Consider the following 72,089-nt stretch of genomic DNA (forward strand, 5'->3'; position numbering starts at 1 on the left):
TGCACTGGATTAAAAGGTGGGTAGAAGGTAGTAGCTATTTTGGTCGTGGAAGTGCCTCTGGCAGCCACTGCCAAATGGGCAGTAGCAATGGTAATGACAGTTAAGTGTCAGCTCTTGTGGCTTGGACTGAAGCAAGGACTCACATGCACAAGGTCCCTGATGAAGGGATGGTGGTCAGCAGATGAGCAGTGGTCTATAGCTCCTACTGTCTAGGCTGTGCATGCTGCTAAGTCACTTCAGTCGTGCCCGACTCTTTGCCATCCCATAGACTATAGCCCACCAGGCTTCTCTTTTCATGGATTCTCCAGGCAAAAATACTGGAGTGGGTTGCCATGCCCTTCTCCAGGGTATATTCCCCACCCAGGGATCGAACTGGCATCTCTTATGTCTCTGGCATTTGCAGGAGGGTTTTTTTTTTTTTTTTACCATGAGTGCCCACCTGGAAAGCTTACCACACTTAAGAATAAGCCCATTTCTACATTGGGTTCCCTCTGTGGCTACTGAGGGATAGTAACTCAGCAGGGCTTATTGCTTAATAGTGAATATCTGAGAGACATGTGAATATTATCCTAGGAAAGTCTTTTGTGTCTTTGAAAGGTCTGTGAGGCTTAAATTTTCCTGAAGTCCTAGCAAGTGTTTTTATAATCACACTCATGTTTTCAAGACAGATTCTGTGTTTCTGTTCTTCCTGGAAGCCACTTTTTAATTATAGCATTGTTTGCTCTCTGGAGAGGCTGGGAATGAGAAATAGTTTTATTGCTGAACTTTGCAAGTCTGGGTTCTTTAAAAATTTTTTTAAATTGGAGGATAATGGCTTAACGATATTGTGTTGGTTTCTGCTGTACAATAACATGAATTAGCCATAAGTATACATACGTCCCCTTCCTCTTGAGCCTATTGCCTACCCCTACCTCCCTCGATTGTATACCTCTAGGTTGTCACAGAGCACCAGGCTGAGCTCCCTGTGTTATACAGCAACTTCCCACTAGTTATCTATTTTACACACGGTAATGCATATATTTCAATGCTTCTCTCTCAATTTGTCCTACCCTCTCCTTACCCTGATGTGGTTCCTGGAGGTTTGAATCATTTTTTCTTTTTTTTGGTTATTTACTTATTCCCCACAGCACACTGAATGCTTAATAAATGGTTATGGACTCTGAGTTTTATTTAAATGGGTATGTCCCATGTCTAATTGGCTCCTGGACAATCGCATGGTTCCTCTCTAGCATCACCAGGGGATGGGAAGCCACTTTGGGCTGCACTGTGCCAGGTGGAAATGCATGAATTTTCCCTGGCTCCTGAAAAAGAGCCTGGGAAAATGCAAAACGGAAACCTTCCATTTTTAGAGCAATGTAGTGATGTGGCACTCATCACACTCAGGTGGTATTTTATCCTGCAGTTACCACTGGTGTTTTATGACAGTGCTTACCCAGGTATGGATTTTATTTCCCGTGCAGGGAACTGAGGACAGGAATGAGGTTGAAGCAGACTCTAGATAGTGAAGCCAACATTCCTATAATTTCTATTATGTGATTTTTGAAGAATTTGATTTTGCATTCCTTTAGGTGGCGCAGTGGTAAAGAATATATTTGCCAATGCAGGAGACGCAGGTTCCATCCCTGGGTTGGGAAGATCGCCTGGAGTAGGAAATGGCAACCCACTCCAGTATCGTTGTCTGAAGAATTCCATGGACAGAAGAGCCTGGCAGGCTACAGTCCATGGGGTCTCAAAAGAGTCAGACATGACTGAGCGATGGAACATAGCACTGAGCAACACTTATCTAACTTGATAGTTGTAGGCTGACTGACTGTTTGAGATGTCCTCAAAAATGATGGCTTTGGTCTTAGAAAAGCTATTTTGAAACTATTATTTCTAGTGATACTTAAACAGCATGGCCACGGTTTCTGGAGACCTCCCTTAGACTGTGAAATATCCTAGATAGCAAAATCATATCATCTTTGCGTAGAAAAGTGCTTATCCTTCAGTCCTGTACAGCAGGATAGGAACCTAGCTTGTCTCCACAATGAAATCAGATGAGTAAAGCGTACTTTACTAAGAAAATAGTTGGAGCAAAGAAATCTCTGTTGTGTTTACTCTGTAGGAAATCATCTATCCATCAGACTTCCAACTGACCTCAACTCTTAAGAAATGACTGCAACAAGCGTAAACATTGAGTTACATTTTTAAAGAAACTTTCCCATGATTTAGGGGACTGTTGACTGGATAAACTGACAGATACATAATTTGGGGAGAGTAGACTGTTGCCCTAACTGGTTTGACTTATTTCAAAGCTACACCTAATTTGTGTGTGTGTGTGTGTGTGTGTGAAATAGTCTGGATTCTTAAAAAAAAAAAAAAAAATGTTGGATTGCATAATACTGAGAAATACTGAGCCATTTGCCTGGAAGAAGTAAGTGTGAGAGAAAATTTGAACTAATTTAGAGATGGATACTACTGATATCAACTGGAATTCCATCACCTCCATTAGCTTTGTTCGTAGTGATGCTTCCTAAGGCTTACTTGACTTCACATTCCAGGATGTCTGGGTCGAGGTGAGTGATCACACCATCGTGATTATCTGGGTCATGAAGATCTTTTTGTACAATTCTTCTGTGTATTCTTGCCACCTCTTCTTAATATCTTTTGCTTCTGTTAGGGCCCTACCATTTCTGTCCTTTATTGAGCCCATCTTTGCATGAAACGTTCCCTTGGCATCTCTAATTTTCTTGAAGAGATCTGTAGTCTTTCCCATTCTATTGTTTTCCTCTATTTCTTTGCATTGGTCACTGAGTAAGGCTTTCTTATCTCTCCTTGCTGTACTTTGGAACTCTGCATTCAAATGGGTATATCTTTCCTTTTCTCCTTTGCTTTTTGCTTCCCTTCTTTTCACAGCTATTTGTAAGGTGGCCACAGGATTGGAAAAGGTCAGTTTTCATTCCAATCCCAAAGAAAGGCAGTGCCAAAGAATGCTCAAACTACCACACAATTGCATTCATCCCACACACTGGTAACGTAATGCTTAAAATTCTCCAAGCCAGGCTTCAGCAATACGTGAACCGTGAACTTCCAGATGTTCATGCTGGTTTTACAAAAGGCAGAGGAACCAGAGATCAAATTGCCAACATCCACTGGATCATCGAAAAAGCAAGAGAGTTCCAGAAAAACATCTATTTCTGCTTTATTGACTATGCCAAAGCCTTTGACTGTGTGGATCACAATAAACTGTGGAAAATTCTGAAAGAGATGGGACTACCAGACCACCTGACCTGCCTCTTGAGAAATCTGTATGCAGGTAAGGAACCAACAGTTAGAACTGGACATGGAACAACAGACTGGTTCCAAATAGGAAAAGGAGTACGTCAAGGCTGTATATTGTCACCCTGCTTATTTAACTCATGTGCAGAGTACATCATGAGAAACACTGGGCTGGATGAAGCACAAGCTGGAATCCAAATTGCCGGGAGAAATATCAATAACCTCAGATATGCAGATGACACCACCCTTATGGCAGAAAGCAAAGAAGAACTAAAGAGCCTCTTGATGAAAGTGAAAGAGGAGAGTGAAAAAGTTGATTTAAAGCTCAACATTCAGAAAACAAAGATCGTGGCATCCGGTCCCATCACTTCATGGGAAATAGATGGGGAAACAGTGGAAACAGTGTCAGACTTTATTTTTCTGGGCTCCAAAATCACTGCAGATGGTGATTGCAGCAATGCAGTTAAAAGATGCTTACTCCTTGGAAGGAAAGTTATGACCAACGTAGACAGCATATTCAAAAGCAGAGACATTACTTTGTCAACAAAGGTCCGTCTAGTCAAGGCTATGGTTTTTCCAGTGGTCATGTATGGATGTGAGAGTCTTACTGTGAAGAAAGCTGAGTGCCGAAGAATTGATACTTTTGAACTGTGGTGTTGGAGAAGACTCTTGAGAGTCCCTTGGACTGCAAGGAGATCCAACCAGTCTATCCTAAAGGAGATCAGTCCTGGGTGTTCATTGGAAGGACTGATGTTGAAGCTGAAACTCCAGTACTTTGGCCACCTGATGCGAAGAGCTGACTCATTTGAAATGACCCTGATGTTGGGAGGGATTGGGGGCAAGAGGAGAAGGGGACGACAGAGGATGAGATGGCTGGATGGCATCACTGACTCGATGGACGTGAGTCTGAGTGAACTCCGGGAGTTGGTGATGGACAGGGAGGCCTGGCGTGCTGCGATTCATGGGGTCGCAAAGAGTCAGACACGACTGAGCGATTGATCTGATCTGATCTGATCTGATGGTAGAGTGTTAGAGATGCTCTGATAGAGGTCAGTGCAGGAGACCAAGAAGAGAAGGGCCAGTTGATTGAGTCTAGGAATCTGGGAGAATATATTCATAGGCAGATGCTACTCACATGTCTTATAGGAGAAGTAGTCCTCAGAGGGGATGGAGGGTATCAGACCAAATGCCTTCAGGTAGGCTCTTTGAAGGCAAGTGATGAGAGATGAGACTAGCAAAGTAGGCAAGGACCATATTAGGAAGAACCTTGTGTACTAGGCAAAGGAGATCTCAGTGATACAACAAAATTTGTATTTTAGCAAGTTTATTTTTTTCACTGTACAGCTGGAGATGGGCCAGGCTCAAATCAAGGAGACAGTCTAGGAGGAAGTGATGAGGCCTTGAGATAAGCCTCGAGATAAGATAATGGTGGTGGGGAGAGAGTGGAAGGGATAGAGTTGAAACATTTTCAAGGTAGAATTGGAAGGAACTTAATGGTTTTAGATATGAATGGGGATTGAAGAAGCAAAGTTGAGGCTAACTCTCAGACTTTTAGATTGACCCACTGGAAGAGGCATTACTTAACACCACCAAACAACCAGTGGGATGATCAGCTTAGTGTGTTTGCTTGCTTTAGGGGGAGGGATAAAAGAGGAGTTATTGTAGTAAAGCTTGGATAAATGAATTTGTTATGTTTTTGGTATTTATAGGTAAATCTCCCTAGACAACAGTTTGGCTGGTGATGCACAGTTGGTAGAAGTCATTCTATTTCCCTGAAATAGGGGTCCATGGAGTCTCAAGTAGTCAGACATGACTCAGCGACTGAACAATGATTCTGGTTCCCAGACCTCAGAGAGAGTAGATGGTGACCCTGCAGAACCTGGGTGAGGAGCTTGGGGAATAAATGTTCTCACCTCTCAGCCTGCTGCCTTCTGATTTCCTCTCCATTTCTCTGGCAGGCCGAACCCAACTGAAAGCTAGACACCCAGGGAGCCCAGTGAATGCAGTCCATGTGAGTCAGACTCCAAGGGACCAAGTAGGGTGGAAGAGAGTGATAGAAGATCTGGGAGTTCAAAATGAATATATGTAGGACAGGCAACCCCTGAGAGCAGGTAGTATAAGAATTGTCAGTACAGGAGAAAATAAGGCCAGAAGAAAAACCAGGTGAAGGACTTCTCTGGTGGTCCAGTGGTTAAGACCTCACCTTCCAATGCAGGGGGTGCTGGTTTGATCCCTGGTCAGGGAACTACATCCCAAATGCCTCGTGATCAAAAAATCAAAAACAGAAGCAATATTGTAACAAATTCAATAAAGATTTAATAACTGGTCCACATTTTAAAAATCTTTTAAAAAAAGTAAAACTGGTATTTAAAAATAAAAAAGAAAGAAAAGCCAGGTGACCTAGAGGATAAAAGAAAAAGGAAATGGAAGTGGTCAATGGTGCCTAGGCCTTCCCAGGTAGCGCTAGTGGTAAAGAAACCTCCTGCTAATGTAAGAGATGCAAGAGACCTGGCTTCCATTCCTGGGTTGGAAAGATCCCCTGGAGGAAGAAATGGCAACCCACTCCAGTATTCTTGCCTGGGAAATCCCATGGATAGAGGAGCCTGGTGGGCTAAAGTCCATAGGGTCGAAAAGAATTGGACATGGCTAAGCACAGCACCTAGGAATGTGGCCTAAGATGTGGGTAAATCCACTGGATTAGGAAGCTTTCACAAAAGTAGCTTCAGTGGAGTGGGTGGAACCAGGAGTCAGTCAGATGAAGTGGATTAAAATATAAAAAGGATTTTCAAAATGAAGTTCTTCTGAGCCTTCTGAGAAGGCCAAACCTTCTTAATTCCTTCATTTCTTCATACAACAATGTTTTAGGTTCTTTCGACTTCTGAGTCATTCTCTATGTTCATATTTATTTGTTTTCTTGTTTGTTGAATATCTCTCCTATTAAGCTGTAAGTTCCATAGGGCAACATCATATCTGTTTTATGCTCCAATATACATCCAGTACCTGATACAATGCTTCACAATTAGAAGGTTCTCAACAAATATTTGCTCAATTGTTAAGTGAACAAAGTAGTGAAGAAACTTAAAAAAAACCACAATAAAAAGGCTTTTCATTTCTAGTCATATAGATGACTAATTGTGTAGCACAATTTCCCCCAGTAAAAGACATCTGGAATATAAGGATTAAGTTAGCTCTCATTAGCATATTTTTAAAAGCATGACTCAGCTGGATGCAGTAAGAAAATTATTTCACAAGTGAGGTTAACCACGTGTGTGCATGCTAAGCCACTTTAGTCATGTCCGACTCTTTGTGACCCTATGAACCGTGGCCTGCCAGGCTCTTCTGTCTATGAGATTCTCCAGACAAGAACTCTGGAGTGGGTTGCCATGCTCTCTTCCAGGGTATGCACAGGAGATAGCAAAGAGAAGCTGGTTGGTTACAGAGGCACAACAATTAGAATGATGGGGAACTCTTCAACAGTTAAAGTGAAAGCTGAAAAACAATGCAATAATAGTTTTATAGTATTGTAAGCAAATGCTATCAACTGAGAATTGTGGGTCCCATAAAAACATCTTTCAAGAACAAGAACCATGCAAAGGTGTCAGTGGTGAAAAGTTTCATACCAAGAGGCCTTTATTAAACTAACTTCCAAAGGCTGTACTAGCGGGAGGGGAAAATGACCCCACTAGGAAAGCCTGGGATGTAAGAAGAAATGGTGGGCTAAGTATATAGTCAGTGTTTGAATAAAGCTAAACAAACATTTGAGCTTCCCAGGTGGGACACTGGTAAAGAATCTGTCAATGCAGGAGATGTAAGAGACACCAGTTTGATCCCCGGGTTGGGAAGATCCCCTGGAGTAGGAAATGGAGTAGGAGCCTGGTGGCCTACAGTCCATGGGGTTGCAGAGAACTGGACTCAGCTGAGCATACACACACACACACACACACTCACAAACAAGTGTCAACTGTTTAATAAAATATCTAATTTGTGAGGGAACTATAGTAGGTTTGGGGAGGGGAGAGATAGAAGTTAAAGCACTCTGAGGTTCTTTTTAGTTAGAGAGAAGGGAATAAATATTGACAAATTTATTTCTGTCAAGAAAGTTTTTGACAAAATAGATTTTTATTTAATTAGATATGATGTTAAAAACTCTTAGAGGTAAGCACTTTTATAACAGAGATAAATATATAATTTCTTTAGACTAGTGAACAAAACATTAATGAAAAAATGAAACAAAACTCAAACCATCTAAGAGAAAAAAATGACATGAAAATTCATAACACATGCTATATTTTTACAAAACAGAAGTAGAGTCACAGATGTAGAAAGCAAACTTACTTTTCCCAGGGGACAAGGTGGGGAGGGATAAATTGGGAGACTGGGATTGACATATACTTACTACTATATATGCAGCTTCCCTGATATCTCAGTTGGTAAAGAATCTACCTGCAATGCAGGAGACTCCGGTTCAATTTCTGGGTCTGGAAGATCCCCTGGAGAAGGGATAGGCTACCCTCTCCAATATTCTTGGGCTTCCCTTGTGGCTCAGCTGGTAAAGAATCCACCTGTAATGCGGGAGACCTGGGTTCGATCCCTGGGTTGGGAAGATTCCCTGGAGGAGGGAAGGCTACCCACTCCAGTATTGTGGACTGGAGAATTCCATGGACAGTATAGTCCATGGTGTCGAAAAGAGTCGGATACTACTGAGCAACTTTCACTTCACTTCACTGCTGCTATATATAAAATAGACTAAATAGCACAGGGAACTCTACTCAGTGCTCTGTAGTAACCTATATGGGAAAAGAATCTAAAGAGTGGACATATGTATATGTGTAACTGATTCACTATGCTGTACAGCAGAAACTAACACAACATTGTGTATCACCTAGAGTCCAATAAAATTTAAAAAAAATAAAAAAGGAGAAACTTCTCTGAAAGAAACGAAGCAAAGCAAAACCTTTCTTAGCCTAGAGAGAAATTCTGGGAAAAAAATGGCACTTCCAAATAATTCCAGATTATATAAAATGATGACACTAGCAGTGAGTTGGAAGTGACTCATGCTGGGTCTGAGTTTCCAAGCCTGCCTAATCCTGACAGATCAGAAGCACTGAGTGGGCTGGAGGAGGGCCTCTTGCTTCTCACAGAAGTCCTGGAAAAATGGTTCTGGCTAACTGGGTTCCATTCTGAGGACCAGCCTGGGGGCTGCAAGTGAGAGAGAGTGATGAGTGATGCCCCCAGCTCCTGGTAATGGTTTCACACGCTCGGGCATATGAAGACTGGGTTGTAGGTTTTTTTTTTTTAATTTATTTATTCATTTATTTTATTTTTGGCTGCGCTGAGTCTTCGTTGCTGCACAGGCCTTTCTCTAATTTTGGTGAGTCAGGGCAGCACTGTGCCAGCTTCTCATTGCAGTGGCTTCTCTTATTGCAGAGCACAGGCTCTAGAGTGCTGGGGCTTCAGTAGTTGTGGCTCCTGGACTCTAGAGCCCAAGCTCAATAGTTGTGGTGCATCGGTGTAGTTGCTCCACGGCATGTGGAATCATCCCGGACCAGGGATCAAATCCATGTCTCCTGCATTGGCCCGAGGATTGTTTACCAGGGAAGCCCTGGGGGGCAGCTTTAAAAAAGCTTCTTAGAGTTTTACTTTCCTTCAACGTCTCTTCTTGGGAAGAGGTGGCTCAACAAGGAAACAGTTTCACAGATCAAAGGATCTCCTGGGTGGAGGTGAGGGTGAAAAAAAGTGAGCACTTGCAGTTTTTCTCTGAGACAAGCTGGAAATATATTCTTAGAGAAAATACCCAATTCTTGAGCCTTGAGCCCTCCAGGAAAGTTTGGACTGGCAGAGTAGCCACACCCACAGGAGTCTAAGAGTTTCTATATCACCCATCCCCTTTAATTCCCTCACCAATCTTGGGTGATATTAGGGAACTCTGGCAGGTAAACTTCAAAGTATTTGATAGTAATGGGGTGGACCATATGGGTGGCATGGCATGTGTGAAGCCATGATGTGGAAAGGCAGTTGGTTCTAGACCTGAGAATTGCCTGAGAACTGAATGGATTGTTTCAAAGTTGTTCTAATGCGATTAAACTCAGGTGCAAAGGATCGGTGCTGTTGATGGACAGGACTGAGTGTGTGCGCGCGCTCAGTCATAGTCGACTCTGGGAACCCATGGACTGTAGCCCTCCAGTCGCCTCTAACCATGCCATTTTCCAGACAAGAATTCTGGAGTGGGTAGCCATTTCGTACTCCAGGGGATCTTCCCAACCCAGGGATCAAATCTGTGTCTCTCGAGTCTCCTGCCTTGGCGGGTGGATTCTCTACCACTGTACCACCTGGGAAGCTACTCTATCTACTTGGTATGTCAGTTCGTCCCACCCTCTCCTTCCCTTGCTGTGTCATGTGCACTAATATAAGATATTTGTTGTTCTCTTTCTGACTTACTTCCCTCTGTGTAATAGGCTCTGGGTTCATTCACCTCACTAGAACTGACTCAAAAGCATTTCTTTTTATGGCTGAACAGCATTTCATTGTATATATGCACCACGACTTCTTTATCCATTTATCTGTTGATGGACAGACATCTAAGTTGCTTCCATGTCCTAACTAAATAGTGTTGAATGTAAATAGTGCTGCAGTGAACACGAGGATACACGTGTCTTTTTCAAATTTGGTTTCCTCAGAGTACATGCCCAGTAGTGGGATTGCTGGGGCATATGGTAGTCTTATTCCTAGTTTTTAAAGGAATTCTCCTTTAAAAACTGTTATCAATTTACATTTCCAGTGACAGTGCAAGAGAGTTCTCTTTTCTCCACTTTCTCCAGCATTTATTGCTATTAGTTTTTAAAAAGCTTACAAGTGTAGGATAAGAAATCAAACAGCATGAAAGCTTTCATTGTGAAAAGTGACACTGTCTCTTCTCTGAGTCATATATTGCAGCCCAGAGATTACTGCCATCAAGAGTGATTTTTCTATTTTGATGACTTTATTCATTGGAAGGACTGGTGCTGAAGCTCTGATACTTTGGCCACCGGATGTGAAGAGCCAACTCATTGGAAAAGACCCTGATGCTGGGAAAGATTGAGGGCAGGAGAAAAGGGGGACAACAGAGGATGAGATGGTTGGATGGCATCATCAACGCAATGGACATGAGTTTGAGCAAACTCTGGGAGATGTTGAAAGACAGGGAAGACTGGTGTGCTGCAGTCCATGGGGTCATAAAGAGTCAGACATGACTTAGCAACTGAACAACAACACGGGTTTATAGCTCTAAAAAGTAGATACTAGGGTAGATCTCAGAAAAATTATTGTGGATGAAGGCACAGCTGCCTCACAAAGATAGACACATGCACAGCAGGGACATTTCCCACGGGGCTCACAAGCTGCTGTCCCTTTTGCTTCTGTACCCATGTTGCACTCAGGATACCCTGCAGTTGGGATCAGCTTGGGGGAGAAGGCTGGCATGTAGTTCTCCAGAGACCACTTATCATCCTCGGTCACCTGGAAAACCTGTTGAAGAAACCAGATTCCCTGAGGTTCTCAGGAGGGCCATTTGGGGTTTTCTAGCCCCAGGGCTTCCCAAGTGGCTCAGTGCTAAAGAATCCACTTGCCAAGCAGGAGACACAGGTTTGATCCCTGGGTCAGGAAGATCCCTTGGAAGAGGAAATGGCAACCCAGTCTAGTATTGTCCTGGGAAATCCCAGGGACAGAGAAACCTGGTGGGCTATAGTCCAGGGCATTGCAAAAGATTTGGACAAGACTTAGTCACCAAACAACAACAATGGCCTCAAGTTTAGGGAGGGACAGTTTGCCTTTAGGTCACATGCTCCTTCACCGAGCAGATGCAAGGCACCCAGGAGCTGCTGGGTTGGATCCTGGGCAGGAGAGCAAGGCAGGGACAAGAGGCCAGGAAGTTGATGGGTTGTAGGAAATCTCATGGTGGGTGCTGGACAGTGGAAGTTAAAGTTAGGAGTCCTGGTGGCAACTGTGGGTGTAGAGGTGGGAGAAATGACAGAACTGTAAGCCTCTGGGGCTGTTGGTGTCCTGACTGTGCTACTTTTCTTTCTGAACGCTCATCTTGGGCTCTTACAGCAGATGGCTGACAGCTGGACTTCAACCAGCAGCAGCAGCAGACAGGCAGGTTGGCTGAAGGAAAGGCATGCTGACAGCTGTTCAATCTCATTAGTATTTTTGGACTCCCAGCCAGGGAGTTCTCAATGACAGATCAAATGAGAGAGGAAATGAGGTCACCAGTGACTCAGTGCCCACAGATGCTGGGGGTCTTAGGGCGAGATCCCATCCCTTGCCTGGGTCTTCTTTGCAGCTAGATCTGGGCATGATTGGTGAAGAGTGAGCTGGTCCAAGAGGCTGTACAGAGGTCATCACACAATCTTGCAGGAATGCAAGCACGCAAGCTCTTAAGTATGCAAGCGCGTACCGACAGGTGTGCTGTCGCTTTCCCCTTTGGCACCAGGACCATGTCTGGGCTGCCTTGGCTCTGCCACGTGAGAAAACAGGCTGTCTCTGGGGAGCCCGTACATCCTGTGTCTGGGCCACATATGTCAACAGATGTCTGCTCTTCTAAGACTGGGCCTCCGGGTCCATTGGCAGTCTTTTACCCCCAAGTGACACACTCCACCTGATGAGGGTCTCCCCATTGTCTCCATTCTCTTTGCCTCTAGCAAGTGGAGGTACAGAGCCTTTGCAGGGAGCAGTGACTGTTGGAGAAAGTAAACAACAAAAAGTTATCTAAATGGCATTTCCGTGGGACAAGGGAGGGGTCTGCCTGTCATCTGACTCCTATCCCCATTTGCTGACCTTGTTCCCAAGGCTGGACATGCCATGGAGAAAGGAGGGCTGAATACAAGATTCAAGAAGGAGACCTTCCAACCTTTTGTAGAACGCAGGGAGTTCAGTACTCTGTAATGGCCTACATGGGAAAACAAGCTAAACAGGAGTGGATATATGAATACGCGGGCTTCCCAGGTGGCGCCAGTGGGAAAGAACCTACCTGCCAATGTAGGAGACATAAGAGATTCAGGTTCAATCCTTGGGTTGGGAAGATTCCCCTGGAGGACAGCATGGCAACCCCCTCCAGTATTCTTGCCTGGAGAATCCCTAAGACAGAGGAGCCTGGCAGGCTATAGTCCACAGGGTCACAAAGAGTAGGACACGACTGAAGAGACTTAGCACACACACACATATGTATACGTATAGGAATTCCTAGGTGGCTCAGTAGTAAAGAAGCCTCCTGCCGATGCAGGAGACAGGAGTTCGATCCCTGGGTCAGGAAGACTCCCTGGAGTAGGAAATGGCAACCCACTCCAGTATTCTTGCCTGGAAAATCCCATGGACAAAGGAGCCTGGTGGGCTGTGGTCTGTGGGGTTGCAAGAGAGTCGGAAATGACTTAAGCAACTGAGCACATATGTATATGTTTAACTGATTCACTTTGCTGTACTTGAAAGTAACAACACTATAAATCAAATATACTCTAATAAAAATTAAAAAACAAAAAGAAGTAACCCTTCCAAGCTGCCCCAAATGCCCGGCCTGACCAGAGATACACCGGCCTTGACTCAGCCCATGTGTTATATCCTTGTTGTGTTGACTCATCTCTGTTTAATACTATAAAGTCCCCTTTTCCTGTGACAGGAGGAGCCTGGGGCTGGTTACTTTCAGTTTATGCAAATTGGGCAGGAGGGATGACAGGTTTGTGTGCCTATGGTCTGGGAGGGCAAACAGAGGCCAACACAGAGATGGGACTTGATCCAAGCTGTGCCTAAGGGAAAGGCCCAGACTTGCAGATGAGTGACTCTCCTGCTTGTCTGTTCCAGAAATGTGAGCCAGTGGACTTCCCAGGTGGTCCAGTGGTTAGGATTCTGCACTTCCACTGCAGGGAGCCTGGGTTCCATCCCTGGTTGGGGAAGATACTGCAAGTCAAGTGGCCAAAAAAAAAAAAAAAAAAACAAATGTGAGCTAGATCCTCAAGTTGTTGTTATTCAGTCACTAAGTCATGTCGAACTCTTGAAAACTACATGGACTGCAGCCTCAAAACTGGGACTTATTTCCACAGCTGAGGGCAAAGCCCCTCATCTCTGGGAAGAGAAGGGCTCTCCTCCTGGTATCATAGCTTTCCCTTTGCTTCTGCCCGCCCCCGTCCCTGCATGGGAGTGGTTGGGAAGGCTAGGAAGGGGAGTGGAGGTGTACTGCCCAGCCACGGGGTACGTGTATCCTATTAAGGGAGAGACAGGATGTGCATATGCCTACCTGAACACAGAGAATTGACAAACATAGGCAGCTTAACCCATGCCAGTGAGTTTTCCAAGTCAGAACTACCAGGAGGATGGAAGTAGGGACCCAAGCAGGGACCTAGTAGGGACCATGGATGTTGGGGCATCCATGCAGGGGCTGTACTGGCTAAAGGAAAATTTAAGGAAAACCACTGGTATTTGTCAAAGCTATGGTTTTTCCAGTAGTCATGTATGGATGTGAGAGCTGGACCATAAGGAAGGCTGAGTGCTATGGTGCTGGAGAAGACCCTTGAGAGTCCCTTGGACTGCAAGGAGATCAAACCAGTCAATCCTAAAGGAAATCAACCCTGAATATTCATTGAAAGGACAGATGCTTAAGTTCCAATACTTTGGCCACCTGATGCGAAGAGCCAACTCATTGGAAAAGACCCTGGTTCTGGGAAAGATTGAGGGGAGGAGAAGAAGGGGATGACAGAGGATGAGACAGTTGGAATGGCAACACTGACTCAGTGGGCATGAATTTGGCCAGACTCTGGCAGAAAGTGAAAGACAGGAAAGCCTGGTGTGCTGTAGTCCATGGGGTTGCAAAGAGTCAGACATGACTGATTGACTCACAACAAGGTCAGACAGGAAGGCTTGTTCATCAATAGGAAAGTGAAGGCTTGTCATTTGGTCTTTTAAAAATTTATTATTTATCTAGGCTGTGCTGGGTCTTTGCTGCTTTGCTTGGGCTTTTCTGTATTTGTGGCGAGCTGGGGCTACTCTTTGTTGGGGTGCACGTCTTCTCACTGCTGTGGATTCTTTCACTGCAGAGCATGGGTTCTAGTAGTTGTGGCACGTGGGCTTGGTTGCCTAGTGGCAAGTAGAGTCATCCCGGACCAGGTATCAAACCCATGTCCTCTGCATTGGCAGGTGGATTTGCAACCACTGGACTGTCAGGGAAATCCTGGTCTTTTTTTTTTTTTTCCAATGCTGCTAAGATAGGAATTTCAACAGTGGAGACACAAGCAATAAATATTTTCTTGACTTGACTGATATGGATATTACTAGGGCTAGTTTTATAGCTAGTCTTGAGCCTTAGGAAACAGAAGAATTACTTGGTTATTTTCATTACAAAAAACAGATTTTCTGAAGTGGCAGAAAAAAAGGATGTTAGTATTGGATGGGGCCTTGGGGATCCAATCCCGGTAGATGAGGAAGGCATCTGAGATGGCATGGTCTGCCTGGAAATACTCATCTGGGGACAGAAGAAGCCTGGCTCCAAACTCACCACCACCACCAGCTGTATTACCTCAGTTTGCAGGATGCTTTCCTGCCTAAGTCTTTCATGTGACTTGTCTCATTTCTTGCTTCTAATGTGAACAGGGCTATAGTTATCATGAACACATCTTCTGTGTGACAAATGGGGGTGCCAGTGGCATGCATCCTGGGGACCTAAGAGCTGGAGGCTGTTGCTACAAAAACTGAAACAGAAAGAAACTCACATGAAAGTGGCTGCCTCATCACAGAACCAGTCCCCATCAGGGTCCGGTGATGTCTTTTTTCTGTGACCACATCCACCCACCTCTGCTGGGTCTTCAGTGGGTGAATCAGGATCACCTTGGAGACCTCCTCCGTGCCCACAGCCCACCCCACCCTTCAGATCATCAAATGTTACTTCCACATAACCTTCTCTCTCCTTCCCAGATGGGAAAACTGAGGCACCCCAGACAAATCACCATGCTTTCCCAAACTAGGTAGAAGTTCACTTCTGTAAGCACAACTTTGCACTAAAAAAAAAAAAAAGAAACAGCATTATTGCATTTCAAATTAATTCACAAGCATTGATTGCTTTTACAAAGTGAACTTTCAGTACAACTTAAGGAGTGAACTCAAAATGAGAATGAGGATGGTCAGGGAGTCTGGGAAAGCTGTATTAAAAAACGAGTGGTTACCAGTCACTCCATATTTATTATTTCTCTTTATCCTCATACTATCATTAAGCGTCATTAAACACTTTGACCCTCCCTCCTTAGAAGGTATAAACGAGGCTTAGAGAAGTTAAGTAAATGGCCCAAGTTTCAGTAAATAGGAAATAGTAGAGACAGGACATGAACCAGAGTCTCACATCTTCAAAACTTCTGCACTTTCTCAAACTTTGACTTCTGGTTTTCTGAGCAGCCACTGAAACACAGAAACACAAAAGCATAAGTAAAAAACACCACCAGCAAAAAAGCACACAAAAAGGAAAAACCTCAAACAAAACCTTGGTCTCAGGAATCTTTTGACTTTCCATCGAGTACACTGACTCTGAAGCTCTGGAAAATAATCAGTAAAGGATCACATAAAAATAGACATAAAAATTCATTTTATTGAGCAGTGTCATCTGATAAAAATTTAATTGTAAGCTGCAAATGTGAGCCTCATAGGGAATTAAATTTTTTGTAGAACCTGCATTTAAAAGAAAGAGATAAGATTAATTTTTGTGTATTTTATTTAACCCAGTAGATCCAAAATATTGTCATTTGAACACATAATTAATATAATAACAATCAGTGAGATATTTTATGTCCTTTACTTAATAATAAAAGAATGTAAACTATGTCATCTGTGACATTCGGGGTGTGTTTTATACTTTAGATGCTCAAGAGCCATGTATGGTGAGTGTATAGTGCAGGTCTATAAGTAAAGAGAAGGAAAAAATTCCTGGAAGGATGGTCGTTGGGTATCAAGGCCATGGTTATTTCTTAAGGGCTTGAAATTTACCCTGGCATGGGGTGTTGAAAATATCAGCAAGAAGTAAGATAAGAGAATGGTTGTTATGCCTAAATTATATATAACAGCCACTCTCTCATCTTACTATTGAAATTATATACAAGCCTCTGTCCTCATCTTTTGAAGTAAAAGGCTGATTGAAGAGCTATTGATTGGGAAATGTGAAGATGCAGAAACTGTGAGGCTGGGAAACTGGTAACAATTTATACTATAAGTCTGCTACATAGCAGAATCACCGAACTCACGATTATCTGCAAGATACTGGTACAGGCCTGATACACTTTCCTGAACTGTTTCTTATAAGAGGCAGACCCTCCATTAGATGAAAACTACTGACCACAAGAACACTGACCCCAGACTGGTTGGAACCAGAAGGCTGTTGTTGCTGACTCCCAATTACCTCACCACCAGCCAATCAGAAGAATATCCACAAGCTGGCTACGCCCTGCTCCTTGAATCATAACACTCCTCATGACCCCTTCCAGGGTGGATCACAGCGTTTTTGAGGACAGCAGTCTGCTGGGGCCCCCTTTGCCTGGCAAAGCAATAAAGCTATTTCTATTTCACCCAAAACTTTGTCTCCAAGATTTAATTTGGCACTGGTGTATGGAAGCTGAATTTCAGCAATGTTATTATTATTTTTGATTTAAGAAAGTTAAACATTTCACACACGGAATAGGAATGAGATGAAGGGAGCAGATTCGAAGTGAAGAACCGCTGGGTTCACGTTCAAGCTTTGTTCCCCACCAGCAATTCTGGGAAGGTTGTTTAATCGCCTTGAACTCAGTTGCCTTGTTTGCAAAAGGGGATCCCACGACCTGCCTTGTGGAGATCTCAACTGAGAGAATGTGGCAATGATCACGGAGCCAATTTCTGCGGCTCACTTCCTTCTTTTTATAGTAACTTCCCTGCCTTCCGTGCAAAGTCCAGAAATAGAAGTCAGCCTGAATCCCATTACTAAGAACTCGGCTTTGGGCCATTTCCCAGGAAGTGAACACACGTCAATTGGTCATAGACTCAGGGGAGCACAAATAGAATTTTCCTCCTTTTTTTTTGGTAACTCCCCTGCATCTCTGAGGGCTTCGCTAGTGGCTCAGTTGGTAAGGAATCTGCCTGCAATGCAGGAGGCCTGGGTTCAATCCCTAGGTAGGGAAGATCCTCTAGAGAAGAGAATGGCTACCTACTCCAGCATTCTTGCCTTGAGAATTCCATGGACAGAGGAGCCTGTTGGGCTACAGTCCATGCGGTCACAAAGAATTGGGTACTACTGAGCGACTAACTGGAGAAGGCAATGGTAATCCACTCCAGTACTCTTGCCTGGAAAATCCCATGGATGGAGGAGCCTGGTAGGCTGCAGTCCATGGGGTCGCTAAGAGTCGGACCTGACTGAGCGACTTCACTTTCACTTTTCACTTTCATGCATTGGAGAAGGAAATGGCAACCCACTCCAGTGTTCTTGCCTGGAGAATCCCAGGGACGGGGGAGCCTGGTGGGCTGCCGTCTCTGGGGTCGCACAGAGTCGGACAGGACTGAAGTGACTTAGCAGCAGCAGCAGCAGCAGCAGGAAAGCAACTAACACTTTCAATGTATCTCTGATGAAATACCTAATTTTGTTGTTGTTGTTTCTTTCAGGCAAACTCAGGCAATTCAAATTTTCCGTAGTCATTTCAGCTTATTTCATTTTATTTTTTTAATTGAAGGACTTTAAGATATCCTCAGGTCTGCTTTTTAAAAAGTATTTATTTATTTCTGGTTGTGCTGGGTCTTTGTTGCTGCCTGCGGGTTTTCTCTAGTTGCAGCGAGCAGGGATTACTCTAGTTGTGGTAAATGGGCTTCTCATTGCGGCGGCTTCTTTTGTGGAGCATGGGCTCTATGGTAACTGGGCTTCAGTAGTTGTAGCACACGGGCTCAATGGTTGTGGCCCATGGGCTTAGATGTTCCTCGATATATGGAATCTCCCCTGATCAGGGATCAAACACACATCCCCTGCATTGGCAGGTGGATTCTTATCCACTGAGACACCAGAGAGGTCCTTCAAAGTCATTTTAGGTTTAAACTCAGCCAGCTCAGGATTTCACCCCACCCTCTCTTTCTCCCCTGGAGGCACCCAGGTTGTGAAGAGGTCTTCGCCCTGTGCAGCTTCCAGGGGGCTGTGGGGGACAGGTCTGTGTCTGGCCGCATCTGCTCTCTGTGTGTGCATGCTGGCACTCAGTCGTGTTAGACTCTTGGGGACCTTGTGGACTGTAGCCCGCCAGGCTCCTCTGTCCTAGTGATTCTCCAGGCAAGAATACTGGAGTGGGTTTCCATGCCCTCTTCCAGGAGATCTTCCCGACCCAGGGGTCAAACCCATGGCTCTTGCATTTCCTGCATTGGTAGGCGGGTACTTAACCAGTAGTGCCACCTGGGAAGCCCCATCTAGTCTCTAGTCATTGGTTTTGTCTCCCATGGTTCCTGCTGTAGGGTGCTTTGTGTGTTTCTTTTCCCAATCACCAGTTTCAGGCCCGCAGACCTCTCTCACTGCTGAGATACGGAGTAAAGGCAGCTTCTGGAAGATATTCTTCTGAACTTTCCTGGAAACTGCAAGGCTGTATAATGGTTTCTGTTTAGCGTTTTCTTGCTACCACTTTGGTCATTTCTAGCTTCTGTAAGGCTTGCAGCTTTCTTGGGCTCCCTTGCTGCTGCTGCTAAGTTGCTTCAGTCGTGTCCGACTCTGTGCGACCCCATAGACGGCGGCCCACCAGGCTCCCCTGTCCCTGGGATTTTCCAGGCAAGAACACTGGAGTGGGTTGCCATTTCCTTCTCCTTAGATGTCTAGATAGGTCATGGGGTTGATCATCCACTCATCATCTGGCTCAGCCTGTAGAAGGGGGCTCTCTCTGGACTACCCCACCACCCCCAAGTCTGGCCCGGTGGGAAGGTTGTCTGACTCTTCGACATACAGTGGGTGTAGGTTTGGGTCAGACAAATCTCATGTGGAATCAAGGTTACTATTGGAAATCTCATAGAAAGTTGTCTCATTGATACTGTCACCTGGCTCTCCTTAAGTCCACAAACCAGTTTTTTCTGGGGTAGTTTTGGAAGGCAGGTCAGGAATAATGTGGCTCAGACAGTAAAGACTCTGCCTGCATTTCAAAAGACCTGGGTTCGATCAGTGGAAAAGGGAATAACAACCCACTCAAGCATTCCTGCCTGGAGAATTCCATGGACAGAGGAGCCTGGTGAGCTATATAGTCCATGGGGTTGCAGAGTCAGACACAACTGATCCACTTTGATTTAACAAGTGGAGGGGGTTGTATAAAACAGATGAGAAAAGACAGAAGAAATTGTGAAGTGGGTGAAAGTATGTGACAATCCTTAGCTAAATTTTCAAATTCTACCTTGCCACCAAGGCACCCTCTTCCCAGATTTGGGCTCATTGCCATCCTACCATCTGTTTCTCTCCATAGAGAGAAAAGCCAGCAGGAAGCAATGAGAGAGAGAGAATTCCTCCACATTATACAGCAGTTGAACGGTGTGCTGCGTGTTGTCTGGGTTCCAGGCTGATTTAAGAAGAGGGCGTTTGCAGGCAAAGCCAAGCTGGGCTCAGCTGAGCCATAAACCACTGCTTTGCTGGAGAAGTGTCTGCCTTCAGCACCTTGTATCAGGAAACATTTTTTAAAACGAGTTTGCCACAGTTTTCTTCTTAAGTGTATATAATGTTTTCATCATTAGATAGGCATGTTATGGGGGTTTTAACAAACAGATTCTATGCTTCCAAGGAATGTGTGGGTCAGAAAGACCCAGTCACTTCTTTGTGAGGAGCAGCGCATCAGTCTACATCCACCCAAGCTGCACCACCCCCGCCCCCGCGCCGCAAGGAACTCGCTCTCTCTCGCCACCTAGTGGTCATGTACCCACAGTTCAGGGGAAGTGCCTCGGAGCTTGCCAGTCTAGGATCTGTTACAGATTTTTTAGCAAAGCTAAACTCAGTAGAGAAATAGGGAGGAAAACAAAAACAAAAAAACACCCCCTCACCACCAAAGTATTTTAAGAGAAAATTGGCATTTGTTTTTCAGCTCTGTCTATTCATTGCTTCTTAAATAGGGCTATCTGTATCTGACACTGTTCTAAAATTAGATTTTTAGATGCGCTGAGTCTTAGGGCACTAAAAATGGCTGGGGCTCTGCTGGTGGCTCAGTTGGTAAAGAATCCGCCTGCGATGCAGGAGATGCAGGCTCCATTCCTGAAGATTCCCTGGAGAAGGAAACGGCTGCCCACTCCAGTATTCTTGCCTGGGAAATTTCATGGACAGAGGACCCTGGCAGGCCACAGTTCATGGGGTGGAGAAGAGTCCAGCATGACTGAGCATTCACACACACATACATGATGCTTGATATAAACTTTGTTATGATTCGTATTTTTGGAAGTAAAGTGCAGAATTTTTTGAGGTCTGGGCTGTAGCATTCTGGAATGTTCAGAGAACCATTCCTGGTGGTACCAGGAGGGGCTAAGCCATGGACCTGGCGGAGAGCACTGACAGGTGAATCTGTGAATCCTGTCTGTGCCAAGTGACCCCTGAGGATGTGGAAGCAGAGACACAGCTCTTTCTAGTCCCAAGAAGACATTATTAGTAACAATGACATAAATATTTAACACTTGAAATCAGTATCTACAGCACTGTTTCCACTGAAACTGAGCAATATTTTCCATAATTAGGACTTTGCTAAGTGACATTTGTTTGGCTTTGTGTGGCGTCAAACTGAGCAACAGATGGTGGAGAATGTCTTCCTTCTGAGCCCCCTCTTGGGACCTGGGTCATTCCGACTGATGGAATCAGAAAGCTTGGACTTGAATCTCATCTGCCTCTGGTGTTTCCTGGACAAATCCCATAAGCTGCATCTTCTTCTAAGTTGTTTTTAGCACAGACTTTGTAGAAGAAAAAGTCGATGTCCTGGTTTATACCTCCTCACTCCCAAATGCACTGATCTGAAGTACTTACTTTGGTTGACATCTTTGACATCTTTTGCATTTATACATACATACATACTTTTTTTTTTTTTTGCCTAAATGAGGTCACACTTGGTTATATTATTTTCTTTTAAAAATCAACCTTACTAAAATTATAATTTACATACAATAAAAGTTCATTTTTAAAAGATTTTTTTGATGTGGGCCATTTTTAGAGTCTTCCAGGTGGCGTTAGTGGTAAAGAACCTGCCTGCCATACAGGAGATGTAAGAGACATTGGTTCAATCCCTGGATTGGGAAGGTTCCCTGGAGGAGGAAATGGCAACCTACTCCAGTATTGCCTGGAGAATCCCATAGACAGAAGAGCCTGGAGGTTGCAAAGAGCTGGACACCACAGAAGTGACTTAGCACACATTGAATTTGTTACAATATTGTTTCTGTTTTATGTTCTGGTTTTTCTGTTGCCAGGTATGTGGGATCTTAGCTCCCTGACCAGTGATTGAACCCTTACCCTCTGCACTGGAAGGCAAAGTCTTAACCAGGGAACCACCAGGGAAGCCCCTAAAAATCCATTTATAAATGTACACCTTGATGAGTTTTGACAAATAAAAAGACTTGTGAAATGAATACCTCAACCAAATCATAGAGTATGTGCCTCACCTCCTAAAGTTCCCTTAGGCCTGTTTGCAGCCAGCCTCCCACCCCCACCCCCCACTCCACCCGGGCAATGACTTATCTACTTTCTATCATTGTAACTTCAATTGGCCCCCTCTCTAATTTCATTCTTCCCTGGTGGCTCAGCTGGTAAAGAATCTGCCTGCAATGTGGGAGGCCTGGGTTTGATCCCTGGGCTGGGAAGATCCCCTGGAGAAGGGAACAGCTACCCACTCCAGTATTCTGGCCTGGAGAATTCCATGGACTGTATAGTCCACAGGGTCACAAAGAGCTGGACATGATATAGTGACTTTCACTCACTAATTTCATATGAATGGAATTCTACATGGTATTGTCCTTTGTGGCTGGCTTCTTTGCACAGCCTAATGTTTTCTGAGATTTTCCCAGGTTTTGGTGTTTGTCAACAGTTAGTTCCTTTCTACTGTTGAGTAGTTTCCATTGTAAGGATATACCATAATTTGCATATTCATTTGACTCCTGATGGATGTTTGATTTGTTTACCATTTTTGACAATTGTACATAAAGCTATTATGAACATCCACTTACAGGTCTTTGTGGGGACTTACATTTTTATTTCTCTTGTTTAAGTAGCTAGGACTGGAATGGCTGGGTCACATGGTAAGCATATGTTTAGCAGTTTGTAAGAAGCTGCCGGAGTTATTTATAACGCTGATACCATTTTTTTTTCCCTCCTGGAATTTGTGAATGTTTCAGTTACTCACATCTTTGCCAAATCTGTTTTATTTAATATTTAGACTATATACAGAGGCATCTCATTGTGTTCTAAATTTTTTTTCCTGATGACTAACAGTGTTGAGTATTTGTTCTTATACATTTGGACCATTCACATATCTTATTTTGTAGATGGCTTTTGTTCAAATCTTTTGCCCATTAACAAAAAATTTGGTGGTTTGTCTTACTATGTTGGAAGAGTTGAGATAATGGGAAATATTTATACTGCGCTCTGCCTCCAATTCCTAGTACAGAGCTCCTAAAACCTTTGTACATTCCTAAGTAATAAGATAAGATTTAAGATTTCAAAAAAATAAAGAGCATCTTTTTGTTCTATTGAGGCGACTCTGGAAGGGGCTTTCCAATGAGGACTGGCCACCAGAAAGACCAAACCATAATTAGAGGCTATGAATTTCAGTTCCACCCCCATCCTCCAGAGAGGGGAGAGAAGCTGGGAATGGAATTAGAAATTGATCGTGTCCATGTAAGGAAGCAGCCATAAAATACCAACAGTACAGCATTCAGGGAGCTTCCTGGTGTGTGAACACGTCTACACCAGGAGGGTGATGCACTCCAACTCCATGGGAATGGAAGCTCCTGAACTCGGGACCCTCCCAGACCTCACCCTATGTATCTCTTTATCTGGCTGCTTATCTGTATCCTTTATCACATATTTAATTTTTTTTTAACTTTTACATTGGATTAGAGCTGATTAACCATGTGGTGATAGTTTCATATGAACAGTGAAGGGACTCAGCCATGCATATACATGTGTCCATTCTCCCCTAAAATCCCCTCCCATCCAGGTTGCCACATAACACTGAGCAGAGTTTCCTGTGTTATACAGTAAGACCTTGTTAATTATCCATTTAAAATATAGCAGTGTGTACATGTTCATCCCAAACTCCCTAACTATTCTTTCCCTCCATCCTTCTCCCTGGCAACCTTAAGTTTGTTCTCTAAGTCTGTTTCTGTTTTGTAATTAAGCTCATTAGTATCATTTCTTTTTAGATTCCACATATAAGGGATATCATATGTGTGTGACATATGACACACACTGTGTGACTTAACTTCACTCAGTTGACAATCTCCAGGTATGATATCCGGTAATAAGCTCATAAATGTAAGTATGCTTTTGAATTGTGGTGCTGGAGAAGACTCTTGAGAGTCCCTTGGACTGTAAGGAGAACAAACTATTCAATCCTAAAGAAAATCAACCTGAATATTCACTGGAAGGACTGATACCATAGCTGAAACTCCACTACTTTGGCCACCTGATGTGAAGAGCCGACTCATTGGAAAAGACCCTGATGCTGCAAAGATTGAAGGCAAAAGGAGAAGTGGGCAGCAGAGGATGAGATGGGTAGATAGCATCACCGACTCAATGGACATGAGTTTGAGCAAACTCCGGGAGACAGTGAAGGACAGAGGAGCCTGGAGTGCTGCAGTCCATGGAGTTGCAAAGAGTTGGACACGACTTAGTGAATGAACAACAACAACAACAACAACAAATGTGTTTCCCTGAGTTCTGTGAGCCACTCTAACAAATTAATCAAACCAAATCCAAGGAGGTGGTCTTGGGAACCACTGATTTATAGCCAGGCTGAACAGAAGTGGTGGGTGAGGGGGGACCTACAACTTGTGATTGGTGTCTGAAGTGTAGTGGGAACATCTTGTAGGACTGAGCTCTTAACCTGTGGAGTCTCATGCTATCTTGGGGAGATAGTGTTAGAATTGAATTGAATTGTGGTACACCTAGCGTGTGTGGCAGAGAATTGCTTGGTGGATGTGTGTGTGTTAATAACCCTCTGCCACTGTAACTGGATCTTAGAATCATTACAGAAAACTTCCATATTTAGCTTTACTTCTTTATCATTTTGTATACAATTCCTTTGTCAGATATAATAATATCCATCTTGCCTCCTCAGAGGTCAGATAAGATATTGAGCAGGAAGTGCTTTGCAAATGGGGGTGGATAATTCTATGTCATTCATTAAAGGCATAAAGGTCCTTCCTGTTGTGGTCACAGAAGCTGCCTGTTCCTCCCTGCCTTTTACAACCAGCATAGTGGAACCATCTGGGCTATCTGTGTCGGCTGCCATGAGTCAATAAGAGGGCTTTTTGTTTGTCTTTTCTCACCACGTCATTGCAATTTGTGACACACAGCCATACATACCATGTGTTTTCGGTTGTGACATTGGCCTGGGAGGCCAAGAAGCATTGTGATGTGGGTTTCCGTGATTTTGCAACAGTGGTGTCTCTCTGGTCTTATTACTACAGCTTCTGTTAACACACATTCATGGAAATGAAATGTCTGGCAAAATACCTTGAAGATATTCCCCCCTTCTTCATGACCCTGACTTCTCATAAGTATAATGGTTTTTTGTTTTCCTTATCTTAAAAGCATTTTAAGGCTCATTGAGAAAATATGGAAACAACACAGTGGGGAAAAAAAATTTCTGTTACTTTCAAGTCCTCTTTGTTTTCTCACATAGGGTGTAATTTCTGGGCTTCTTAAAAGTTCTTTTCTGTCCCGATTTGCATGATTGTAAACTCTGGACCTGAAAGTATTTGGATTTGGCTTGTAAATCTTCAGAGAGAAGACTGCAGAGTCGGGGGGCGGTCCCCAACACCTTCTGGATACATTAATTCCTACAGAGTTGTCCTTGCAATCACAATGGAGAATCACTGAAGATATTTCACACAGCCAAACACAGGGAGTGGGGTTGCCCCAGGATGCTACTGACCAGGGCTCTTGGCCTCCTTAATCAATAGATATTGACTAGAAGCCAGACAAGAAATTCAGGCAAGTCTTTACTGAGGCCCCTGCTTCAACAGGGGGCAGTGAAAACAGGTTTCCTTGCTGAGTTGCTCCCTGAGAAGGGTGGGCTGGTTCCTTACCTGGGGTGAAGGTAGGGGTGTGTCCAGAGGTAAGACCAAAGGGTGACTTCAGTGCTTTGCCTGCCCCTGAGGAGGTGTTGTGTGCAGGGGGCATATGCAGTGCCCTGTTTTTCTCCTGGCTCTTCAAAAGTGGGGCAGCAGACACAGGTTTGATCCCTCTGTTGGCAAGATCCCCTGGAAGAGGGCATGGCAACTCACTCTAGTATTCTTGTCTGGAGAATCCCATGGACAGGGAAGCCTGGCGGGCTACAGTCCATGGGGGTTGCAAAATAGTTGGACACAACTTAGTGACTATACAACAACAGTAGTTGATTTACAATATTATGCTCATTTATACTGTATGGCAAAGTGATGAGTTATATGTATATGTATTCTTTTTCATATTTTTTCCATTATGATTTATACCAGGATATTGAATATAGTTCCCTGTGCTATAGGACTTTGTTTATCCCTCCTATGTCATCCTTGGCTTCTGCCTTCTGGCTTATCTCCCAGTTCAGCCCTTCTCTGCCCAAATGTGGCTTTCACACTGTGTGAAAGAGAGCATTATAAAAGGAAAATTTGAAGGAATTCCCTCTTGCCTAAGGACCCCAAACCCAAGGGCATTGTGTGGCATCTGTGCTCAGCTTGTTCTGTGCAAGTTATGTGACCTCATCTCCAGCCAACCTGATGCCAAGGTCCAGCCACACAGAAGGGCTGGCCATGCCCAGAGCAGAACAGCTTCTTCTGTGCCCCTGGACCTTGCCTTTGCCACTTTCTCTGCTGAAAATGCCCTTCTCTCCCGTTCTCCTTGCCTGGCTCTTCCTGTACTGTGAGCATCCTGGGAGCAAAGGCAATCGTGGACCAATTCCTAGCGTACCTTCAGTATCCAGTTTAGCACCTGAAGAAAAGAAAGTGAAAGCGTTAGTCGCTCAGTCGTGTACGACCCTTTGCAACTCCATGGACTGTAGCCACCAGGCTCCTCTGTCCATGGGATTTTCCAGGCAGGAATACTGGAGTGGGTTGCCATGCCCTCCTCCAGGGGATCTTCCTGAACCAGGGATCAATCCCATGTCTCTTATGTCTCCCACATTGGCAGGTGGGTTCTACATCACTAGCGTCACTATATATGATGATGTTACCTTAAATTTTCATTTTCTCTCCACAAATGAAAAGCTAGGAGTTTCCCCCATGTTCTCAAAGTTTATTCTGATGACCTATATACTCAGCCACCCCTTACTGCACTATGTCAGTCTGTGTCATCTGTCCCCATACCCGTCACCCCCTCTCACAAGGCCTCTTCAGTGACAAGAAGGCAGTCAGAGTCTGAGACAGCTCTGAGCCTCTGGGACCCTGTCGGGGAGAGGGTGTGATCAGGGCTTCATGGGGTCAGTAGGACTTCAGTGTGTGGTCTTGGATAAGGGACCTCAAGTTTCTGAAATGTGCTTGCAAAGAGTTGGACACGACTTAGTGGCTAAAAACAATGATGACAGTACTCCTGAACAGATCTACCAGGGAACAGGAGGAGGTAAATCTGCTAAAAGTTACTGCTTTTTACAGATTTTATGAAATCTAAGAGATGGATGAAGTAAACAAGGCAGGGTTCAATAGTAATGTGTGGGGAAATTATCTGATTTCAATTAACAAAGTCTTTCACCCCTTTATACAATGGTATTGAAAACTATTAAAAATATAAACCTAATTAAAAAAATCAAACATCTGAACTGAGTACCTTTATTAGATATTTACTTCTAGATTGAAAAATATATATCGTAGGTAAATATTAACCTCTGAATCTATACTCATCATTAAGAGTAAACCAAAAATACTAAAATATGAAATGAAAGACATAAATATATTTCTACAAGTTTATTATAGTCTCAAAAAGAAAAGAATATTCATAGACTATTGTGAAGGAAGGGAATGGATCAACATACAGTTTACTTCCAGTGTTAACTCAATAATAGATTTTTATAATAGGTTTCTATTTTAGAAAGTACCTATGTTTTCATAATTACTAAAAACACTCCAATAAAACACAGTTTTTTAAAAAAGGAAGTTCCTTGAGGATGCTTTGCATGTCATCACTGAAGAAAAGAGGACAGAGAAGAGGTGGAGGGAGGTGTCAGTGGCATCCGGGAGTGCATCGGAAGGACAGATGAAAGAAGAACATATTTCTCTGAAATGTGGGTGCCCCAGCAATCACTCCTGAATATTCATTGGAAGGACTGATGCAATATTTTGGCCACCTGATGCGAAGAGCCGACTCATTAGAAAAGACCCTGATGCTGGGAAAGATTGAAGGCGGGAGGAGAAGGGGATGATAGAGGATGAGATATGGGTGGCATTACTGACTCAATGGACATAAATTTGAGCAAGCTCTGGGAGATGGTGAAGGACAGGGAAGCCCGGTGTGCTACAGCCCATAGGGTCACAAAGAGTCAGACACAACTGAGCTACTGAACAACAACAACACCTGCCTGAACACCATGAGGATGGGGACTTTCCTGCACCTCCCAGCTTGTCTTCCCAACCGGTGTCTTGTCTTTCCTTCCATTTACAACTCTTTCCTGCATCACTGTTGTCAGACTAGGTGGGCACCCATACAGTTTATCTCAAGCACTGTGAAATGTGTTGAATGGATGTACCATGATCCTTGGCAATGTGGTACTACCCACAGGAATTCCTTTATACCTTTGGTATGAAAGATGGCAGGCAATGAATGATGAACTAATAACCTCGGATGCCATCAATGACTAGCTGGAGAGATGCTGCATTTGCATATAGGCTTCCAAACTGATTACTCAAAGTGAGGATCACATCTGGTCCCTCCAGAGTATAAGACAACAGTGCTCCAGGGGCCCAAAACAGAGCCACAGACTTCGGGGATCCCTGACCCAGGTAAGTGGTCCCTTTGTTGTTTATTCGCTCAGTCATGCTCAAGTCTTTGCGACCTCGTGGATTGTAGCCCGCTGGGCTCCTTTGTCCATGGGATTTCCCAGGCAAGAATACTGGAGTGGGTTGCCATTTCCTTCTCTAGGGGATCTTCCCAACCCAGGGACTGAACCTGTATCTCCTGCATTGGCAGGCGGATTCTTTACCACCAAGCCTCTAGGAAGCCCACGTGGTCCTTACCCCTGGCTTGAGGAACCACCTGATATAGATGGAGGAGCCCAGCAGCAACTGGTGTCTGCCTTGCTATTTCCCTAACAGAAGCCCGCCCCTCCATGGAGTTCCTGAATTTCTAAATATTCTGTCTGAGACCTGCCCAGACCACCTTGCTTTCAGCCCCCAAAGCAGCTGGAAGCCTTTTAGGAGGGCTACCAATAAGCAGACATTGCTCCAGGGCCCGGCAATCCCTGAGCTTAGGAAACCTGCAAACTCTGATAATGCCAGCCTCTTCTCTGAAGGCTGAGAAGACTCATTCCAGAGTCTGGAAAGTGCTGGTCTTCAGAAAGATATTTTGGAACCCAATATTTTGAGCGATCTGAGCTGGAGAGATGACTGTCAATGGCTGAATGCACTGCCTCTTTAGGAAGCTCTGTGGAAGCCACCTGCATTTACCTTGATATAGGTGGCAAATTCCATAAACAGCTCACAGGGACATCCCTAGGTCCTCCAGCCTGTGGGCATCCTTCGGGTCACTAGCAGCATCTTCGTGTATTTGGATACCTACATTTTTATCTTTTGTTCTGATGTCCTCCTGTGAATGCCAATTTTTCTGCCTTCTCAAGTGCCACCAATCCTCTGTGTCCCTTGATTTGTCCCTCAAACTGCAAAGGCAGGTGTGCTTTGTGAATTCAGGGGATGCAAACAATGAACTACTGAGGATCAAATAGTAGATATCTGTGCCCTTAAAGAACCATCAGTTCTCCGCACCCCCCAGAACTGCCCGGTGGTCATCCTCTCCTTTGCTCACTGTCCTACTGACAAGCCCTGGAGCTCTTCCTAGTCATTTTTACTTATTATAAAACCATCTAGGTTCTCTTTGTCTTTTTCCTAAGCCTTTTTCCAAGGATTGGGTTTTCACACAAAACTTCCATCTCTGCAACCTTAAAAGTGGTGTCAGCCTTGACATGTCACCTACCTTCAGTTTTTTCATCTGTAAATTGGGAATAAACAATTCTTGCCCCACTTCCCTCACTGTGTTGCCCTGAACTCATGTTGGGGAATGGGCTTTGTGAATCGGGTGAGAGGTGATATGTACCACTGGAAAGTATTTGAAAGCTTCTCTCCTCCAAGCTTGTCCTGTGAGGGGATTCTGAGTCAGCCCTGCCCCAAGACATCACGAGTTGAGCTCCTTGGGATCTCTGGAGGCTCTGTTTTCCATGACAAGAGGCTGCAAAGAAATGGCCTTTTTTTGCTGACTAGACTCTACCAGGGGGTTGGCAAAGTTTTTCTATGAAGATTGGGACAGTAAGCAGTAGAGGCTTTCTTTGACTCTCTTTCAATGACTTATCTCTGCTGTTGCAGCCAGAGAACAGCCATAGAAAACACGTAAACACAGACATGATTGTGTTCCAATAAAACTTTATTTAAAACCAGGTGGTAGGACAGATTTGGCCTGTGGGCTGTCTTTCTCCAGTCCCGGGATTAGAAAAATATACTCCCAACTTTTTATTTTGTATTGGGGTATAGCTTATTAACTAACAATGATGTCATAGTTTCAGGTGAACAGCGAAGGGACTGAGCCATACACACACATGCATCCATTATCCCCCAAACTCCCCTCCCATCCAAGTTGCCCCATGAGCAGAATTCTCTGTCCTGTATAGTAGGTCCTTGTTGGTTATCCATTTGAAATATAACAGTGTGTGCATGTCTATCCCAGACTCCCTAACTATCACTTCTTTCCATCCTTCCCTCTCTGCAACCGCAAGTTCATTCTCTAACTAAGTCTGTGAGTCTCTTTCTGCTTTGTAAATAGCTTCATTTGTATCATTTCTCTTTAGATTCCATATATAAGTGATGTCATATGATACTGCTCCTTGTCTGTCTGACTTAACTTCACTCAGTATGACAATCTCTAGATCCATCCATGTTGTTGCAAATGGCATTATTTCATTCTTTCTAGTGAGTGGACAATATTTCATTGTATATACACACCATATCTTCTTTATCCATTCCTCTGTTGATGGACATTTAGGTTGCTTCCATGTCCTCACTACTGTACACTTATTCAGTGAACGTCGGGGTGCATGTATCCTTTTGGATCATGTTTTTATCTGGATATACACCCAGTAGTGGGATTTGGGGTCATGTGGTAGCTCTATTTTTAGTTTTGAAAGGAACCTCCATACTGTAGAACAATATACTTTGAATTTTCTGTTTCATTTTGCTAAAAGGTTGTCAAGATCATAAAAATGATATATTTCAAAAACATCGCTTTGGAGGGCAAACATCAAAGAAGGATGGCCCAGGCCTGGGAGGACCTCCTGGATGCCGCAAACATTTCCAGGCAGAGAGCAAGGCCTGCAGCCTGATGGACACTTACAGGCATTCAGCAAGGTCTTCTGGGGTCAGAAAATGCCATTACCAGTTTTCTTCCTGTCCACTCAGGTCCTGCCCTTCATCCCAGCCTCCTGTTGAGTCATTTCCTCACACTGAAAATGTCCGTTTTGGAGGAGAACCCAGGTATGAAGATGGACTGTGAAGACGGGGAAAGAGATGAACCTCAGTGCTCCTCAGAAGGTAAGATTCTTATTTAAAAAATCCATACCAGGGCCAAAGTGTAACTCCTAAAGAGGGACCTTATGAGGTGCTGGGCCCAGACCCAGCTTCTCCCTGTTGACCTTGCCTGGTATGTGAGTTTTGAGAACTTCCTTGGAAAACGAATTAGACAAGAGAAATCCTTGAAGGGGGAATGAGGCTTTGCCCCATATGTCCAGGTGCACCAGATGGTAGCTAAATCTTCACCCAAAGATTTGGGGTGGCAAGTCCTGATTCAACACTTGGATTTTTTTTAAAAAAATTATTTATTTTTGGCTGTACTGGGTCTTCATTACTGCATGGGCTTTTCTCTAGCTGCAGTGAGCAGGGGCTTCTCTGTAGTTGTGGTGCATGGTCTTCTCATTGCAGTGGCTTCTCTTGTTGCACAGCACAGGCTCTAGGGCTCTTGGGCTTCAGTAGTTGCAGCACTTGGTCTCGGTAGTTGTGGTACATGGGCTTAGTTGCTCTGCAGCATGGGGGATCTTCCCAGCCTAGTGATTGAACCCATGTCTCCCATACTGGTGGGCAGAGCTATCAGGGAAGCCCCACCACCTGAATGGTTTTGAATCCTCCAAAGACATCTTTTTCCTCCCCATCGGCCCAGGCAGAGGAGAAACCCATGTGATGGAAGGGGTTCTCTGAGTCTGGGCTGGAAAACGGACCCTAGCTCAGGGCTTCTGAGTACCTGCTGGAGGAAGGCACTTGGATAGCGGCTCCACAGGAACAAGAAGGGGAGGCTTTTGACCCAAATGACTGTCTAATGCACAGACCGTGGACGGAGAGGTCTGTAACACACCAGAAACCAAATCCTGGAGTTTTCAACCCACACACAGTATTCAGAGTTGCAAAACGAAGAATCAGGATGTTGGTCTGGTGGATGTGGACCTGCTAACAGTGACAACAGAGCAGTTTGGCACCAGCCCTGCTCCTGTGACACGGGTGATGTGGAGGCCACCCTGCCCATTCTGTCCCCAAGACAGTGAGGAGCAGACACTGGAAGGCACAGACACCAGATACCATAGTCTCCGAATGCCAGGGAGCTTCAGACTGTGACCTCGAGACCACATCCTGGCTCTGCCTCTGTCTGTTGCTGCACAAGAGGTGAAGGCATGCCTCCTGTTCCCCACACAGAACTGGAGAGGCTTCTGTCTGAGCCACTTCTCCCCACAGCCTTCCCCTCCCACTTCTCGGAAGCCTAGACTGTTAGAGCTGGAGGGACGGATGGGAGGATGATGGTCAAAGTGGAGGGAGGCAGAGCTGTCTCAGATGGCAGAGGAGCAGCAAAGCAAAGATGGGGTAACACCTTCACACCAGAGCACAGGGTTCGGTTTTTCGTCTTCTAGAGAAGGAAATGGCAGCCCACTCCAGTATTCTTGCCTGCAGAATCCTGTGGATGGAGGAGCCAGGTGGGCTGCTGTCTATAGGGTCGCCCAGAGTAGGACACGACTGAAGCGACTTAGCAGCAGCAGCAGCAGTTCTATGTGTTCTCAGTGTGCAAGAGTTGTATGGTTTATGACCAGACACTTTATTCAGGAATTTCTCAAATGATGTTTCATGAAAGAAAATCCTCCAGATGATTCTCAGAGTAATGTGGGCAAGTTATATTATCTCCACTGGAAGAATGCAGTGCATGTGTTTCTAATAAGTATGGGCTCTAGGAAGTTCTGCACTCAGAAACTATCTCCTTTTTTAAAAAATTGTTTATTTTTGGCTGGGCTGGGTCTTCGTTGCTGCGTGCAGGTTTTCTCCAGTTGCAGCAAGCAGGGGCTACTCCTCGTTGCAGTGTGTGGGGTTCTCACTGCGGTGGCTTCTCTTGTTGCAGAGCATGGGCTTTAGAGCATATGGGCTTCAGTAGTTGTGGTGCAAGTGCTTAACTGCTCTGGACATGGAATCTTCCTGGACCAGGGATCGAATCCATGTCCCCTGCCCTGGCAGGCAGATTCTTATCCACAGCACCACACCAGAAGCCCCCCCACCACTGAAACTAATCTTCACCTCTACCATTTTGGACCAAGGAAGCTATTTATAATGTCATCACTATTTCTCTGCTTCAGTGTTTCTCAAAACACATGCAAAAGAAGTAAGACAGTCAATGGCCCCTGATGGTCTTGAAAATTTCAATTGCCTGTGCTAACCTCCCTGTCTCTGATCCCAGACTCAGTCAGAGATGCCTTGGAGCCAGGCCCCAGCCTCACCTCCATGAGTGCTGCCCATGCAGGTAAGGCCCCTGGGTGAACTGATGAGTGTGGTAAATGGTGAGGGTGTGGATGGGGGATGAGCTGCTGGGCTCTCAGGGGAGTGGGAGAATCAGAGACTGGGGGCACCTCAGGTGCTGGGATGGAGCTGAGGCTTTATTTTCATAGAAGCAAGTCTCAGGAGGGCTGATAACATGTATGGTGTTGATGTATGGCAGAAACCAAGACAATATTGTAAAGCAATTATTTTCCATTAAAAATAAATAAATTTACAAAAAAAAGAAAGATGAGCCCAAGTTGGTTTCTGAGGTGCAGGTAATATGCAGCAGCTGAAGGGCACAAGAGAAGAAAGGTTTTGAGCCTGGTAGTCCCTCTGATCATGGCCAGGAGCCTGGAAACTCTGAAGTCCTTTCTCACTGTGTTTATGAAAATCAGAGACATGGCCAGCAGGGGGCACCCTGGAACCCACACCCCTGAAGGCCATGGTGGCTCGGCTAAGCTAAAACCCTTCTCACAAGCTACCCTGTGAACCTCCCATAACCCCATGAGGAAATGGTTAACATCACCAATTCCATGGGCAGAAACTGAGGAACAGTGGCAGGTTACCTGTGCCAGGTGACACAAACAGAAGTGACACGTGCTGGAATCTAAAGGTTCTACATGACCTTCCCAGGTGGCACTAGTGGTAAAGAATCTGAGTGCCAGTGCAGGAGACACAGATTCGATCCCTGGGTTGGGAAGATCCCCTGGAGGAGGGCATGGCAATTCCAGTATTCTTGCCTGGGAAATCCTATGGAGAGAGGAGCCTGGTGGGCGACAGTCCATGCAGTCGCAAAGAGTCCAACACTACTAAGTGACTTTCATTTCACTTTTCAGTTTTTTCATAATGTGAGAAACACAAGTTAAGAGGATTCTACCCAAGCTTTGGTGTGAGATGATGGGGGCCCAAGCGAGGGTATGATAGGAGGGAAACAGAAGGAAAAGAAGACTAAATTTAGGGAATACTAAAAAGGTTTGAAAAAATAAAGCCCAGTATTAATGCTATGAATGCAACTTATATAGTATGTCTGGGTCTCACCCTGGACCAGTTGAATCAGAATCTCAGGGGGCTGGGGCTCGGACATCTATGGTCTTAAAAGATCACCCACCAGGTGATTTCTGCTGTATAGCCAAGACTGAGAACACTGCCTTAGACAGTGACACTCAAAGCCTGGTCCTCAGACCATTAGCATTAACAGCCCTGAAAGGCTGAGTCTGTAGGTTTGGTTAACATTTGACACATTGCAAGGCTGAGAGTTAATCTAGTTTAATGATTCTGAATCAACATGCACCCAAACCATGAACTCAGAATGTCGAGGGCCCAGAAATGCTGCCTAGGACATTCTAACCTGAGCAGAGCTGAGAAGCACAGATCTCATCTGCCCCTACACCACTACAGAGCCCCTTAGGGTCTTGCCTGGGCCAGTCATTTTTTTGATCAAATGTCCATGATTTGGGGGGCTCTAGGCCAGGGCTGAGGATGGTAGGTGAATCAGGCAGGGGAATTGCTCCCAGGGGGCTTACAATGATGCAGGGAAATGGGCAAGGACACCAATACCTATGCTTCAGGAATGGGTACAAAGAGCTGTGTGGTCCAGAGAGGAAGTGGGCCCCACAGAGGGGCTTAGGAGGGCTTCCTGGAGGAGGTGGTAGGAGAGCCAGCAGGAGCCCTCCCCACTCACGGGCAGAAGGAGACCAGAAGGACATTCCAAGCTGAGACCAGTCGGGGGCCTCGTGCTGATTGCAGAGGATGAGAACGAGACTTCAGATTTCATTTCTGGTTATAATTGCCTAGGGTGGATAATTATATTACACGGTCACCTGGTTTGGTGGCTACTGTGTTATCACCCTGGACATTTCACAGCCACCTGTCACTGATGGTTGCTGGCCCACGTGTGGGCTCCTGCCCTTAATCCTACAAGGGAAAGCTGGGCCACCTGCTCTGTCCAAGGCCCAGTAGGGAAGACTCCCTGTGTGGCTGCACCTCTAGGCAGGAATGGCCCAAATGTGTCTCTAGGAGCCAGGCCCTGGGAAGTCCCCTGGTATTCTTGTGTCAGGTCCTGACTGTTCAGGGAGGTTCCTCCAAGGCCAGGCACAAACCCTGTAGCTTCTTGTGGGAACCCGGCAATGCCAGCTCAATCTTGTATGAAGCTGTGCTCCTGGGCGCTTCCTACTTCCACATCTCACCTCCTGCTCTGCCACTGTCCCTGCATCGACTAGTAGGGGTTTGTCCCAGCCCAGGCAGTGCTGGTGGTGTGATGCCCACAGTGAGAGGATGCAGGAAAGAGGATTAAGAAGAGTAATGATTCACTAGTACTGAGTGATTTCTGAAGCTGATACCTGGCTAACTCTTATTCATCTCATTAAGCATTTTAATTCTCTCAAGACCCCAGGTAGGCACTGTTACTACCACTTCCCCTCATTTCACATATGAAGAAGTTGTGGTTTAGAGAGATTTAGTAACTTGTAAGTCCTAAAGTATGTCTTCCCTGGTGGCTCAATGGTAAACAATCCACCTGCCAATGCAGGAGGTGTGAGTTCCTTCCCTGGGTCGGGAAGATCCCCCAGTGAAGAAAATGGCAACCCACTCCAGTGTTCTTGCCTGGGAATTCCCTGGACAGAGGAGCCTGGAGGTCTACAGTCCATGGGATGGCAAAGAGTCAGACACTACTTAACGACTAAACAAGTCCTAAAATAGTAAGCGGCAGATCTTGAATTTGAACCCATGTCTCAGAATCAGAGCCCAGATGCTTACATACATGCTAAGTTGCTTATTTGGAGCAAGGCAGACAGCCTGGGATGGGAGAAATCTTCAGGAGGCTGTGATGGCCAAGTTCACAGGCAGGGTGGGGGGCCAGGACCATCGACTAAGGGCTAGGTGGCTCAGATGGTAAAGAGTCTGCCTGCAGTGCAGCAGACCTGGGTTTGATCCCAGGGTTGGAGGATCCCCTGGAGAAGGGAATGGCAATCTACTCCAGTATTTTTGCTTGGAGAATTCCATGGACAGAGGAGCCTGGTGGGCTACAGTCCATGGGGTCGCAAAGAGTTGGACACGACTGAGGGACGCACACAGGGACAGAAGATCGAATTTTTTGTGCTTAGTGTGAAATGTTACTATCTGGTTAATTTGATCTAGGTCCAAAAGTGAAGGCCAACGGCCCAGAGAAATTCACCATCCATGATGGGGATCAAAAAGTTTTGGTCCTGGACTCCAAGACCCTCAGAGCAGTTCCGGATAAGACTTACATACTCCCAGGTGACTCTCAGGGGTGTCGTGTTTTCCGTCCCTGCAGTCAGGGGACGGCCTTCCTGTGAGGGGCTCAGCTCAGGCTGCATCACTCCTGCAGCTCCAGATGGTGGAGGGGAGCAGGGTGAAAAGGTCCAGGAACCACTAGGATTGCTAGGAATTAGATGGCAAGTCTGTAATGATGACTAGACTTGAGGGATGTCTTTCTGGGAGGTTTCTCCTTCTGAAAGAAAGACCCAGGCTGTGGAAGAAGGGGCAAATTGACCAGAGTGAATGAGGGGGTCTTTGACCAAGAATCAAGGGCTTCCCTGGCTTCCCTGGTGGCTCAGATGGTAGAGAATCTGCCTGCAACGCTTGAGACCTGGGTTTGATCCCTGACTCAGAAAGATCCCCTAGAGACAGGATTGGCAACCCACTGCAGTATTCTTGCCTGGAAAATCCCATGGACAGAGGAGCCTGGTGGGCTACAATCCATGGGGTCACAAGGAGTCGGACACAACTGAGCCACTAACAGACATGAAGGGAAAGGTTGTTCACATCTTGCCCAAAACCTCAGAAGACAAGAGGGCCTCTTCCTTATGCCAAAGACTAACCCATTCCTCTATCATTTTCCAGAAATCTTCTTTGTATTAGCCTCCCGTGTGAAGTCAGCTTATGAGAACAAAGGAAGCCCCATTTTTCTGGCCGTCTCAAAAGGCCAGCTGTGTCTCTGCTGTGACACAAACAAAGGACACAAGCCATCCCTGCAGCTGAAGGTGAGGGTTTCAGCCAGTTTCCTTTGCCCTCGGTCACCCAAGTGGAAAGTCAAAGTCCTTAATGCCTCTCTGTGCTATGCTGTGCTCAGTTGCTTCAGTCATGCCTGACTCTTTGTGACCCCATGCACTGTAGCCTGCCAGGGTCCTCCGTCCACAGGATTCTCCAGGCAAGGATCTGGAGTGGGTTGCTATGCCCTTTTCCAGGGGATCTTTCCAACTCAGGGATCAAACCTGTGTCTCTTGTGTCTCTTGCATGGCAGGCAGATTCTTTACCCAGAGTCTCCACAAATTCTAATTTTGTCTAATATAACAGGAGCATCCATCTGCCTGAAAGTATTGAGTGGAAGGATTTACTGCAAGAGCACACACACTGAGTTTTCTCCATCCCAAAGCCTGTACTGTCTAATTCATCTCTCTTACCTCCTAGAAGAAGAAACTTTCCAAACTGGCTGCCCAGAAGAAAGGGAAATATCTGCCCTTCATCTTTTATCGGAATAAAGTCGGCTCTCGGAATACCTTAGGGTCGGCTGCCCACCCTGGATGGTTTGTCTGCACCTTCCCCAATCCTGGGAAACCAGTTGGAATGACAAAAAGTCACGGAAAAAGGAAACACACTGAGTTTTCATTTCGGCGCATCTAAAAAGCTGAAATGAGCCCCTGTGAAGTCAGTGAATAAGAAACAGCCCCATCAGATGCCTTCCTGCCCTTTCTTCTCTAACTGTACCAATGGCAGAAGAACATGGGAGCTACTCATTAACCTCTTTTCGTTTCTTAATAGTGTTATAGCCATGCGTTCCGGGAAACAAACTCACTCAGAAGGACAATGCAGATAGTGCAGGCAGTTTATTACACCAGGGGGCCCAAGGCAGAGTCTCCTTTTAGCCAAGGACCCCGACCAGTTTTGGGGAAAACCTTATATACCCTAAGCGTACGTGCACAAGCCCACCTCCCCAAATTCCCTGACAATCAAAGTTAACCCAGTGATTCATATGCCTTAAGCCTAGATAGTTAACAGTGGACAATTATCAATAGGCCTGTGGTCATACCCCAATAAGCATAATAGAATGCATGATTCTATTCGGTTACACAGATAATTAGGGTATTCTTTTAGTGACGGAGAGCCCCGGGGGCCTGGTTTTCCAGTTGGTATGTCATTTCCATAGTTACTGGGCATATAGGTCAAAGTCCACAGTCCGGCCCAAGATGGAGTCCTGCTTTCAAGATAGAACCTGTTCTGTTTCCTCCTTCATTGACTCCTCTTGATGCTCTTAACTCATAGTATGAGCGTCATTCATAGGGATATATTGCACCCTGGCTCTCCAACCACCAATTTGGGAGAACGACACCAATCTTTGGGTTACAAAGTTCATAATACATTGTAAAATGCAGGGTCCACAAAGCAGAACCATCAAGGCAACTATAACGATGTTCCACAAATCACCCTTCACCCAAGATAGTGCCGAGAGGCAGCATTAACCTGTGAGTAGGCAGTGCAGCTCTAAGATTCTGTTCTGCATAGGGAAGAGAGGTGGGGAACCAAGAAATATTTTCAAATTAACTCTTCCAGTTTATCATGGCCTAGGTGGTATGCTTGGCGTGTTTGGCTTACCAGAGTGGGTGCCAGCTCCTCGGGTACCAATAATTTTCCACTTGGCAATTCCCACCACTCCTTTTCAGTCTTCATGCCCCTTCCACTTTGGCTAGTTGATTTTGGGCTTCAGTGTATTTTGGAGACTCCAGTGTTAGCTCAGGCATCTCTGCCAATACAAGAACTTTAGTAGGGGCTTCACTTGTCACCCCCAAGCCCTCGTCTGCTTGTTTAGCGGTTTTATCTGCCAGTCTGTTTCCCCAAGCCTGGTGGGGTATCCTTTTTTGACGTCCTTAGTAGTGTATGACTGCAACCCTTTTTGGGTCCCAGACAGCATCTAATAGGGTCAGAATTTCTTTTTTAATGTTCTTTCTGTTGGTTGTCAGAAGACCTCTCTATATAAAGCCCCATGTACATGTAAAGTAGCAAAAACATACCTGGAGTCTGTGTAAATGTTTGTCTTCTTACCTTTTGACCCCTGGAGGGCCCACTGAGCAGACCAGTGTGATGGCAGAGAGCTAGCCTCACCGATGGTTTCTTCCATGACTACTGCATATCCCGACAGTCATTGTCCTTGTTTCATCAGGCTGGTGCCATTGGTGTACAGGACCCAGTGTGGGTCCGGGATTGGCTGGTCTTTCAAGTCAGGTCTGCTGGCATATTCCTTTGCAATCATGTGAGGGCCCACCTTCTCCCACAGGAAGGAGAGTGGCTGGATTCAGGGCCTGACAAGGCTCAATAGTAACATGGGGGTTCTCATATAACAGTCCCTGGTATTGAGTAATCCGGGATGTCGACAGCCACTTATGGGGGTCCCCTCACAGGAGAGTGTTGACCTCATGCAGGACTTTTACGATCAAATCTTGGCCCAAAGTCAGCTTGGTTGTCTCCTGGACCAGTAAGGCAACCACAGCAACTGCCCATAAGCATCCCGGGCACCCAGTGGCAACATTGTCCAGCTGATTTGAGAGATAAGCCACGGGTCTGTCCCATGTCCCCATAGTCTGGAACAACACTCCCATAGCCACTTTGTCCTTTTCAGTCACGTAAAGAGTAAATGGCTTAGCAAGGTCTGGCAGGCCCAAGGCGGGTGCTGACCTAATTGTACTGGGTTTGAGTTCTATTACCTCTGGGACTTGTTTTGCAAGCCTGGGAGGGTTGTCTTCTGCCCCAACCTCAGGGAATTATTGAGTTAACTCTCTCTCTCTCTCTCCCTCCCTCGACTGTTTAGCCCATCTGGTTTCCCTTCTGGGAGATCGTGCCACCTCCATTCATCTTGAGGGGTTACTGAGAGGAAGAGTAAATAAATGGTTGAGCCCACTCAAAAAAGTGGGTCTTTCGTGGTGGGGAATGGTCACTTATGCCCCCAATTTAGACAACAAGTCTCTTCCCAACATAGGTACTGGGCATTCAGAGATGTATAAAAATTCATGAGTCATTTGGTGTCCCCCCATCTGACATTTTCGGGGTAGGCCTTTGAAACACAAAGCCTGCATTTATCACCATCTGAGACCCAGCAGCCTCTGGATCTATTGGCATATAAAGTATACAGGCCTCGCACAGTCTTTCATAGAACTTAGAGGGTGATTCGCTTTCCCTTTGAATCACTTCGGAGGATTTTGCCCTACTTATGGGTTTTGGGGCCCCCCTCTTGAGACCTTGTAAAATAGCTGTCCAATATCTCTCCAGGTGGCCCCTCCTTTCCTCTGTGTTACAGTCCCAATAGGGCCTCTCATGGGGGTGGCTAGTTCTGTCCACCGCTGCAGGTTTGCAGCACCCTCAGGTGCCATTTCTCGTAACCATTTTCTGGCCTCAGTTAGAATCCTGTGTCAGTCCTCAGTGCTGAAGAGGGAGACTAGAAGTTGGATTATGTCATCCCATGTAGGGCAGTGGGTTCAAAAAATAGTCTCCATTAGCTTAATCTGGTAATAATGGGCTATGGGGGGCTGATGGTAGTGGCCGTCTGCCCCCTGAACTGGAGGCTGCTGTAACTCTCTGAGGGGCATTTGTAGCAGGGCCCTTTCCTCTGGCTCCTTAGCAGAACGCAGCCTCTGATTCTGGTGTCTCCTTTCCCTTTCCTGTCAGTACTCACCAGGAGAGGTGGGTACAGCTTGGGCAGGAACTTCACCTGGTCTTGGATCGGGCATTAAGGCGGCCTCTGGTCCTGGTGGAGCACTGGGCAGTGGGCACGTCATTATCCCATATGGGGGAGGGCTGGGTCATCCTCGTCCAAATCCTGTCAGATCCCAGAGGGAGAAGGGGGATCGGAATCTCTTCATCTGCCAGTCAGCATGGCCGAACCAGAACACCATGTGATCCAAGACTGCTGCTGCTACTAAGTCGCTTCAGTCATGTCCGACTCTGTGTGACCCCATAGACGGAAGCTCACCAGGCTCCCCCATCCCTGGGATTCTCCAGGCAAGAACACTGAAGTGGGCTGCCATTTCCTTCTCCAATGCATGAAAGTGAAAAGTGAAAGTGAAGTCGCTCAGTCGTGTCCGACTCTTAGCGACCCCATGGGCTACAGCCTACCAGGCTCCTCCATCCATGGGCTTTTCCAGGCAAGAGTACTGGAGTGGGGTGCCATTGCCTTCTCCGGATCCAAGACTATTTCTCCCTTAAAGTCCATTCTGCCTTGGAGGGCTTGATCAGGTGCGGTTGAAAACACAGATGGGTTAAATATCCCACGGCCTGCCCACGTCCCAGGCCATCTCCAGAAAAGCAAATTCATATTCACTTACATATCCCCCTCCTTCTAGCCTAATAATTCCGAGGGGGTCAAGAATTTCATAGTAGACAGGACACCTCCTGGGGGAGGGTAGAATACGAGCACACAAGGACCAAGTTTCTTCTAAAAATCCCCTGGCCATTGCTTGGTAATAATTTTCCCCAAGACGGCGTGGACACACCTCCTAAATGACCTTCACAAATTTCCTTCTTAAGCCCTAACACACTCATCAACGTGTGTACCAAGCAATCGCTGCCACCTGCCTATTCCAGGCTCCTGTGGGTCCATGCCCCTTCTAGTCCCTCCTGGGGGGGGATCAGGCCCCCTTTTCCACCCTACCGGGTGGGTTCCTCCTCACCTGAGCACCCAGTTCCCCTGCTGCCGTCCACTACCTGCTAACATGAAAGGTCCGGGCGTTGAGAAGCAGAATCCTTCCAGAAAGGCGAGGTGACTTCACCCCTCTTGAAGACTCAAACCATAAGGCCTCGGAGTATTCCAAATGGGACTTGTCTCCTCAAAGTGAGGAGTTTCCTGGCCAATGCACCAAATGTTGTAGCCGCGCATTCCGGGAAATAAACTCACTCAGAAGGACAATGCGGATAGTGGAGTGCAGTTTATTACACCGGCGGGCCCAAGGCAGAGTCTCCTCTTAGCCAAGGACCCCGACCAGTTTTTGGGAAAACTTTATATACCCTAAGTGCACGTGCACAAACCCACCTCCCCAAATTCCCTGACAATCAAAGTTAACCCAGTGATTCATATGCCTCAAGCCTAGGTAGTTAACAGTGGACAATTATCAATAGGCCTGTGGTCATACCCCAATAAGCATAATAGAATGTATGATTCTGTTCGGTTACACAGATAATTAGGGTATTTTTTAAGGCGATGGAGAGCCCTGGGGCTCTTCCTTCCGGGGGCCTGGTTTTCCAGTTAGTATGTCGTTTCCATAGATACTGGGCATATAGCTCAAAGTCCACAGTCGGGCCCAAGATGGAGTCCAGCTTTCAAGATAGAACCTGTTCTGTTTCCTCCTTCAATAGCACTATGGGAATTTGTATCTTTAGGTAGAAGGATACAGATATAGAAGGAAGGATTGCTTCATTGTAGAGTTCTCAGATGAAACAAAGTTCTCTCTGTGCTCTGCTTACCCTGAACCCTCAGACATGTATCAGTGGTGTCATATCACATCGTCTAGCCAGGCAGAGTCTGGACTTGCCCTAGGAAGGAGCAGCTGGCCTAATCCTATGCTCCAGAATCAGTCATTCCTACTGGGAGCTGACGGGTTTCCCAGGTGGCCAATGCGGGTTTGATCCCTGGGTTGTAAAAATCCCCTGGAGTAGGAAATGACAACCTACTCCAATATTCTTGCCTGGGAAGTCCCTGGGAAATCCCAGAGGAGCCTGGCAGGCCACAGTTCAAGGGGTCGCAAGAGTCAGACATGATTTCATGGCTAAACAACAGCAACAATGACAAGTGGGATCTGATAGGCAATGGGGGTGGTGGTGTTGAAGTCCACGGAAGTTGTTTAGTCTGTATCTAGGGCACAGTATGATGGGGAGAAAAGCAACAGCAAGTCACCATCCAGCCAAGTGATAGGTGGAAAAGGGTGTGGTGGGTCTCAGACAAGGAGTAGAGTGACCTAAAATGTGGAAGAGACAGACACAAGGAATCTGGGTCAAGTGACAGCCAGGAGACCAGTTGAGCAACCAGTTGGTGTCTGGGAGTGAGGTACAAATTTCCAGGTAGGAAGGCCAGGGGTCTCCAAACGGAGGAAATAGGCTGCAAGTGTCAGACATTTTTTCTCTCTCTCTTTAGCGGCAGGAGGAAACAAACTAGTGTTACATTCCCCCCCGCTCCACCCCCTACTCTATACAACTTTAAAAAGAGGTTTCTCTTAAAATTCTGTGTTGCCCTAATGACAGCTGGCTCCACCTGAACTTAACTTTTCTCAAACCTTGAGCTAACCAATGCATTTTTCTTACGGAAATGATCGTCTTAAGCTATGTTAATGTGCTGTGTATTTACCAAAAACTCTGTCTTCAACTTGGTTCACCTAAAGGCTCAGAACTGACTTGACAAATGTTATACATTGTTCTCCTAATCTACGTTAATGGAACTATATATTTGCATGGAAATCTGCCTTTCTTCAAGATTCAAGTCAATCTATGGCCTGGGATGACTCACCTGGTGCCAAGATTATCTCAAAATGCATCTTGTAGGTGAGGGGCCTGGTGCCATTCTCTGAATTTTTAGACATTTCCTTTCTTTAATTAGCAGACTGCTAGAAACTATATAACATCCAGCTAAAGACTAGCAGGGGGGTACTCTTTCTGCCTGCTTCTGATGTCTATGTCAGAAGCTTTCTCTATACTTTTATATTTTAATAAAACATTATTACACAAAAGCTCTGAGTGGTCAAGCTTCGTCTCTGGCCCCAGATTGAATTCTTCTCCTCCAGAGGCCAAGAATCCTGGCATCTTTCTTGGTTCAGCAACAACCTTTCAGGAGGCCTGACAACAAAGGCAAGGTCCCATCACTAAGCTGGGCTCAGATTCCAGTAAAGAGAAGGCTGGTCGACCAGAAAGTCTTGACCTGGAAACCGAGTCGGGGTGGCACAAGGGGTGGGAGACTTGGAAATTAGTTGTCTCCTAGGTATGGCTCTTCAGTTACAAGCAACAATAATTGAAGCAGGCTTGCTTAAGCAGAAAGTAAGCTCTAGTAAGCTAGGAACTTACTAGAAGGATTTGGAGCACACTAGTTTCTCATTGCTGCTTTAACAGATTCCCACAAACACAGTGGTTTAGAACAATATTTCATTGTATATATGTACCACATCTTCTTTATCCATTCATTTGTCGATGGACATTTAGTCTGCTTCCACATCCTGGCTATTGTAAATAGTGCCGCAATGAACTTTGGGATACATGTGTCTTTTTGTCATGCAGGAGACCCTGGTTCAATCTCTGGGTTGAGAAGATTCCCTGGAGAAGGGAATGGCAACCCACTTCAGTATTCTTGCCTGGAGAATTCCATGGACAGAGGAGCCTGGTGGGCTACAGTCTAAGGGGTGCAAAGAGTCAGACATGACTGAGAGACTAACACTTTCACTTTTCATGCCCAGTAGTGGGACTGCTGGGTCATATTGAAGGAGGAAACAGAACAGGCTCTATCTTGAAAACAGGACTCCATCTTGGGCTGGACTGTGGATTTTGAGCTATATGCCCAATATCAATGGAAAGGACATACCAACTGGAAAACCAGGCCCCTGGAAAGAAGAGCCCTAGGGCTCCCCATCGCCTAAAAAAATACCCTAATTATCTGTGTAACCGAACAGAATCATACATTCTATTTTGCTTATTGGGGTATGACCACAGGCCTATTGATAATTGTCCACTGTTAACTACCTAGGCTTAAACCATACGATCACAGGTTAACTTTGGTTGTGTCTTTCTTTTTCCTTTGTTCAGACTAGTTTCAGGAAACCTTATACACTTAGGGTATATAAGATTTTCCCAGAAACTGGTTGGGGTCTTTGGCTAAGAGGAAATTCTGCCTTGGGCCTGCCGGTGTAATAAACTGCACTCCACTATCTGCATTGTCCTTCTGAGTGAATTTGTTTCCCAGAACGCGTGGCTACAACAATATGGTAGTTTCATTCCTAGTTTTTCAAGGAATCTGCATACGCTCTCCATAGTGACTGTATCAATTGACATTCCCACCAAGGTAGTACATCTTAATCAAACTCTCTACAAGATACCTCCTTACATTTCAAAGAGTCAGTGAAGGTCCTTCAAGTCAAGTTGAGGAGCTGATCTCAGGTTAAGGGTGTGTGGATGTTGGGCAGGAAGACAAAGCGATGCCTTCCTGAATCCCCTCATATGTAACTAGGACTATGACATCACCCCAGTCTGTGAGGGTCAAGGGGGATGAGACCCCAGGAAAGAGCTTTGGCAAGATCAGCTGCTTCTCCTTCTGATCTGAGGATGCTGGTGACCAATACCAGGCCAGCAGGGAAAAAAAAGTATTTGACATTTTCAGCATTTGAAAATGTGTCCATGTGACAGTGATGTTTGGGGACAGGGGAGGGTGTATCTTCTTAACATCATGGAAACTCTTTGCAGCCAAGACACAACTATTCAAATTAATCTTCAAGCCAAGCAGGGCTGTCTCCTAACAGTGGGAATTCTGGCTCCCTTATGGGAGAGAGACAAGCTCAGTGACTGCGGTCTTGAGGAGGTCACATCGTGGACCAAATGGAGACAGGCATAACCCCCACTCCATCCTCCTCCCCTGTCATTTCTACCTGGTGTCAGGTAGCAAATCGCTGTGGTGCGTGTAGTAGGTTGCGTGGGCTTCCAATGAGCCTGCATGGAGATTACAAACATACCTGCCCCCTGCAGAAGCAGATTCCTGTGTGCTCTGACTTTATTATTGGAAACTCAGGTGATCACACAGGTGTGGTACCCCACTTAGTGCTGTGAGCTGCTCCCCAGGCCATGGCCATCAACCCTCCTTTAGCTAGACTTATGTTTTTTGTCCTTCTAACATATTATACATTAAAAAAAATAATAAAGTCTCTCGTTCTTAGCTTTTCTTTCTTATTTTCCCTTCCTTTGTTCTCCCTTCCTTTCCTTCCTTCTCTTTCCTTTCTTTCTCGGTTTCTTTCTTTCACTGCACCAGGCCTTAGTTGCTGCATGTGGGATCTTTATTTGCTCAAACTCCTAGCTGCAGAATGTGGGATCTAGTTACCTGACCAGGGATTGAACCCAGGCCCCCTGCACTTGAAGGTGCAGAGTCTTAGCCAATGGACCACCAGAGAAGTCTCAACATACTATATAATTTGCTTATTTATTATGTTTATTGTGTGGATCTTCCACCAAGATGTAAGTTCCATGAGATCTCTACTCTGTGATGTATACTAGAAACCTGCTTGGCCCTTGTAGACATCTGATGCATTTTTTAATGAATGAACCAAGGAGGAAGAAAGACCAGAGGGTGAAGGAAGAAAGGGAGAGAGGGAAGAGTAGTCATTGAAGTTTGGTCTTATTACTGCAGCTATTATGACTTCTCCTGCAAAGCAGATGCATTTTTTTTTTGAAAACTTTCATAAAATCAGCTAGGGTGATTTGGATTTTATTTTTCTAACTGTCATTGTAATCATGGATCTGGGTATTCATATGAAAGTTTGGGCCCATACACCTGAGAATCCCAATGTCTTCCTTTCCTAGGACTGTTATAACAAAGTAAAACCACTAGGTGGCTTAAAGCAACAGAACTCTATTCTCTGAGTTCTGAAAGCTGAAGTGTGAAAGCAAGATGTTGGCCGAGTGGATAAAAGAGAATGAAATTAATGCCATTTGCAGCAGCATGGATGGACCTAGACATTATCGCACTAAATGAGTAAGCCAGAGAAAGACAAATGTCATATGGTATCGCTTATATGTGGAATCAAAAAAAAAGAGATACAAATGGCCTTATACACAAAACAGAAATAGAGGCACAGACATAGAAAACAAACTATGGTTACCTAAGGATAACGGAGGGTGGGAAGGGTAAATTAAGGGGTTGTGATTAACATATACACACTACTATACATAAAGTAGATAACCAACGAGGACCTATTGTATAGTTCCTACAGGGAACTATACTCAATATTTTGTGATAGCCTATAAAGGAAAAGAATCTGAAAAGTAATATATAAATAAAATTGAATGTATATATATAAAACTGAATATATACATGAAACTGAATCACTTTGATGCATACCTGAAATTAACACAGCATTGTAAATCAACTATACTTCAATTCAAAGAAAAATGTTTTAAGAAAAAGATGTTGGCAGGGTGGGTTCCTTCTTTGGCTGTGAATCTTTTACAATGCCTCTTCTAGTTTCTGGTTTGGTTGGCAAGCCCCGGTGTTTCTTGGTTTGTAGATGTATCATTCAGCTTCTGTAGGCACAGAGACTTCTCCCTGTGTCTTGTGTCTTCCTATCCTCTCTGTGTGTCAGTCTCCAAATTTCCCTTTTCTCATAAGGACTGCAGTCACATTGGATTAAGACACATCCTAAAAACTTTATCTTGATGAGATCTGCAAAGAATCTCTTTCCAAATAATATCACATTCACAGGGCCCAGGGGTCAGGACTTTAACATACATTTTGGAGTATGTTAAATTCATACCCACAATTCAATCCAGAACACCCAGCATTTCAGCTGCTCACTTCAAGGCATTCTCTATGCTTGTAAAAGGGTGATCCTATGGCACTGACTCTGCAGCAAGAACAACTGCAGAAGGACCCTGTCCAGGGAGTCCTTCCCAGCTGGTCATTCCTACCACCCTCATCCAAGATCCTGGGCAGGGCAGGGTGAGGGAAAGAGAAAGGTTGTACTGGGGAGAAAAGAGAAGACCCTTATCCATTCTGCAGTCTTCTTGGGAGTTAGTAACCCAGCACAGAGCATAACGCATAGCCTTAGGAGTGGTGCACCCCAAGCACTTTGGATCCCAGTTGTCCCAATCCATTAAACAAAATTGAGGACCCATCTTGAAATGTGGGCAATAGAACTTTATGAAACTTACATAAAATTAGGAAATTTACAAGGACTAGATAAAATAGGAACTGACATTTTGTAGTTTCTTCTCACATTCCAGTAGACTGTCTGGCTCACCCAGCCTCTGCTCCTCACCCCAGTCTCTGCAGACACACCCATAGTGATGGGCTGGCATGTGTTTAACAACAAGTTCTCTGCAGGGTGGAAGGGTGGGAGTGGGAATAGGCGGGAGCTCTGAAACACAGCTCATGTCAGTTTCCAGGATGTAAGGACTCCCAGCACAGCCAATGTATTTATTTACTTATTTATTTCTTGGAGTATAATTGCTTTACAATGTTGTGTTAGTTTTTGCTGTACAACAAAGTAAATCAGCTATATGTGTGTGTGTGTATATGTGTGTATATATATATATAATATCAGCTATATGTGTACATGTGTATCAGATTTTTTTTTATACATATATCCCCTTCCTCTTGAGCCTTTCTGCCATCCCCCACCCTCCATCCCACTCCTCTAGGTCCTCACAGAGCACTGAGCTGAGCTCCCTGTGACTACTTTAAACTGCCCACATGAAGTCACTGGACATGCCATTAGGAAGGGGTGCTAACAGTGGGCTCTTACAGGCTGAGATGAATTGGCTCCAGCATGAAAGGGCTGTCCGCTTAAGATGTTCATCTGAGAGTCAGGAGTGGTTGGCAAACCATAGCCTGTAGGCAAAAATCCAGCTCTCTGCCTATTTCAAATAGTTGGCTAATACAGTCAGGGTCACTGGTTCCCTATGGCTACCTTCCCTTTACAATAGAGCATGTGGCTGTTCAGTCTGCAAAGCCTAGACTATTTACTTTCTCTCTAGCCCTTTACAGAAAGTTTGTGGACTTCTTCTCTAGAAGGCAAGAGGCCACAAACTGCAGCCTCCAGATATTGACCCCCCCTCCCATGAGTCATTTTAGAACTTTCTATTTTCCATCAGAGAGCTGCAATGCATAATGGTCTCCATCTCACTCACCAAAGCCTTCATTGCTTTTTACTGCAAAAGTAACATTACTTTTGTTTGCTTGTTTGACTTAGCTCTGCTTCTCTTGGCAGTTTTCAGGAGGAAAATACATTCTAAATTCCACCTAATCAAGGGACCCAAACACTGCCTGCCACTTCCCCATGACCTTATTGCAGAAGATGCTTTGTCAGACAAAGCAGCTCTGTGCAGGGGCTCAGGGCAGGATCAGAGGCCAGTTGACTAACGGTAGGAACAGACTCTTTGCAGAATGTGCAGAGGAGACTGCTTGGCTGACTCTCAGGGTCATGCTGATTTCTGGGCTGTGAGGTAGATTTCATAATGCACTGGGTGACTATTGCATCTGCCTAACGCTGGGACGAGGACTGAATGGGAATTATGCTCATTTCACAGAGGAGGAAATATACTCAGAGATAAGTAGCTTGACCAGTCACCCAGATTGTAAACGGCAGATTTTCAGGTGTTCTGACTTCTAGTACAGAGCTGTTTGTGCTTGTGTGCTGTCACTCAGTCATGTCCCACTCTTTGGGACCCCATGTATTGCAGTCCACTAGACTCCTCTGTCCATGGGACTCTCCAGGCAAGAATACTGGAGTGGGTTGCCATTTTTCACTCCAGGGGATCTTCCTGACCAGAGATTGAACCCGCTTCTCTTCTCATGCCTCTCCTGCATTGGCAGGAAGATTCTTTACCACTGAGCCACCTGGGAAGCTCAAATACCTTTGCGTTGTCCTTGGGGCTTAAAATGCTCCAATGCTTAAGAATCTCCTCAAAACCGTCTGATGAACCTTGAAGGCATTATGCTAAGTGAACTACATCAGAGAGACAAAGAAAAGTGATACAATTTATATGCTGATTTTAAAAAAGCCAAACTCTGAGAACCAGAGAAGAGAGTGGTGGTTACCAGGGGCTGGTGGGGTGGGGAAAATGGGGAGATGCTGGTCAAACAGTATGAACTTCCATTTATAAGAATAACACATTCTGGGGATCTAATGTATGTCATGGTGGTTGTAGTTAATAGTATTGTATTATATACTTGACTTGAATTAAAGGGATTCCTTGGTGGCTCAGATGATAAAGAATCTGCTTGCAATGCAGGAAACCTGAGCTCAATCCCTGGATCCGGAAGATCCCCTAGAGAAGGCCATGGCTACCCATTCCAGTATTCTTGTCTGGAGAATTCCATGGACAGAGCAGCCTGGCGGGCTGTAGTCCATGGGGTCACAAAGAGTTGGATGTGACTGAGAGACTGACACTTTCTATATACTTGACAGTTGCTACAGTTCATTTTAGTTCAGTTCAGTCACTGAGTCATGTCCGACTCGTGAATCACAGCTCGGCAGGCTTCCCTGGCCATCACCAACTCCCGGAGTTCACTCAAACTCATGTCCATCGAGTCGGTGATGCCATCCAGCCATCTCATTCTGTTGTCCCCTTCTCCTCCTGCCTTCAATCTTTTCCAGCATCAGGGTCTTTTCCAATGAGTCAACTCTGTGCATCAGGTGGCCAAAGTATTGGAGTTTCAGCTTTAGCATCAGTCCTTCCAATGAACCCCAGGACTGATCTCCTTTAGGATGGACTGGTTGGATCTCCTTGCAGGGAGACTTCCAAGGGATTCTCAAGAGTCTTCTCCAGCACCACAGTTCAGAAGCATCAATTCTTTGGTGCTCAGCTTTCTTCACAGTCCAACTCTCACATCCATACATGACTACTGGAAAAACCATAGCCTTGACTAGACGAACCTTTGTTGGCAAAGTAATATCTCTGCTTTTCAATATGCTATCTAGGTTGGTCATAACTTTCCTTCCAAGGAGTAAGGGTCTTTTAATTTCATGGCTGCAGTCACCATCTGCAGTGATTTTGGAGCCCAGAAAAATAAAGTCTGACACTGTTTCCCCATCTATTTCCCATAAAGTGATGGGACCAGATGCCATGATCTTCGTTTTCTGAATGTTGAGCTTTAAGCCAACTTTTTCACTCTCCACTTTCACTTTCATCAAGAGGCTTTTGAGTTCCTCTTCACTTTCTGCCATAAGAGTGGTGTCATCTGCATATCTGAGGTTATTGATATTTCTCCTGGCAATCTTGATTCCAGCTTGTGCTTCTTCCAGCCCAGTGTTTCTCATGATGTACTCTGCATAGAAGTTAAATAAGCAGGGTGACAATATACAGCCTTGACATACTCCTTTTCCTATTTGGAACCAGTCTGTTGTTCCATGTCCAGTTCTAACTGTTGCTTCCTGACCTGCATACAGATTTCTCAAGAGGCAGGTCAGGTGGTCTGGTATTCCCATCTCTTTCAGAATTTTCCACAGTTTATTATGATCCACACAGTCAAAGGCTTTGGCATAGTCAATAAAGCAGAAATAGATGTTTTTCTGGAACCCTCTTGCTTTTTTGATGATCCAGCGGATGTTGACAATTCGATCTCTGGTTCCTCGGCCTTTTCTAAAACCAGCTTGAACATCTGGAAGTTCACGGTTCATGTACTGCTGAAGCCTGGCTTGGAGAATTTTGAGCATTACTTTACTAGTGTGTAAGATGAGTGCAATTGTGCGGTAGTTTGAGCATTCTTTGGCATTGCCTTTCTTTGGGATTGGAATGAAAACTGGCCTTTTCCAGTCCTGTGGCCACTGCTGAGTTTTCCAAATTTGCTGGCATATTGAGTGCAGCACTTTCACAGCATCATCTTTTCAGGATTTGAAATAGCTCCACTGGAATTCCATCACCTCCACTAGCTTTGTTCGTAGTGAAGCTTTCTAAGGCCCACTTGACTTCACATTCCAGGATGTCTGGCTCGAGGTGAGTGATCACACCATTGTGATTATCTCGATCATGAAGCTCTTTTTTGTACAGTTCTTCTGTGTATTCTTGCCACCTCTTCTTAATATCTTCTGCTTCTGTTAGGTCCATACCATTTCTGTCTTTTATCGAGCCCATCTTTGCATGAAATGTTCCCTTGGCATCTCTAATTTTCTTGAAGAGATCTCTAGTCTTTCCCATTCTGTTGTTTTTCTCTATTTCTTTGCCTTGATCGCTGAGGAAGGCTTTCTTATCTCTCCTTGCTATTCTTTGGAACTCCACATTCAGATACTTATATCTTTCCTTTTCTTCTTTGCTTTTCACTTCTCTTCTTTTCACAGCTATTTGTGAGGCCTCCCCAGACAGCCATTTTGCTTTTTTGCATTTCTTTTCCACGGGGATGGTCTTGATCCCTGTCTCCTGTACAATGTCACGAACGTCCGTCCATAGTTCATCAGGCACTCTGTCTATCAGATTTAGTCCCTTAAATCTATTTTTCACTTCCACTGTATAATCATAAGGGATTTGATTTAGGTCATACCTGCATGGTCTAGTGGTTTCCCCCACTGTCTTCAATTTCAGTCTGAATTTGGCAATAAGGAGTTCATCATCTGAGCCACAGTCAGCTCCCAGTCTTGTTTTTGCTGACTGTATAAAGCTTCTCCATCTTTGGCTGCAAAGAATATAATCAATCTGATTTCGGTGTTGACCATCTGGTGATGTCCATGTGTAGAGTCTTCTCTGTGTTGTTGGAAGAGGGTGTTTGCTATGACCAGTGGATTCTCTTGGCAAAACTCTGTTAGCCTTTGCCAGTTGCTACAAGTAGATCTTAAATCTCACCACACAAAAAAAGAAATGATAATTATGTGATGAGGTAGAAGTGTTACCTAAGGCAATGGTGGCCATCATATTGCAACAAATATAAATGTATCAAATCAAACTTTATGCACCTTAAACTTACACAATGTTATATTTCAATTAGTTCCATAAAGCTGGAAAGAATATACAGATTCTCAGTGTTGCTCATCCTCAGATTCTTCTGATCTAGGTGTTCTAGGATGTAGCGCTGAGACATTACTGCCTTGTTTTAATTTTCAAATTTTATACAATTTTTAAAGGATGCTTTCCACTTATAGTTATTACAAGATGTTGACTCTATCCCCATGTTGTGCAGTACAATCTCGAGCCTGTCTTGTACTCAGTAGTCTGTACCGCCTTCACCCCATCCCTAAATCGCCCCTCCCCCTCCCCCTGGTAACCAGGAGTTTGTTTCCTGTATCTGTGAGTCTGCCTTTTTAAATCCAACTGCACTTTCTTTCATTTGGCTATGTTGGGTCTTAGTTGCGGCACACAGGAACTTCATTGCAGCATGGGGTCTTTTGTTGTGGTGTGAAAACTCTCTGATTCTGCAACTCGGGTTCAGTAGTTGCAGCTCGCAGGCTTAGTTGCTCTGTGACATGTGGGATCTTAGTTCCTTAACCAGGAATCGAACCCACTTCCCCTGCCTTGGAAGGCAGATTCTTAACCACTAGACCACCAGGTAAGTCCCATTATCCAACTGCCTTTTAAAAAAAAGCCCCAGGGTTTTTGATTTAGGCATTTCTTTCTGGTCTACACTTTGAAAAACACTGCCTCCTCCCCATACATTTCATTAGAAAATGACAATTGACTTTCTGGCTGAGAGCTATTTCTGACTGATTGGGTACCAGCCACCAACAGGACAGGGCTTAAACCTGCACCACTAGGAAGGTCCTGCTCCAGGTTACATGAGCCTGAGCCACCGAGAATGGATTCTCTGATCATTGCCTGGTCCGTCTGGTGACGGTTCCTTGTCCCCAGCCAGGAGGCACCCAGCAGAACATAGCTCTGAGAGGGGCTTCTTCACCCAGAGCTTGGACTCGGTAGGCTGGTCTAGTGAGCCCTCTGCCAGCTGATTCATTCATTACAACAATGTTTGTGCTGGGCTCAGAGTGAGGTGCTGAGGATGGAATGTTAAGCAGACTCACAGGCAGATCCTGCCCTCAAGGTGCTTGTGATCTGATGGGGAGACAGACCATCAAATAAGGCCAAAAACACAATTGAAAGTGGAGAAGTAGTGCCCAGTGTAGGATAAGGGTGTGTAGCACAGTCAGGAAAGCAGAAGGGCTTCCCTGGGCAAGAGACCCCTGAGTGAGATCAGAAGGAAGAGTGGGTGTTAGCCAGGCTGGAGGTGGGAGAGCTTCTTGCCATCTTTGAGGGGTCCTGATGTGCTCAGTTGCTCAGCCGTGTCCAACTCTTTGTGGCCCCATAGACTATAGCCCACCAGGCTCCTCTGTCCATGGAATTTTCCCAGGCAAGAATACTGGAGTGGATTGCCATTTCCTTCTCCAGGGAAGAGTTTCCTTTACTGGTATTGAAAAAGGCAAAGATGGGGAAAAGGGAGAGATGTGAATGACATAGAGCCAGCTGCATCTCCACAGCTGGCAAGGATGATTTATGGAACATACCCCATCTACATGACTACAGGGGGCAAAGGGAAGGACAGTTCTTAGGGGGCAGAGGGGGCCTCTGTCACCCATCCCTCTTCCATCCTATCTCCTGACCTGTGCAAAATTCACTTTCTAACTTGGCAGGTGAACCAAGTGTGGCTGGAAGGAAAATGAATGAATACAGGCCACGGACACATCCGTGGAGTGAGACAACCAGTGCTTTTCTCAGAAGTTTGGGAAGAGAACTACTTTCTGCTTTGTTACATAGCCCCAAAGCAGAACCTGGTCTCTGATCCATAATATGTATAATGTCATATATGGAACAAGTCGCCAGTCCAGGTTCGATGCACGATACTGGATGCTTGGGGCTGGTGCACTGGGACGACCCAGAGGGATGGTATGGGGAGGGAGGAGGGAGGAGGGTTCAGGATGGGGAACACATGTATACCTGTGGTGGATTCATTTCGATATTTAGCAAAACCAATACAATATTGTAAAGTTAAAAAAAAAAAAATAAAGTGGTGGCCACAGCCCATGTATTACCCAAGGCTGCATAAGAGCCAAAAGGGCAGGCACATTTCAAAATGTTGGTGTGTGCTAGCCTTGGTCAGCAGACTCCTTCATGGGAAAGATAGACTCAGAGCAGCGCCCACCAGATGGCAAACAAAGATGGAAGAAAACTCTGCTCAGCTAAGGGAAAGGACTAAGGGAAGCTAGCTTCTGTCGGCTACCTGCTCTGGATTCACTGTCACTGGCTCCTCCCACCGGTTCACACCCACTGCTTTGCTCTCCTGCACTGAAGACTCACAAACAATGCCTTACTATACCCCTCGGCACTGAACCCCACTAAACCTCTTCTGTTGGCAACTGGATCAGTTTTCCGAGATTTCATTCACCCTCTACACACATCAATGATTTTAGAGCTTGCAAAATGCAGGCTGCCCTCTTGGAGGAGATAATCATTATGGCCTGGCCACCTCTTGAGAAACAGAAGGAGCTGGGCGAACACTGAGATCATCAATCTCTAGAAATTTATTTAAGCCTTTGTAATTAACCACACCCTATTTTCATAGCCCAAACTCCATACACGCGAAAGGGACAAATGACAGTAGAAGCCAAGCCCATGATGAAGTCGAGATATTGCAAGGAGATATCTTTTCTTATTTGCTCCTCCTCTTTTTGGTTGTTGTTTTTATTTTCACTACTCTAGGAGGTGAGTCATAAAAGATATTGCTGTGATTTATGTCCAAGATCGTTCTGCCTATGTTTTCCTCAAAGAGTTTTATTGTGTCTGACCTTATGTATAGATCTTAATTCCATTTTGAGTTTATTTTGGTGTATGGTGTTAGGAAGTGTTCTAATTTCATTGTTTTCATGTGTAGCTGTCCAGTTTTCCTAGCACCGCTTTTTGAAGAGTCTCTTCAGTATTCTGTATTCTCGTCTCCTTTGACTATTCGAGAGGAAATGGCACCTATTTATTCAGAGTTGGCTGTATCAAAGGAAGTCAGCCACTGTCAATAGCTTTTGGCAGAGATTCAAGGCAGGCAGAAAGGGAGGGCTCCAGGTATGCTTTAATTGGACTTGTTGCCATGGGGAAGCTGGGGGAGAGGCAACTATGTGATTGGTTTGGGCAACATAGCTGCCTTTTCCTAATTGGTCCTGAGTTGGAAGTGGATGCCAATCTAGAGAAGCTGGCAGTCATTGACTCTTCCTTGACTATTCCCCGATGGCTCAGTGGGTAAAGAATCCACCTGTAATGCAGGAGATGTAGGAGACGTGGGCTTGATCTCTGGGTCAGGAAGATCCCCTGCAGGAGGAAATGGCAGCCCTTTCCAGTATTCTTGTCTGAAAAATCCCATGGACAGAGGAGTCTGGCACGCTACAGTTCATGAGGTCGCAAAGAACCAGATATGACTGAGCACAATGGGCTTGGCTTGGCTTGGCTTTCTGGGCCAACTGCTATTAGAAGTTGAGGGTTGTGCACTGTTGTCAAACTGGCCACTGTCAGTTGGTATAGTCAATCTTGCACTGTGTTGAGTTCCATTTTAGCCTCTTGAAATTGAAAATGAATGTTTTTTTCTTGCCCTAGTTCTTTGGTCATTCCTATAGGTTGTCCAGGTTTGTTGGAAGTGTAGATAAAATATCCTGGGTTTGCAGCTGACTCCAGAGTGAAATAGGAATCCACCTGTTCCTTGAGGAAAGTGAAAGGCAGACAATCCTTAGCCTTCAGTGAACTCAGTTCTTTGATGTGCTTTTTCTGAAACACAGAGCAGAGTTTGTTAGGTGGCCAGGCTACCTTGGGAAGAAAGAAAGGAGAGATCAAGGCAGTTGTTGTCAAAGTTCAGGCTTTCAGTCTTATCATTTAGGCTTTGCACATTCCTGGGTGGCAGGACAGGGGACATTTTGTTCCTAGGTCTCCTACCTTTAGTTGCAAAGAAGGATGCTTTGGCCTTTTGACTTTGTCACAGTAAAGACAGAGCTCCCCTTTCGAGACAGCCAAAAAAATATGATTCTTTTCCTCGTTCATAGGTTTCACAACTCTTCTGTGTGAAACTGATATATAAAAAGTCTCTGGAATTATGGACAAGGGTGGGGAAGAGGAAGGAGAGGATGAGATGAATGGAGAGAGTACCATGGAAGCATATACATTAACACATGTAAAACAGATAGCCAGTGGGAATTTGCTGTGACTCAGAACTCAAACTGGGACTCTAATAACTTTAGAGGGTTGGGAATGGGCAGGGGAGGTGGGAGAGAGGTTTAAGACAGAGGAGACATACGTATATCTATGGTTGATTCATGCTGATTTATGACAGAAATCAAACCAATATTGTAAAGCAATCATCAATCAATTAAAAATAAATAAATATAGTAATAATAATAAAGTCTTTGGAAAAAGTCAGAAACTGGATCAGCCCAAGAGGAAAAAAATGATCTTTTTTTTTTCCTGTTGACATTTTGGGTTTAACCACCATGTTTCCCTGTGCAGTGTCATCAAATTCTCAGGCCTGGATTGTCCCAGGACCCAAGAATGTTCCTCTTTTTAGAATTTCCCACTCCCTGTCCCTCTGGCTCCTCTTCCTCCCAGCCCTCCCAGGGAGACTTCTTTGAAGTCAGGGGGTCTCTGGGCCCACATTCCCATCCTTGCTGCTAACTGCCATCAGCTGCCCTGTGCTCTTTCCAGGAGGCAGACCTTTGCCGGTCCCAGGGGAGGGAGGTGCTGAGCTGCCCCATGGGGGAGGGCCTCCCTACTATAGGCAAGGGCAGTGAGAGAATGAGAACCACTTCTGCTGAGTAAAGCAAGGCTGAGAGTCACCTCGGGCTGTGACATCCTTGTCTGGGACTGCCTTGAGGACCCTGCCTTCCAAAACCAGAACTTGCTGGTTCCTGTCTCGAATATTACACTTCTTAAAGGTTACAGATTTGACTCTTGGGCCTGAAAAACAGTACCAGAGATTAGAAACCATTAACAAGGCCTCAGCTCCCCACCTTTCTCAGCGGACTTAGGCAAGATGTATGCCTCTCATTAGTTTTCTATCCTAACTCATCCATCTATTCATCAACGAACTTCAGTGATTAACCCCTGCACCCTGAAGTCAGACTGAGTCGGGGTCCCATCCTTGTTCAATCATTTACAAGCTGATGTGTGCGTGTGTGCTCAGTCATGTCCAAGTCTGTGTGACCCCATGGACTATAGCCTACCAATCTCCTCTGTCCATGGGATTTCCCAGGCAAGAATTCTGGAGTGGGTTGCCACTTCCTTCTCCACATTTACAAACTGAACAAATTACTAAATCTCATTTGGCCCAACAGTAAAATGAGGCTACTAAAGGCTACCTTACACAGGGTTGGTGTGGGGAATAGGAGGGATTCAAGGAAAGTTCATTATTATTAGTGGTGGTATGGGTAACATTCATTGAAAAGTCATCATTGTTATAGGTAATAGTTGTATTGATACATCCAAATGAAAGGAAAGTAATACATCATAAAAAAGCAATATATCCATGACAGTACTAAAGATACATCATCATCATTACTAGTGATAGTATTGATAATCCTCTTTTCTGCATCATTTCCCTGGCGGACCCATGCTATCAGTAAGGCTGGGGTAGCACAGATATCTGCCATATTGGGCACCAGTGAGGCCAATGGTGAGAAGGGTAAAAGGCTGAAAATAATGAGGTGAAGCAAGAAGGCCCCAAGAACAGCAGCTTTGGATTGAGAGGAACTGGAGACGCAAGAGTTTGGAGCAAAGTGTGGAGGGACTGTGTCTGCCCTTGTGGAGCCTGAGTGGGCAGGGCCAGCTGCAACATTGGCCAGGGATTTCCTTGAACCTGTTGGTGGGGAGAAATTGGAGCATTCAGTCAATGCAGCCCTGCTTAGAAGAGGGGGGCAATCCTAGACTGGAAACTTGTCCCTGTGCCACTTGTGATAGGGCCAGTGACCATCCATCAGATGGTCAGGTGTTGGGGCTTCCCTGGTGGTCCAGTGCTTAAGAGCCTGCCTTGCAATGCAGGAGATGTGGGTTCGATCCCTGGTCTAGGAAGATCTCATATGCCATGGAGCAACTAAACCCATGAGCCTGTGCTTTAGAGCCCCTGAGTCACAACTACTGAAGCCCGAGTGCTCTAGGGCCCATACTCTGCAACAAGAGAAGCCACTGCAGTGAGAAGCCAGCCCACCACAACTAGAGATTTGCCCCTGCTCCCAACAAGTAGAGAAAGCCTGTGTGCAACAATGAAGACCCAGAGCACCAAAAATAAATGAATAAAATTATAAAGAAAGATGGTCAGGTGTTGCAGCCCGTACATAGAATTGATGATAGAATCTATCTAGAACAACAGATATAAAATATGGTAATTGATAGATGACCTTGTAGATTAGAAATTGTACCATATAATTATATACAGACATAACATAGTCTGGATTCCTATTCACTACAAACATAATGCTTTCAGCCTGGAGCCATAGTATGCACCCTCTTCCTATTGCCTGTGATCCACCTCCTCCCTGTCCTGTCATCTTAACTCACATGCCACCTCCTCCTCCTGAAGCCTTCTGTCAATCCCTTAGTGGGAGAGACATTTTCTACTTGGATCTGCCCCAGCCATCAGTCTGTGTTTGGGGAAGGACAGCAGGATGGCAAGATCTCATACTACGGGTATTGCATGCTTGTGTGGGGTTAATTTCTGACTCATTCTATATTTTTCACAGGCCCAGGGTGGGGCTTTCAGGAATCAGCCCTGGGTCAGAGTTCACTGAGGTGGCCTCTCTGGGTCTGGAGGAAGTTATCAGTGTGCTTCAGAGGGCTCTTCTTAAAAACTTTTTAAAAAATTATTACTAATTTTTTTATTAAAAAAATATTTGGCTGTCTCAGGTCTTGGTTGTGGCACATGAGTTCTTTGTTGGGTCATGCGGGATCTTTCATTGCAGCGGTCAGACTCTTTGGTTGTGATGCGTGGGCTTAGTTGCTCCCCAGGATGTGAGATCTTAGTTCCCTGACCAGGGATTGAATTTGTGTTCCCTGCATTGCAAGGCAGATTCTTAACTACTGAACCACCAGGGAAGTCCCCCAAGGGCTCTCTGACCTCAGCCACATGTGACTTTTGTTGGAGAATAAAACAATGAAGGTCGAAACTAACTGAAGATGCATCTACTTGTATCCCCAAGTTCAAATTGTCTTTTTTTGGGGGAAAAATAGATTGACACAAAAAAATGGCATAAAAAGTACTGGAATATTGTTAAAAATCAGTGGCTCCACACTTTCTGGTACCTATGAGGTCTAAGAGAAGTACACGACTGACCTTTTACAAAACTGGCATCAGGGATGCACTACATGATCGGCACGCAGTGAAAGGAAATCATCTGGAGTTTGACACCACTAAGATAGGACAGCCCAGCTGAGGAAAGCTTCTGCACCATAAGGGCATGGTCATTCAGGGAGGTGGACAAAGTCTTCATCACTTGGCTTTTTCAGCCTGCATTCCTGCCATTCCTCCACTCTGGCTTCACGACTCAGTCCCAAGCTCCTTCTCTTCCATATGCTCCTCTATGCCTTTGTTTACGCTGTTCCTTCTGCCTGGAATTGCTTTCTACCTTTATTCCCAGTGTAATTCCAACTTCTCCTTTGATATTCAGTGCAGGCATCACCTCCTCTGAGATATATAACACAATTCAACTCCCCAACATAAACTGGTTTTCTGTGTTCCTGAAACAACCTGTGCTGCCTTCTAATGCCGTTTCTTCTATTCTTTGTATATCAAAATTGTTGTTAGAAGTCTGTTGCCCCACTTGCTCCCCCACTGGCCTGCAATTGCTGAAGGTTGAATGAAAGTCATCCTGTGCTCATTTGCATAAGTACTAAGGGAGCATTCACAGGACCTTCCTTGCCTGGCCCCACTGCAGTCTTGGAACAGCAACTTCTACACCCAAAGTCAATGGCCAGAGGTCTTACACCAGGGCCTGGGTTCCAGGGGCAGGTTGGGAGAACTTGAAACAAGGGCATCTCGGCAGAGAATGGCAATCAGTGGGCTTCTGGTGGGAGGAGCTTCCAATGTATCACTTTCCCTAGTCTCTGAGGGACATCAGGGCCAGAGGAATTGGGGCCAGTCCAGGAAAGGAGTCTAACTTTTAATGCCAACCAAACCATCATTGCCACCAGCAAAACTGGGAGTGGCAATCACTGGCTGGGCTAGCAGTGAATGTTCATCTTTTCTTTCTGTCATTGGGTTTTCATAGCACTTTATAGACACGGAAGTGTGGGACCCATGCACACGTTCTGGGACTCAAACTGAGGTCTTCCCGTTGTGTGTGATGGAAGGACCCATAGACTTAGAGGCAGGCAGACCTGCTGATCATCCCGTCTCTGCTTACTTGTCACTACATGTCTTATATGAGTTACTCACATTTCTGATGATCTGTCTGTCGGAACCAGCCCAACAACGAACCGACTGGAGGGAGCAATGCCGCAGAAGAATAAAGAAGAAGACTCAGAAATACAGTGGGGATCAGGGGGCTGATGCCATTCCAGGCAAAAGCCCAGATCCTAATCCTTGCATGCTTTTTATTGTTAACTTCTACTTCTTTATTCCTGCTCTAGAGATACCTGTTCTTTACGATCTCAGATCGGGGATAAAGATATACAATGCACAGTCCTCAGTGTCAAACCTTCAGGGCTTTCATTACTTTGTTTAGCCTTTTGACTAGTGACGTCCTTTTTTAGCAACTCCCTCAAGGCTCTGGTTAAGGGAACAGTCACTAATGGTTTTCCATCAGTCACATCAGTACTTAAACATCTTGTTTTCAAGATGTCTTTCCACAATGTACTTTTTACTGCTCCCAGCCCTTCACCTGGGGGTGATGAGAAAGTCGTTCTTATTTTTCAAATAAGCCCCATTAATTATAGTACAGGCCTGTGCATAGCATATTCCCTACACTGTCTTTATCAAAAAGGTGGAAATATAACACTTTCCCAGTAAAGTTGGGCTTCCCAGGTGTCACAGTTGGTGAAGAATCCACCTGTCAATGCAGGAGACTGAAGAGATGTGAGTTCTATCCCTGGGTCAGAAAGATCCCCTGGAGTAGGAAAAGACAACCCACTCTAGTATTTTTGATTGGAAAATTTCATGGACAGAGGAGCCTGGCAGGCCACAGTCCATTCGGTGGCAAAGAGTCAGACATGACTGAGCACACACACAGTAAAGTTGTCATGGGAAACGAACATTCCCTTGTGGAAAGAGTTCAGCATGGAGTTTGGTATATATTTATCAAGAAATGTGAATTTCCTGCCCTTCACCAGTTCCAAGTCCTGTATCAACTTCCTGGGTTTATTCTTCCCCCAAAGGCTAATTTTTTCAAAGCAGAAATTGCAAAGGCTGGGTGCCAATTCCAACCACCCACCCCCAGTTTTAGATGCCCCCAGTTTTAGATGTTCCCTGCTTCTTAAAGGAGGCTTAGGTACACACCACCCTCCCCTCCCATCCCACAACCCCTTGGAAGGTCACCAGAGTGGGTGGGAGCCACAGAAGAAAGGCTGGGGTCTGATGCCAGGGCGCCTTGTGCTGATGACAAGAGACAAAGACAAAAAGTTAGCAACTGCAATGCATTAGCCTAAGGTGTAAGTTCATTTGCTTAGAGGTGATTTAATTCTTAACTTTATCAATTGTTAAACGGCAATCTGTAAAACTCTCACACAGAAACATATTAATGCTCTTAAGAGGGTTCTGTGTCCAATAATTTGGGGGGATTCTGAATTAAGTACTGTTAAGCCTGATTCCTTAAAGTGGGACTTCTCAGAGCCATTCCCCACCTCCCCCCAAATATTTGGTGAGGAATTACAAGAGTTTTGCCAATGGTGATCTAGCTAGACCTCCTCCAGTCCAAAAAAGGGGTCCCTTTTCTGATTTTTGGGTTGGAGGGCCAAGTAAGACTTTCAACAAGATGGATCTCACTCCTGGTTATTCCTTTGAAATTTTTAAATTTTATTTTATTTATTTATTTGGCTGTGCCAGGTCTTATAGTTGCAGCATGTGGGATCCAGTTCCCTGAGCAGGGATCCAACCTAGGCCTCTCTCATTGGGAGTGCAGAGTCTTAGCTACTGGACCACCAGGAAGTCCTGTGGTTTTGCCTTTTGTGGTCTAGGGAGTTTAGTATCTGCAAACCAGTTGATTGAGAATCAGTGCTTTGAAGTTTTGTTCTGTTTTTTAAATCAGAATGTATGTATGAAAATTGTGTCTACTCAGGATAGGCCTGAGGTCCTGAATCCTAATATGTCCCTTTCCAACACTTTTCATAACTGTCCCTGTCTACCCAATGTGCTTGGGCTTCCCAGGTGGCTCAGTGGTAGAGAATCCACCTGCAATGCAGGAGATCCAGGTTCAATATCCCCTGGAGAAGGAAATGGTAACCCACTCCAGTATTCTTGCCTGGAGAATCCCATGAACAGAGAAGCCTGGCAGGCTACAGTCCATAGGGTTGCAAAGAGTTGGACATAACTTAGAGACTAAAAAACAACAATTTAATGTGCTAGGGAAATTCCTGGAACTCAGTTCTTTGGCAAACTGGACAGAGGAAGAACCATTTCTATAGACAGCATTGAACACATTTCCTGTTTGGGAATCACTTTTTGATGCTCATGATGAATTTGTAGAGGTTGCTTACCTTCCAGGTCTGGCAAGGATTCAGACTCATCTTCATGGAACTCACAGCCAGTTTTCATGTCTGAGCTGCCCTCTGAAGAAGACATCACCCAAGGGGGAGAATTAACGTGATGGGAGAGGTGAAGGGAACTCTGGACCTGCAGAGATCAGGGGATACTGGTTATGAAATCTCCCTAGTCTAGAAAACCTCAGCTAGTGCCCTAATGCCTACCTACAGGACCTTGCCTCGTCTCTACTTGGGGATGTTGCTTTAATGTCGAAGTATGAAATCATTTCAATTCATAATGAAATTCTGTTTAGAGTGTAGTCCACTGAGGTAATTCAGTGGTTTACCTATCAAATGACTATTTTTGGCTACTTGCTGTATTTTATTTCCCATGTAGAAGAATTCCCAGGAATCACCTGGAAGGAGTCTTGCTAAAATGCAGATTCTGAAACAGCAGGTCTGGCAAGTTCATAGGAGATGCTGCTGGTTCACAGACTGAGTGTGTGTGTGTGTGTTAATCGCTTAGTCGTGTCCAACTCTTTGAAACCCTATGGACTGTCTATGGGATTCTCCAGGCAAGAATACTGGAGTGGGTTGCCATTGCCTTTTCCAGGGGATCTTCCTAACCCAGGGATTGAACTCAAGTCTCTTGCATTACAGGCAGACACTTTACTGTCTGAGCCACCAGGGAAGCCACTGTCAGGCATATATTGGATTGCCCCAGAAGTATTTTTGGGTTTTTAGTAACAGTTTATGGAAAACCTGAATGAAAGTTTGAGTCAACCAAATACACACACACACACACATGTACACGCATGCACGAGTGCGCGCGTGCGCACACACACACACATATATATATACACTTGTCTTAGAGATTCTTACAGAAATCCCCTAGACATGAAGAAATCTAGTGTTTGAGTTGAGAAGTCTGGGGACCACTGGTTTAGAAGGTATAGGTCATGTTGATCAGGCAGAGCACTCCCTTGGGATTAGTCAGTCCCTATAACAGTGCATAGGAGAAGAAAATGGCAACCCATTCCACTGTTCCTGCCTGGAGAATCCCAAGGACCGAGGAGCCTGATGGGCTGCCATCTATGGGGTCGCACAGAGTCGGACACGCCTGAAGTGACTTAGCAGCAGCAGCAGCATGACAGTGCATTTAGGTGTGGAAACAAAACTGTTAGAATGGGGTTGTGTTGTGCTGGGAGACAGAGAAGACTGGATTGATCCACCCAATAAAGAAAAAAAATGTCTGATACTTCCACAAGCACCAGAGAAGGGCAAGGGAAGGGCCCTGGAAATTGAGGGAGGCCAAGGAGTATGAACGGAGAAAGAGAGGACTGGGAGCTGGAGGAGATGCTGTGTGAGAAGTTTCTGATGAAGGTACCACTGATGTGTGTCCTACCAGGAAGGGTACAGGTGGCTTGCTATATGCTGTCATCTCCTATGTGTGTGATGACACCTTGCTACTCTGGGTGTGGTCTGGGGATCAGTAGTATCAGTAACACTTGAGAGCTTATAGACAGAAATAGAGAACATGGGGCCCCACCTCAACCCCAGAAACAAGTCTTCCTACTAACAAGGTATCCAGATCATTCCCATACACACTGGCATTTTAGAAGCACTGTGCTAGCTGAGTTTCTCAGTACTGCTGACATGGAAATACTCAGAGGAGCTAATAAAAATATAGAGGCCTGGGTCCCACCCTCAGAAATTCCTATTTGAGGGACTTCCACGGTGGTCCAGTAGTTAAGAATTTGCTAGCTAATGCAGGGGACACAGGTTCCATCCCTGGTTCAGAAACAACCCACATGCTGTTGGACAATTAAGTCTGTGTGCCACAAATAGTGAGCCCGCCTGCATCCTGATCCTGTACTCTGCAGCAACAGAAGCCACTCCTAGAGTACTGCTAGAGAATAGCCTCTGACTACAACTAGAGAAAGCCCATGCACGGCAACGAAGACCTAGTGCAGCCAAAAATAAATACATAAAAAAGAAATTCCTATTTGATTGATCTAGGAAGTTGACTCAGCATCAGGATATTTAAAAGTCTTGCAGGTGTTTCTAAAGCCAAGCGAGAACTACAGGGCTGGTACTGCTCAGTACCACTTTTTTGTTTGTTTGTTTTTGGAGGAAATCAAAGTTCTGGGTCAGTTTGGGACCAACACAAGAACCAACTGAAGTATGTAAGCCAAGAGAGAGATCAGAGGGCATAAGAAATCACTGATGACAAAGAGGTACACTGAGGTCTTAGGAACTAGGGTAAGAGAAATTGGGTTTCCACCATATGTTGGATAGGCCATTAAGTCAATTCCTACTTAAACATTGCAAAAAAGATGATTCCAATAGCCTGGAGAACTTGGAAATGTCTAGGTAACTGACATCCAGTTATGGACAAAATAGGCTCACAAGGCTAATGAAATTCACAACAGACTCTTAGATGATATTTACTTGGGTGGTATCTACAGATCCATCTAAAAAAGTCACATTCAGCCATCTGGCATCTGTCTCCATCAAGCAGAGTGCTCAAAACAGTGAGTCCAAAAGCACTCTTCTAAGACAAATTCTCTATTTGCCTTCAAAATTAGTCACTCCAGCCCCTGGAATAGAGAAGTTTGTGACATCAGTGGTACTCTACCACGACACACCAAGATAGGTATGATCCCAAGCTTCATACTCGCCCTCTCCTATTGTTGTTGTATCACTAACAACCCATTGATATCTACGGCCTCCTGGGAGAAAATGCCTGTTCTTGTTCTTAGGAGCAAGTTGCTCAAGGTGGTCTTAGGGATAAAATTCCGAAGAGCTAGAAAAGCATAAGCATAGTTAAAAAAAAAAATTTCAGCCAAGCCAATGAGTGCTATTCCACATTTTCATCTATGCAGGTCCATAGCTAAGGAAAACAATTTAGATGTAACTTGATCCAGAAGACTGTGAAGGGCCGAAATCACTGGGACCCACAGCTCAGAGGGTGATTTTTAGAAACCAGGGATGAGGACCACATACCTGGGCCAGGGAGGTCCCGTGTCTGAGGCTCTGAGTGGACATCAGCACGCTGGTGTGTCTTATACACTATCAGGACTGCTGCTCATCTGGATAATGGATGGGAGTGGGTAGATGTGAAATTATGATAACAAAAATTAGTTAACAACTCACGGGTGGGGCAGATTAAAGATGACTGTGGAGTCTTTAATATTCCTCTCCTTGAGATGAGTGATCCATATATCCTGTCTTTGACTCTGGGTGGGTTCTGTGATTGCTCAGGCAATAGAAGGTGGTGGAATTGTGTCTGTTTCCAGTCTCTTCCAGGTCTTAGGGACTGGTGGCGTTTACTTCCTGTCTCTTGGGATATTTGTTCTTGCAACCCAGTCATTATTCTGTGAGAAATCCCAAGTAGCCCCACTTAGGAGGTCCACATGGAAAGAAATTAAGGCTCCACTGAGACACCTGCTGAGCTCTTAGCTGACACGCAGCACCAATATGAGAGTGAAAGGAGGGGCCTCCTGGGAAAGCATCCTCCAGGCCCAGTTGAGTCACATGAAACAGAGTCACTTTCTCAGCTGAGCCCTGTCCATAATGCAGAATTGTAAGCAAAATAAGCCAAAAAATGAGACTTTCCTGGAGGTCCAGTAGCTAAGACTCTGCACTTCCACTGCAGGGGCACATGCTTGATCCCTGAGGGGACTGAGATTCCACATGCCATGCTGCATGGCCAAAAAAAAAAAAGAAAAAGCCACAAAGTTTTGGGGTGGTTGGTTATGGCAGGAATAGATAATTAGAAGAAATTTTGGTATCAGAAGTGAGGTGCTCCAGTAACTAAAGTTTAAAACACGTGACTCCAGCTTTGTGTTTGAGAGGCTGGTAGAAGCTGGAAGGCTTTGAGGAGACTGCTCGAAAGGCTTGAAGGGCAGTGGGGAAGATGCAACTGAAAACTGGAGAAAAGAATGGTGTGTGTTATGTCACAGAGGGGGAAAGTTCAGCAAAACTGATGCCTGAAGCAATGTGGGAAATTGAATCTCAGAAGGATTGAAGGGTGTGCCTGGGAGGTTCGTTAAAAAACTTGAAGGTCTTGTCCCACAGAAACCTCACAGGTGATGCAAGGTACGTGGGCTGTCTGCAAAGGAAATGTAGGTGTGTCTTTTTGTCTAGTGGAATTGATTATCAATTGAGAATGCAAGACTTTTTTAAAATTTACAGTTATTGAATTTATTTACCCATTAGTGAAAAATTTAATTAATTTATAATCTATAGTTTGATTCCAAGTTAGTTAAAAGGAAGATCATCAGAATTGTATCATGATGATCTTGTTGTTGTTTAGTTGCTAACTAAATGGGTTGCCATTTCCTTCTCCAGGGGATCTTCCTGACTTAGGGATAGAACCCATATCTCCTGTTTGGCAGACAGATTCTTTACCACTGAGACACCTGGGAAGCCCTATAAGTGTATGTGCATAGTGGCGGCTGCACAGCGCTGGAGCGGCAAGTGGCCAAGAGGAGATACCCCACGGCCAAGGTCAGGAGTGGTGATTGCACTTAGCTGGAATGGCCATGTAGAGATACTCCAAGTCCAAGGTCAGAAAAACCCCAGTAAGATGGTAGACACTGGAGAGGCTGTGAGGAGATACCCCAAGTCCAAGGGCAAAAGGAGAAGCCCCACCAAGAAAGACTGTTCAGTTCAGTTCAGTCACTCAGTCGTGTCTGACTCTTTGCGACCCCAAGAATCGCAGCATGCCAGGCCTCCCTGTCCATCACCAACTCCCGGAGTCTACTCAAACTCATGTCCAGCGAGTTGGTGATGCCATCCAGCCGTCTCATCTTCTGTTGTCCCCTTCTCCTCCTGCTCCCAATCCCTCCCAGCATCAAGATCTTTTCCAATGAGTCAGCTCTTTGCATGAGGTGGCCAAAGTATTGGAGTTTCAGCTTCAGCATCAGTCCTTCCAAAGAATACCCAGGACTGATTTCCTTTAGGATGGACTGGCTGGATCTCCTTGCAGTCCAAGGGACTCTCAAGAGTCTTCTCCAACACCACAGTTCAAAAGCGTCAACTCTTCTGCACTCAGCTTTCTTCACAGTCCAACTCTCACTTCCATACATGACTACTGGAAAAATCATAGCCTTGACTAAATGGACCTTTGTTGGGAAAGTAATGTATCTGCTTTTGAAATTACTGTCTAGGTTGGTCATAACTTTCCCTCCAAGGAGTAAGGGTCTTTTAATTTCATGGCTGCAATCACCATCTGCAGTGATTTTGGAGCCCCCCAAAATAAAGTCTGACACTGTTTCCCCATCTATTTCCCATGAAGTGATGGGACCAGATGCCATGATCTTAGTTTTCTGAATGTTGAGCTTTAAGCCAATTTTTTCACTTTCCACTTTCACTTTCATCAAGAGGCTTTTTAGTTCCTCTTCACTTTCTGCCATAAGGGTGGTGTCATCTGCATATCTGAGGTGATTGATTTTTCTCCTGGCAATCTTGATCCCAGCTTGTGTTTCTTCCAGCCCAGTGTTTCTCATGATGTACTCTGCATAGAAGTTAAATAAGCACAATGAAAATATACAGCCTTGACATACCCCTCTTCCTATTTGGAATCAGTCTGTTGTTCTAACTGTTGCTTCCTGACCTGCATATAGGTTTGCCAAGAGGCAGGTCAGGTGGTCTGGTATTCCCATCTCTTGAAGAATTTTCCACAGTTTATTGTGGTCCACACAGTCAAAGGCTTTGGCATAGTCAATACAGTAGAAATAGATGTTTTTCTGGAACTCTCTTGCTTTTTCAATGATCCAGTGGATGTTTGCAATTTGATCTAGGGTTCCTCTGCCTTTTCTAAAACTAGCTCAAACATCTGGAAGTTCACAGTTCACGTATTGCTGAAGCCTGGCTTGGAGAATTTTGAGCATTACTTTACTAGTGTGTGAGATGAGTGCAATTGTGTGGTAGTTTGAACATTCTTTGGCATTGCCTTTCTTTGGGATTGGAATGAAAACTGACCTTTTCCAGTCCTGTGGCCACTGCTGAGTTTTCCAAATTTGCTAGCATATTGAGTGCAGCACTTTCACAGCATCATCTTTCAGGATTTGAAAGAGCTCCACTGGAATTCCATCACCTCCACTAGCTTTGTTCATAGTGATGCTTTCTAAGGCCCACTTGACTTCACATTCCAGGATGTCTGGCTTTAGGTGAGTGATCACACCATCGTGATTATCTCGATCATGAAGCTCTTTTTTGTACAGTTCTTCTGTGTATTTTTGCCACCTCTTCTTAATATCTTCTGCTTCTGTTAGGTCCGTACCATTTCTGTACTTTACTGAGCAGCTTTGCATGAAATGTTCCCTTTGCCACTCTAACTTTCTTGAAGAGATCTCTAGTCTTTCCCATTCTGTTGTTTTCCTCTATTTCTTTGCCTTGATCGCTGAGGAAGGCTTTCTTATCTCTCCTTGCTATTCTTTGAACTCCTCATTCAAATGGGAATATCTTTTCTTTTCTCCCTTGCTTTTGGCTGCTCTTCTTTTCACAGCTATTTGTAAGGCCTCCTTAGACAGCCATTTTGCATTTTTGCATTTCTTTTCCATGGGGATGGTCTTGATCCCTGTCTCCTGTACAATGTCACGAACCTCCGTCCATAGTTCATCAGGCACTCTGTCTATCAGGTCTAGTCCCTTACATCTGTTTCTCACTTCCACTGTATAATCATAAGGGATTTGATTTACGTCATACCTGAATGGTCTAGTGGTTTTCCCTACTTTCTTCAATTTAAGTCTGAATTTGGCAATAAGGAGTTCATCATCTGAGCCACAGTCAGCTCCCAGTCTTGTTTTTGCTGACTGTATAGAGCTTCTCCATCTTTGGCTGCAAAGAATATAATCAATCTTGACCATCTGGTGATGTCCATGTGTAGAGCCTTCTCTTGTGTTGTTGGAAGAGGGTATTTGCCATGACCAGTGCGTTCTCTTGGCAGAACTCTATTAGCCTTTGCCCTGCTTCATTCTGTACTCCAAAGCCAAACTTTCCTGTTACTCCAGGTGTTTCTTGACTTCCTACTTTTGCATTCCAGTCCCCTATAATGAAAAGGACATCTTTTTTGCCTGTTAGCTCTAAAAGGTCTTGTAGACCTTTAGAATCATAGAACCATAGAATCATTCAACTTCAGCTTCTTCAGCATTACTGGTTGGGGCATAGGCTTGGATTACCATGATATTGAATGGTTTGCCTTGGAAACGAACAGAGATCATTCTGTCGTTTTTGAGATTGCATCCAAGTACTGCATTTCAGACTCTTTTGTTGACCATGATGGCTACTCCATTTCTTCTAAGGGATTCCTGGCCACAGTAGTATATATAATGGTCATCTGAGTTAAATTCACCCATTCCTGTCCATTTTAGTTCGCTGATTCCTAGAATGTTGACGTTCACTCTTGCCATCTCCTATTTGACCACTTCCAATTTGCCTTGACTCATGGACCTAACATTCCAGGTTCCTATGAAATATTGCTCTTTACAGCATCAGACCTTGCTTCTATCACCAGTCACATTCACAACTGGGTATTGTTTTTGCTTTGGCTACATCCCTTCATTCTTTCTGGAGTTATTTCTCCACTGATCTCCAGTAGCATATTGGGCACCTACCAATCTGGGGAGTTCCTGTTTCAGAATCCTATCAGTTTGCCTTTTCATACTGTTCTGGGGTTCTCAAGGGAGGAATACTGAAGTGGTTTGCCATTCCCTTCTCTAGTGGACCACATTCTGTCAGACCTCTCCACCATGAGAAGCAGACTATAGCAGGGGCGAATTCGCATTTAGAATCAAACCCTGTTCCTGCCAGAGATGCTCAGAGGGCTCAAACAAACCTTGTGCACACCAGGACCCAGAGACCCCACAGAGACTGAGACAGAATGGTGTTTGAGTGTCTCCTGCAGAGGTATGGCTCAGCAGTGGACTGCTACAGGGGCAGGAACTCTGGGTGCAGTAGACCTGGGTATGGCATAAGCCTTATTAGAGGAGGTCACCATTAACACCACCACAGAGCCACCAGAACTTACACAGGACTGGGGAAACAGACTCTTGGAGGGCACAAACAAAACCTTGTGCACACCAGGACCCAGGGACCCCACAGAGACTGAGACAGAACTGTGTTTGAGCATGTCCTGTGGAGGTACAGGTCGGAAGTGGTCTGCCACAGGGTCAGGGGCTCTGGGTGTGTGTATGGCATAAATCCTCTTGGAGGAGGTCGCCATTAATGCCACTAAAGAGCTACCAGAACTTACATAGGACTGGGAAATAGACTCTTGGAGGGCATAACAGAACCTTGTGCACCAGGACCCAGGAGACAGGAACAGTGAGTCCACAGGAGACTTGCCTGTGGGTGTC

At 45.1% G+C, this 72,089-nt stretch overlaps 1 protein-coding gene across 1 annotated transcript; it reads left to right on the forward strand.

Moving 5' to 3' along the window:
• Positions 1 to 31,050: 31,050 nt before the first annotated feature.
• Positions 31,051 to 38,139, forward strand: IL37 (interleukin 37). Its single transcript, XM_061431336.1, has 4 exons — positions 31,051 to 31,182; positions 36,571 to 36,690; positions 37,297 to 37,436; positions 37,864 to 38,139. The coding sequence occupies exons 1-4, from the start codon at positions 31,101 to 31,103 to the stop codon at positions 38,074 to 38,076; spliced, it is 555 nt and encodes a 184-aa protein (XP_061287320.1). The 5' UTR covers positions 31,051 to 31,100; the 3' UTR covers positions 38,077 to 38,139.
• The last annotated feature ends 33,950 nt before the right edge of the window (positions 38,140 to 72,089 follow it).

Source organism: Bos javanicus, chromosome 11 (genome assembly GCF_032452875.1).
Source record: "Bos javanicus breed banteng chromosome 11, ARS-OSU_banteng_1.0, whole genome shotgun sequence".
NCBI classification, from domain to species: Eukaryota; Metazoa; Chordata; class Mammalia; order Artiodactyla; family Bovidae; genus Bos; species Bos javanicus.

Excerpts from the sequence above, each read along its gene's own strand:
- IL37 (XM_061431336.1), top strand. The coding sequence starts at position 31,101 with ATGTCCGTTTTGGAGGAGAACCCAGGTATGAAGATGGACTGTGAAGAC. Across the intron at positions 31,183-36,570 it reads ACCTCAGTGCTCCTCAGAAG|GTCCAAAAGTGAAGGCCAAC; the intron begins GTAAGATTCTTA and ends AATTTGATCTAG. Across the intron at positions 37,437-37,863 it reads AGCCATCCCTGCAGCTGAAG|AAGAAGAAACTTTCCAAACT; the intron begins GTGAGGGTTTCA and ends CTTACCTCCTAG.